General features: G+C 51.4%; 3 protein-coding genes and 1 non-coding gene across 6 annotated transcripts; 3 read left to right on the forward strand and 1 right to left on the reverse strand.

The window, feature by feature from the left end:
* Positions 1 to 9226: 9226 nt before the first annotated feature.
* Positions 9227 to 9345, forward strand: LOC114619668. The gene has a single exon (XR_003711202.1). It is a non-coding gene; the product is annotated as a 5S ribosomal RNA (ribosomal RNA).
* A 9992-nt stretch (positions 9346 to 19337) lies between these two features.
* On the forward strand, positions 19338 to 24222 carry Ficd (FIC domain containing). 2 transcript variants are annotated; one of them, XM_028765449.1, is made up of 3 exons: positions 19338 to 19542; positions 20306 to 20661; positions 21601 to 24222. In XM_028765449.1, exons 2-3 carry the CDS (start codon positions 20361 to 20363, stop codon positions 22674 to 22676), a joined length of 1377 nt encoding a protein of 458 aa, XP_028621282.1. In that variant the 5' UTR covers positions 19338 to 19542; positions 20306 to 20360; the 3' UTR covers positions 22677 to 24222. The 2 variants fall into 2 exon arrangements, with proteins under 2 accessions (XP_028621282.1, XP_028621283.1); XM_028765450.1 differs by having other exon boundaries at positions 21604 to 24222.
* Positions 24223 to 26249: 2027 nt separating this feature from the next.
* Positions 26250 to 53882, reverse strand: Sart3 (spliceosome associated factor 3, U4/U6 recycling protein). Of its 2 annotated transcripts, none has more exons than XM_028765480.1 (19): positions 53568 to 53882; positions 49888 to 50014; positions 48589 to 48693; positions 46714 to 46898; positions 44935 to 44986; positions 43802 to 43926; positions 39718 to 39873; positions 38316 to 38454; positions 37706 to 37813; positions 36320 to 36397; positions 36147 to 36205; positions 35122 to 35231; positions 32888 to 33000; positions 32051 to 32127; positions 30746 to 30914; positions 29654 to 30105; positions 29170 to 29322; positions 28630 to 28820; positions 26250 to 27131 (listed from the first exon to the last, which is right to left on the reverse strand). In XM_028765480.1, the coding sequence occupies exons 1-19, from the start codon at positions 53880 to 53882 to the stop codon at positions 26957 to 26959; spliced, it is 2889 nt and encodes a 962-aa protein (XP_028621313.1). In that variant the 3' UTR covers positions 26250 to 26956. The 2 variants fall into 2 exon arrangements, with proteins under 2 accessions (XP_028621313.1, XP_028621312.1); XM_028765479.1 differs by having other exon boundaries at positions 44935 to 45040.
* A 1336-nt stretch (positions 53883 to 55218) lies between these two features.
* On the forward strand, positions 55219 to 60651 carry Iscu (iron-sulfur cluster assembly enzyme). The gene is made up of 5 exons (XM_028765402.1): positions 55219 to 55365; positions 56667 to 56780; positions 57547 to 57657; positions 59244 to 59322; positions 60194 to 60651. Exons 1-5 carry the CDS (start codon positions 55252 to 55254, stop codon positions 60277 to 60279), a joined length of 504 nt encoding a protein of 167 aa, XP_028621235.1. The 5' UTR covers positions 55219 to 55251; the 3' UTR covers positions 60280 to 60651.
* Positions 60652 to 64207: the final 3556 nt, after the last annotated feature.

Consider the following 64207-nt stretch of genomic DNA (forward strand, 5'->3'; position numbering starts at 1 on the left):
GCACCCCCATACTGAGCATCACTAAAATGGCCCCCGTGAACTGCTAAATAAAAAGTGCGAAGGCAGAATTATAGTCATCAGTTTAATTGGGTGAAGTTGGCTGCACATTAATATTCATGATTATTAGAGCAGCTAATTTTCCTCTTTATAGAAAGCAAATGGGGGTTCGTCTCAGCTGCAACGTTTTTTTCCTCCCGTGGATTTGTGCGGGGGGGGGGGGGGGGGAGGACGATAAATGACAAGGCCGTTGGAATCAGCCATCCAGTTCTGAATGCTCTTGCATGATTGTCAAGGACCTTTTAATGGCTTTGACCTCTTAAGAGGGTGCTGGGGAGAAGCGGATTATGAATATTAAATAAACATACCCAAAGGCCTCTAAGACAGCCCCCTGATAGATCAGCGTAGGTCACCAGAAGGAGAGATTCATCCTGTGTACTCTATTGTCCCGTGGCTCCCAAGAGGACTCAGACCAGAGCAGTAGCCACAACAGGAAATTCAAACCCTGGTGGGATGGGCGTGGGGTGCACACCTGAGCATCCTTGTGAGATGAAGACCAGGATGGCCAGTGGAGAAGCAGTAACAAGAAAATGTTTACAACAGCCCAGTGCCGAAATCTAAGGAGGGTGATGGATCTCCAGCTATCCCTGCAAGGGGGAAGCAGAGGCGGGCTGACAGAGCTGATAGTGAGAGACGGAGTCCTTCACCCATGAAATGCTCATCATCTAGAGAAAGGACATCTAGAAAACACATACACACGCATACACACACACAAACATACATACATACATATATACACAAACATACCTACACACACATACATATACATACATATACACAAATACACATGCACACACAAACACATAAATACATACACATACACACAAACATACACATACATACATACATACACACACATACACACATATACAAATACACAAACACACATACATATAACACACACAAACACACATATACACACAAACGCATACACACATACATACACAAACACACCTACATACACATAAACAAATACACAAACACACACATACACACAAATACAACAGACACACTTATACACAAATATACATACACACATACACATGCATACAAATACATATACACATATACACAAATACACACACACACACTGCGTGTGTCCTCCAAGGGGCGTGTAGTGACGTGCCACTAGCAGCAAATACACCTGACACCAAGATCTTTGTCCTAGATGTTTTCTGTTAAGTTGAAACAGTGTTCCCTTGAGAGGCCTGAAGCCGATGATTCTTCCGGCAAAGGGCCATGTTATTCCAGAAAGCAAGGCGTACTCAAAGAATCAAAGAAGTCGAGAGACAAGGAAGCTGCGAGGGGCCCTTGCTGCCCAGTGCGGCAGTGTAAGCATCAAAGTCAATGTCAGTGGGAACAGATTACAACCCACTCGATGAAACAGCAAAGAGTAACTCGGTTCTCATGTACATAAACAAATGGACCTTTTTATCCCAGCACTCGGGAGGGTAAGTGTGAGGACAGAAGTAGGCGAGTTCAAAACCAGCCTGGTTTACATAGTGAGTTCCAGCACAGCCAGAGCTACATATAAAGATCCTGTCTCAAAAAGGAAGGAAGGGAAAAGGAAGGAAGGCAGGCTTCAAAGACACTCCCCACAAAACCACTTCTAAAGATTCTTTGCGGGGGTGGGGGAGAGATTGCCTTTTTAATGTGTATGAGTATTTTGCCTGCATGTATGTCTGTACACCACATTAATAGTGCCTGAAGAGAGCAGAAGAAGGTATCAGATCCCCTAGAACTGGAGTCACACATGGTTGTGAGGCCACATGAGAGTGCTGGGAACCAAACCCAAGTCTCTGTAAGAGCAGCCAGTGCCCTTACCTGCTGAGCTGTGGCTTCAGCCACACAGCATTCTAACAAAAGCCCTTGTGTGCTGCTGGTGCAAGTGTGACTGCGGAGGCCACTGTGGGAATCAGCCTGGAGGTTCCTCAAACACCTCCAAACAGAGCTACCCTGTGGGCCAGCTATGCTGCCACACAAAGGGTCCAAGCCAGCATTCCACGTGATTGTTGATGCTGATATTCAATCCACGGGAACCGAGATAAGGAAGAGACCAGGGCCACAACCAGATGGAGAAAAGGAATGTCCTTGCGCATAATGGAATAGTCGTTTTAAAGAACGAAAGTGGGACATTTGCAGGGAAGTGGGTGGATCTGGAGACTTCCCCAGCAGGGGAATATGTCAGTCTTTAAAAAGAAGACAATACTGTAGATTTTCGCTCATACATGCAAACAAAATTTGTGTATGTGTGCATGTGCATGTACATGTATATATGTATGTGTGTGCATGTATGCATGTATATGTGTGTATGCATGTATGTATTGAACATGTGTGTGTATGCGTACATACACACATAGATGTGTTTATGTGTGGGGGTGGGCATGAAAATGTATGTGTACATATATATGTGTGCATGTGTATATATATGCATGTATGCACATGTGTATATGTGTATGTATGTGCATGTATGAATGTGTATATGTATGCATGTGAGCATGTGTGTATATATATGTGTGTGTGCATGAAAATGTATGTGTGCATGTGTATATGTGTGTATGTGTATGTGTGCATATATGTACATTGTGCCTGTGTGTATGTGTACATATATGTGCATGTATGTGTGTGCATGAATATATGTGTGTATGCATATGTTTGTGTGCATGTGCAAAGGACATAAAACTAGAAAAGCAGCTGTGAGAGGGGAAGAGACAATAAAAGGAGAGGAAGCATGGGGAAAGGAGGAGATGGGAGAGACGCGCCCTCTTCTGGCCGTTGTGGGTACTGCATGCACATGGTGCACATATACACACATGTAGGCATGCACAAGTACTCACACATCTTTAAAAGCACTTCCCTTGCAAAAGGAACAAAAGCCGCAAGAGGACAAGACATCTCTCTCCTGCCATTCCCATAAAAGATGCTCATCCTGGACCTAACCATACAGAAACAACACACACTCACACACACACACACACACACACACACACACTGGGGGTGTCCCATGAAGTGACAGCCTGTCCCCTTCAGAACTGTCCAGGTCAAATGGCACAGTGACACATGTCTGTAATCCTAGGAATGAGATGGAGACGGGGAGGGTCAGGAGGTCATCCTCAGCTACAGTGGGTTCAAGGCCAGCCTGGAACACACAGGACCCTGACTCAAAAGCCAGTGTCTAGTCCAGGTCACGAGGGTCGAAGTGAGTCTGAGGGATGTTCCAGATTGAAAGAGACTCAGGAGACAGTGCAGCTACGTATAAGGGTGAGACTGAACTTATTCACTGGGACAAGTGGACTCTTTGGTGGGATCTAGGGTCTTAGTGGCCAGAACGCTTGGGGTTAGTATCCTGAACCGAAGTGTTGGACTGATGGTCCTACAGGTGACTTTGGTGTAAGAGGCAACTATTGTGCTCATGGGTGACAGAGCATCATGTCAGCAGCTCCTCAGTTTCCTCAGGGGTGGGAGCAGGTGGTCACCGGAATTGAACTCTCGACTTAGTTTGCGGCACTGGGTACTGAACCTAGGGCCTTCCGAGTGCATGGCTGTCCCCTTCCTGACATGGTTCCCCTAAGGAGACTTCCCCTGGCTGACCCATCTTGCAGGCTTCTAAAGAACCCTTTCTACTGAGCCCGGGCTACTTCACAGGCTGGGAGGAGGGATCCAGTTCTACTTCTTGCCAGTCTGGGGACAGCTGATGCAATCTGTCTCCTACTGAGATGCAGAGCTGGGCCCTGGAGCAGGAGAAGGGAAGTCCCGCTGTGGGGCCAGCTGAGCGCCATGTGGCCAGGTCTGTTACAGCCGGCATCGCCAGCAGAAAGCCTTGGCTTCCCTTGTACCCCGAAAAATGAAGATACCTGTGTTTTGTAAGAGTTGGGTAGATAGGACCATTCTCTAATGTCAAACTGTGGTAGTCCTTAAGGGGTAACTTCCAGCAACCCTTAGTCTGGGTGGTTCTCCAGTCGCCTTTAGAGCGATCACCAAGCCTTGACCTTGAGCTCCCTGGCACAGCTGAATCCGAGTTTTGCCCCTCCCCCACCCTAGCCCCACCCCCATCCTCTGTCACAGTAATGAACCAGCCTTGTCTGAGATATCCCGGATTCTGTTCTTCCACCAACACCTGCTCTCATACACCTCATCTTGAGCAGGCCAGGTCCGGTTACGGTGCTCTAACAAACGGTCCTCCAATTCTCCCAGTGACTGGACCACCAAGGTTCGTGATGCATGCATTCAACTCAACCCAGACATCTGCTCCTAGTCAGCCGCTACCTCCATGGACAGCCACTGTGGCCTGTAAGGGAGGGAATGTGTTCTACAGCCTCATTCAGCAGTGGTTCTAAGCCCCAACCCAGAACCAGATGCATGACCTGCCTGGGCTTTGGATGCAGAGAGAAAAGTTAGCCCAGGGATGGACCTGACAGGTCTCTGGTTGGTAGGGGAACGGGGGTCAGGGGGAAGAAGCAGTGTTGACTTATTCGTGGCAACAAAACTGAGCAAAGCAAGGTGTCACCAACCTTTCGTTCCTGTGACAGAACACATTAGAAAAAAAAACAGCTCAGAGGAGGGACATTCATTTCTGCCCACGGACTCGGGTCCTATGTCATCATAAAGCCAAGAGCATTGAGTTGTCAAAAGGCAAAGAGCTGAGGAGTGGATTAGGGACAAAATATACCCTTTAAGGCACACAAGTGCCTACTTCTGGATAGGTCAACATCTCGCCAGCCAGTTAGCAACAAATCCAACCAGGGAGGGTTCAGTGAGCTCGGTACACTCATGATCCAATTGCCTTTCAACAGCGCCACCTACTGGTCAAGAAAAGTCATCAGCTGAAGCGGCCGCCAGGGAGTCCAAGAGCAGGACCCAGCAGCTGCTCAGCCAACTTCCAGCCTAACCAGGGAGGCAGCCTTGCCAATGGACGGTTATGGCCTGAGGGCAACATTCTAGATCAGGCACCAGAACACTGCATAGAGTTTTCTCAGTCGCTCTCCAGAGCACTCTCTCACAAGATGCCATCGATGTCAACAGGTGTGTCGCATGGCCTAGTCATGGACACTCCCACCAAAGACACACAGGATGAGTCAAGGGGAAAGTCCACGGGCTTACACAGGGCTGCTCATTAACAGCCACCAAGAACCTTTTAAGGGTTTTTTTAAGTTGAGTGTGTAGCGTGTGTGCGCGCACACGTGCATGGCACACGTACCACAGCATACATGTCTGAGGACAATCTCTAGAGTCGGTTCTCTCCTCTCCTCCTTCTAACATGGGTCTTGGGGACCAAACTCAACACACACACCCCCAGGCTTGCGTGGGGCCACTGAGCAATCTTGTGGGCCCGAGAATTTTAAAATAAGGGCATGCCTAGAATACAAGAGCTGACCATCATCAAGGCATCCTTGAGAGCCACTGGAGGAACTCCGCTTGTATGAGGAGGAGCAGCTCCTTGTGACAGGAAGGGGCCTGGGTGGGCGTGGGTTCCCCAGCCAGCCAGGGTAGCACCACACTCCATTACAGAAGGCCAGGCCCACCGGGAAGAGCTTCAGGGTGAGAAGAAGCCTGAGGCTGTGCCGTGGCCACCCCAGACAGGATCCCAGAGGCCAACTGCCCTAAATAAGAAAGCAGGGAGCTCACTTGCCATCAAGTCCTAAGATGTGGGTTTGATCCCTGGGACCTACAAGATGGCAGAAGAGAACAGACTCCTGCAGGCTGTGCTAAGCTCTACAAGCACTGTTGCAACCTTCCTCCCCCGTCACAGATAGATGTTTTCTAAAACAAACAAACAAAACACCAGTTATCACGGTGGCCAGACACTGGGCGAACTCAGGTCACACCAGCCGCTGCCATCTCTATAGTGTTAAGTGAACTGATGAGGAAATTAAGGTCTCAGGAGACAGTGGACTCCGCTAGGCTGGTCACAGAAAGTTTCACCAAGAAGTTTCATCTTTGCTGAGGCCTGAAGGGTGTGGACAAGCTGGAGGTAAAAGCAAGCTGACCGGTGGGAACTGCACAAAGGTCCTGGGGTGGCAGGGAGCTGGGGAGCCCCAGCTGGAGGGGGTAAACACCTCCCACTTTCATGCATTTGCTGGACAGCTCTCCGCTCCGTCTCCCTTCACCTCCAGCCTGGCCTCTCTGGCCAATCAAACTCTTACTTTGCCAGCTTTGCTTCAATCTACCTTCATCCAACAAGCTCTTTTCTCTCCCTTTTATTATGCTTGTCCTTTAAGGTGAAGCCAAGAGGCTATATAAGATTCTTAATTGCATCTGCAGATTCCCAGGTTCCAGATAAGGATGAGAATATGGTTATTTGGCTTGCTTTTGAGATAGGGTCTCAAGTACTCCAGGCTAGTCCCAAACTCTGTAGCCAAAACTGACCTTGAAGTCTTAAACCCCCTAGCTCTGCTTCCTGAACACTGGGATCATGAGCAGGAGTCCCACACCTAACTAGGCATGGAAAGGAAGTGAGTGCTGGCAAGCCACTGCACCGTCTCAGGGTGTCTCCAGCCAGTCCGACTCCCCTCTCTGGGCGGTTTCATATTTATTTGTGAGATTATTTGGCATGCCTACCCTCTCAGGAAGCAAGGGCAGGGACCAACCCTGTGCCTGTGCCATGTCTAGAAAGGGCTGCTGAAGGCGGCCTGAACAATGGTCTGGTCTAGAATCTAAGTTCAGAGGGACATTAGGCAGTGAAGTCATGGTGGCATCGCTCTCATGCATAAGATAAATGCCCTTAAAAGAGAAGACTGAAGCCAGGCAGTGGTGGCACACTCCTTTAATCCCAGCACTCAGGAGGCAGAGGCAGGTGGATCTCTGAGTTCAAGGCCAGCCTGGTCTACAGTGTGAGTTCTATGACAGCCAGGACTACACAGGGAAACACTGTCTAGAAAAATCAGAGGGAGAGAAAGAGACAGTGAGAGACAGAGACAGAGAAAGAGAGACAGAGAGAGAGAATTTGACTCAGCTGCAAAATGAAGTCATGAATTCTGCAGGTGAATGGAGCTGTGTGAAGTAGCCCAGACCTAGAAAGACAAGCGTCCCACGTTCTCTCTCACAGGAGGCTCCTAGCTCCAGATCTCTTCAGATGTGAGTACGGATCCTGGGGTAACTGTGGAAGCCAGGGAAGGGATAAGGGGGTTGGGGAGCAATAGAGACAGAAATTGCAGGATGCAGATGATCTGATCACTGGAGGAGAACCTACAGCCTTCACTTTACTAAACCAGCACAAGCCCTACTATACTCTAAACATTCGACCTCACGCCCACGGGTAAGTGTGGTCCTCACCCCTCATCACTGAACGTCTCTTTGCAACATATGGCAACTGTTGCAGAAAATCATAACCAATCAAAATGCAGTGTTCTGGAGCCCAGTCCCAGTGGAAACATCTATAATACAATTCCTTCTACTTAAGCCTCAGGGAGCATTTCAGAAGAGGGGGCAGGAAGAACCTAAGAGCCGGAGGATCTGGGAGCTTGCCGTGAGATTTCTTCTCAGAATGTCAGAAGCTACACACATGAAGTCTCACCAACATGGCTGCCTAACAGAACCTGAAGGAGAAAGACATCAGCAGACATGCTAAGGTAGACAGGAAAACTCACAGGGCTGCGACCTTAATCGGAGAACTTGAGGCAACTAGCGAGTGCTGAGGACAGGAAAAACGGTGCAGGCATAAATATTTTGCTATCTACTTTAGTAAGGGTTCCACCTCTTCTCTAGCCCTCCACCCAGCAGAGGGAGTGGAAGAGAAAAGTTACCAGGACATGGGGGAAGTGGACCTGTTAGCAGTAGTTCTTTGGGGGCGAGTTCGATCTTCTTTGGCAGCAGTTCAGTCCCGTAGCAAACACCAAATACGACTCAGCAGCTGTAGACCAGTCCTCAAGGCGGGCAGACACACACACGAACTGACAGCTGTAGTTCAATCCTGAAGAAACCACCAGGCTTGACAATAGACCTGAGGTGAGGCCCCTTAAGCAGCAGACCGCCGCTTGAACCTCGAGGGCAGTTCTTGTATGAGTTTCTCTCAGTGGTGGCGTTACCACAGGTTAAGATCAACAACACTATGTAAGGCGAACCAATACATTCGGGTAGTTAGCAAATAACAGCAAGGCCGAGCAAATTAAACCAACGCTCAGTGCTCCTCTCCCACTGTCTGTGGGGTCACATTTATACTCCTTCATCACGGGTCCTTTCACGTGTTTTCTATATCCAAACATCACTTCACCTGTGTCTGCTTCAGGAAAGCAATCTTTCATGTGCCTGCTTTAGCAAGACATCCTTTCACCTGTGTGCCCCAGCAAACCATCATCTGACATAACTGACTTTCCAAAGAAACTAAAAGTTTCCACTTCATAACAGTCTTCCCTGGGAGAAGAGCACACCAACTGGCTATCCAAAACCAAACGATCACCCCTGAAAACATATGTACAGGTAACACTATACAGACTGAACAGGATGTATCTATGCAATTGGGAATATATAATAATTAAAGAAAAAGGCTGTGATTTTGAAAGTAAGAGCTGGGCACACGGGAGGGGTTGGAGGAAATAGAACGAGGAATGATATAACTACATTATGATCTCAAATATATTTTTTAATTCTTTAAAGTTTTTTTTTTTTCGAAACAGTGTTTCTCTGTGTAGCTCTGGCTGTCCTGGAACTCACTCTGTAGACCAGGCTAGCCTCGAATTCTCGAACTCAGAAATCCGCCTGCCTCTGCCTCCCAAATCCTGGGATTAAAGGCGTGTGCCACCACCGCCCGGCTAAAGCTTTTTTTTTTTTTTTTTTAGGTAAGGAGTCTGTGGGTGTGGCAGTCGAGGTGGCTCAGCAGACAAAAGCACTTTGCCAGAGGATAAGCTGACTGGGGACCTCGGGAAAGCTGCCCGCCACCTTTGAGACAGGGTTGCTCACTTCTCTCTCATGTTTCATCACAGTGGCATGACGCAAACAAATGTCTTCAGAACGGACACTGAGGGGGAAGAGATCGTGGGAGTGCATGGGGTTGAATAGCTGAGGGCACAGGTCACCTCAGTCAGGTGTGCAGCTGGGAGCAGAAAGAGACCCAGAGGGCACAGACCGATTCCTCCAAGACTCAGGAGAACCCAGGAAACACCATTCACCCCTTCCCTGCTGTGAGAAAGGGGAGGAAATAGGTATCTTTAAGATATAATAAAATAGAGATGCTGTCTACGGCCATACCACCCTGAACGCGCCCAATCTCGTCTGATCTCGGAAGCTAAGCAGGGTTGGGCCTGGTTAGTACTTAGATGGGAGACCGCCTGGGAATACCGGGTGCTGTAGGCTTTAAAAAAAAAAAAGATAGAGATGCCAGCCCAGCTTTATATTACAAGAGGAACCGCTGGCCAAGAAGCACCAAATTATTTACAGTGTGTTTCCCAGAACTCAAAGAAACAGTGAACTTTTTTTTTTGCATAAGCCTGAAACCAAAGCATAATTTATAACAATACATCAAACTTAGCAGAACATAGATTCCCCCACCTTACAAAAACAGTGAGTCAAGGCCAGCCTGAGTTCACATGTCACCATGGATGGATTCCCATCATGGGGGAGGAAGCTGTATTTACCGGAGGTGATTCCCACAATGGCAAAGGGACCAATTAACACGAGAAACAGAAAAATCCCCGTGAAGTGGTCTGTGGAGGCCTACCCAGATCTGCCTGCAGTGCATGGAGCCTGAAACTAGTCTCCTCTTACTGAACTTCTGTCTCTCAAGATGCCTGAGGGTAACAAGGGCAATGCTAGAAAAAAAATCTAAGGGTAGGAACTATGTCTAGGTGTATGCACTGCTGTAGCCCAAGTACATAGTAACTGCTCAATAAATATTGTTTGTGAGGAGGAAGGAGACAGGAGAAACAGTAGAGAGGAAGGAGGTATCTGCAGGATACAAATGTATCAGTAACCCGTTGCCACAATACTGCTGTGTAACTAGTGCCTGGAAAATTCAGTGACTACAAACTATTCTTTTTATGGTTGCTTCCCTGTGTCTGATGGCTGGCTAGAATTCTTCTGGCCCCAGCTGGATTCACCCACACAATTTCCAGTCATTCTGCTCGGTATCTGGTGACCTCAGTTGGGACAGCCAGGCTTTCTCCATCCTCTCTCCCCATGCAAGTGTCTTTCCCATGGTTCTCCTGGAAGGTTGCTCTGGGATGGTTTTTCGGATGCCCTGGGCATGTTTCCATGGCTACCAAAAGAACAAGGGGAAATGCACGTGCCTCTGCTGACATGATGCTTGCAAGCGTCATTGGACAAAGCATGTCATGCGTCATGCCAGACCCAGGAAGGGAGTGAGTGGTAAAATACAGGACATGAGTGTAACCAGCCTACCTCAGAGCAACACCCAACTCCCACGCTCTCATTCATAGCCTATGCCACACCCCTAGCCATCTAACCCAGGGAGGAAAAAAGAAACCAAGAAACCCCAACCTCTCATATGGGAAACGGATGGCCAAATGCTCTTCCATTTTATGGGCATAGAAAAACTATCTATTCTGTCGTCTTAGGAAAAGAGACACGTTTGTTTAAGAGGACGGACACAAGACTTTATTTATTCTTTGATGATTTCACAAATGTATACAATATATGTTGATCAGACCAACCCCGCCCCCCCCTCCGCCTCCTCCAACTCCTCCAGGCTTGCCTTCAACTGGAGGTAATCCTCTCACCATTTGGGGGCTGAAGCTATGGGTTATCTGTCTTCAGACCTGACTGATGATTAGAATCTTTAAAGTTCATAAACAGCATCTCAGAACCATCATTTGGGGGAAAGGCAGTCGCACTGACCCACCATCTCCTGTCTTCCAAGGTCCTTCTGAGCTTCAGGACAGCACGTGCAAGCCTTCTGAGAAGATGGCATCTCGGGCAGCTTCATCAGAGAAGCAGGACACCCGTGCTCTCCCTTTGCTGGTCCTTATGGCCAAGGCTAGAACCGTGGTTTCAGTGTGAGTCTGGGCAACCTGATGCTCCGAGCTGATTGGCTTTGAAGCTTGAACTGGCTGTGCAGCTAATGACTGGCCTTATCTGTCTGCTAGCTTGTCAGTTAAGGAAAGAAACCTCCCAGGAACAAGGCCGTCTGGGAGAAACTGTGGGTCCATCCACGTAGCTCGAAATCACACCACCTGCCAGCTTCTCCTTCCTCAGCTGCCCACTGCTTGGTGGCCAGGGGTTCAGTCGGCCATGATGTCATCCTTTTCTTGGCTTGTCTGATACCGTCAGGCTGCCATAGGATTTTCTTATTTCCTAAGACAACAGGATAGTTTTTCTGTGCCCATAAAACGAGGACCAATGGCTTCCAAGAACTCACCAGCCTTCTGAGTCTGCAAGCTATCGCGGGTGGGGGGGGATGTTTGAAGGGTTGCTACCTTAGGCCCTCCAGACTCAATCTTTCAAAGTGCCTTCCTTCATTCTAGGGGCACCTGGTGGAGCTGTCTGTCACAGCTCCCATATCATTGGGCCTGGTGGAAGGGAGAAACCCAATCTCCTGAGCCAGGCTTGGTCTGGAGTAGCTACGTGACTTAACCTAGGCCAGTCAAAAACTCTTCCTTGGTAATCTGCAGTTGTCTCGGGGAAGGCCGAATGTTGCTCTTGGCACGGGAAGGCTAACATCCGGGTCTGCCATATGCTCATGCTACTCGGAAGCAACCTGGTTCCTCCTACCAGGCGGCTCCGGGTCCAGGGTTCCGATGACGTCACCTCCTCGGGGTCCATCTGGCCATGGTTACCAAGGTAACCTGCTATGGGTCCCCTTATTGACCCATTTGGCTTCTCGGCTGTTGCCACACTTCCATTGGTCTCTCTCTCTCTCTCTCTCTCTCTCTCTCTCTCTCTCTCTCGCTCTCTCTCTCTCGCTCTCTCTCTCGTCGACCCGCCCACTCCTCCATCCCGGGCATCCTCTCTTACAAGAACAGCAACCTTTTCAGATGTGCATTAAACCAACTTACCTTACTTTAACCCCAGTGGCTTCCCGTCGGCCTTAGAATAAGACCTAAGTTCTTCACTGCAGCCTATGGGGGTTGCTGAAGCCCTGCCCGATCCGTTCCTCATCCATGCCTTTCTCCACATGGAGCATTCAAATCCCCGCCCTAAGCCAGTCCCTCGGTGTGGCAGGCTCTTTCCTCTTCTGAGCCTTTCATGTGTCTCACAGGATCTTTTTACTCTCAACCCTGCTTCCTCAATCCCTTTCCCCACTGTAAACGCCAGTATAAATGTCCCTTCATCCAAAGCCTTCTACCCGGCTGCCGCCACCAGTCAGACATCCAGCAGTAAACCCGTTGTCACTTTTGATTGTCTTGGTCCCTCCTTCGGCATCTTGTTCACGTATGGAATGTCAGCCTTTCTCAGCGCGGATCTGTGCCACCCTCATATGGAACGTCCAGTGCATATTCGTCAGGATTCCCTGAAGAAACGAATCAGAGCTGGTCTAGAGGGGCTGCTGGGTGTTGGGATGGAGGAGGTGGTGCCATGGTTCAGTTCTTGCAGAGCGCGCATGGCGTCTCTCCTACAATCCCGGCTCTGCATAGACTGAGCAAACTGGCCATGGTGGCATCCATGTTCAACAAAGCGCTCCAGAGGTGGGAGTAGAAGGGTCAGAAGTTCAAAGCCATCCTCAGCTACACAGAAGGAGTTTGTAAAAACATAAATCCATTTTTTTTTCCTTCCCAGGCCCTGCTCCTGGAATGACGCCTCTGAGACTGATTAGTTACTGTTAAATGCCTAGGCTGTAAGCTTTGGCTCATCCCCTGACTCATCCTCTAACTCCACATGGTTAGTTACCTCTCCTTCAGTCCCGGCCTGCTTCTTCCTTAGTGTCTCAACTGAAGCTCCTTCTATTCTCCCGCTATTTCCCAGAATCCTCTCTCCCATTTCCCGCTTCTGCTCATTGGCCATTGGCTTTTTTATTGACAGGTGATGCTTGTAAGAGATTCTCTCACCAGGCAGTGGTGGCGCACGCCTTTAATCCCAGCACTTGGGAGGCAAAGACAGGCGGATTTCTAAGTTCGAGGCCACCCTGGTCTACAGAGTGAGTTCCAGGACAGCCAGGGCTATACAGAGAAACCCTGTCTCAAAAAAAAAAAAAAAAAAAGATTCTCTCTACATGCGTTCAAGATTATCTGGGTACCCTTTCCCCATTCAAATTGACACCTAAAATTAACAGGACTCCCTCCATGCTGGAACCATAGGTCTGTCAGATGAAAAACTCAATGGGGGTCACACAGTCTGGGGTCATCACTGTGATCCTGAGGCTTTCTTGAGTTGGCACACAAACCCAGTCTTGAGTCATCCATCACTGGGGTTCTGAGGCTCTCTTGGGTTCTCTAGAAACAGGCCCTAAGCAAAGTTTGGTTGGTGTCTTAAAAAAATCAAGAAAATCTTAAGAAATCAAGCAGGGCAGGAACCTGGAGGCAGGAGCTGATGCAGAGGCCATGGAGGGGTGCTGCTTACTGGTTTGCTCCCCATGATTTGCTCAGCCTGCTTTCTTATAGAATCCAAGACCACCAGCCTGGGATGGCTGCACCCACACGGGCCGGCCCCACCCACAATGGGCAGGGCCCTCTCCCATGTATCACCAATTAAGAAAATGCCTTACAGACTTTGTCTTTACAGCCTGATCTTATGGAGGCATTTTCTTAATCAAGGCTCCCTCTTCTCCGATGACTGTACCTTGTGTCAAGTTGACAGAAAACCAGCCAGGACAGGGAGGAAGGACATGCACCATGGCGCACATGTGGATGTCAGAGAACGCACTTGGTCCTCAGCTTCCACCTTGTTTGAGCCAGGGTCTCTAGTTCTCTGCTGTGCACTTCAGTCTTGCTGGTCCTGAGCCTCCGGTCTCAACGCTGGTGTGCTGCAGTTGCAGATGCCTGAGGTGACATATGCTTGTGCCTCAGGTGCTTTACCCGTGGATCCCAGCCCAGAGTTGTTAGCTTGAGAGGAACAGGTCGCCTAGGCACTCAGCTTACATCTGGCTCCCCCTAAGAACCCCTAGATGCTGACAACCTCTCTGATTAGGGCCGAGTTCATTTCCCAGTAATTAAGGAGCATTTTCTCAGCTCCTGAAATAAACCCTTAGATGTCTGGCCAAAGCTGCCCCCCTGCCCCAGGAAAATGCTCTCTAAAAGAGAGGCAAACGATATTGAAAGCTTGGCTTCCCTGGCCAGCAAGAGCCTGTGTTCATTTCCACGGCTCCTGTTACTATGACAACACAGCACTTCCACCCACAGAGCTTTTGGGTATCTGGATGAATCAAAGGGTCAGGGAGGTATGAAGGCCCTCTGCCCTGCCGTGCCTTGAGCAGACGAGGCAGAGAGTCTGGAGAAGCTGGAGATGATGGAGGTGGCTCCTCTGGGGTGCCACCGCATCCTGATTTATTGTCCCCAAGCAGGAGGAGGAGAGAGTACAAGTCACGTCTTGGTGAAGCAGCGTACACTGAGCGCCTGAGAGCACTCTCCGTATCAACACTGCATATTTAGGCTTGTCTGGACATTTAAGAGTACCTCAGGGCTGGAGAGATGGCTCAGTGGTTAAGGGCACCGACTGCTCTTCCAGAGGTCCTGAGTTCAATTCCCATCAACCACATGGTGGCTCACAACCATCTGTGATGGGATCTGATGCCCAGCATCTGGTGTGTCTGAAGACAGCTACAGTGTACTCATATAAATAAAAATAAATATTTTTTAAAAAAAAGTCCTGTCGGGCAGTGGTGGTGCACGCCTTTAATCCCAGCACTTGGGAGGCAGACGCAGGTGGATTTCTGAGTTCGAGGCCAGCCTGGTCTATAGAGTGAGTTCCAGGACAGCCAGGACTACACAGAGAAATCTTGTCTCGAAAAAACAAACAAACAAACAAACAAAAAGAGTCCTTCAGCTGGGGAAGGCTCACAAGCAGCTTGGGAAGACAGTGACTAGGGGAGTTTCCCGTGCATTCAGGTAAATGCCACCCCCACAGAGGCTCCCAGCCTGGCTCAAGGAGACCGGACCACTCGGCAGAATTACTGTTGGGTCTGAAGAGGGAAGGGGCCAAGGTTGTACGGTCAGAGGCTTCAAGATGGAAGACCTCCCCGACAGCCTACCCCCATGACAAGTCTCACAGGGAACCCTCCCGAATCATACCAAGAGCAAAGGTGACAGACAGCATGTGATTTCCAAAGAGAAATCATAAAAGGCACTGACCAGGAAATACTTGGGAGGCAGAGACCTGACTGTGTCTGCCTTCCCAGTGGTGGGATTAAAGGTATGCACCACCATGCCATGCCTGGAGAGACCCTGTACAGTGGACCCGATGACCAGAGCGCAGGAGACCTTGCAAAGAGTTCTCCAAGCCACAGAGAAGCCTTCAGACACTGCAGGGCACAACAACATGGCTTCACTAATCTTAAAAGATACTACCATTGCCAATGGTCCAGCACAGAGCTCTCTCTCTTTTTTTTTTTTTTTTTTTTTTTTGGTTTTTCGAAACAGGGTTTCTCTGTGTAGCCCTGGCTGTCCTGGAACTCACTCTGTAGACCAGGCTGGCCTTGAACTCAGAAATCCACCTGCCTCTGCCTCCCAAGTGCTGGAATTAAAGGCGTGTGCCACCACTGCCCGGCTTTTTTTTTTTTTTTAAGATTTATCCATTTATTTTAAGTGACTACACTGTAGCTGTCTTCAGACACATCAGAAGAGGGTATCAGATCCCATTACAGATGATTGTGAGCCACCATGTGGTTGCTGGGAATTGAACCCAGGACCTCTGAGAAAGCAGTCAGTGCTCTTAACCACTGAGCCATCTCTCCACCCATTCCCCCCCCCTTATTAAAATGATGCATACGGGCTGCCTTTGGAACCAAGACATCTACCTCAACTAGAAAAACATAACAGACTTGCAGAGACACAAAGGCTCGTGTTCGATTTGGGTTTTCATAATGGACATATTTTTCACACAGCCATTTTCTAGATTCTTTGTCATGAGTCAAAGTGAGCATTTTGGGTTTTTGTTTTTGTTTTTGTTTTTTGTTTTTTTTTAAATAATAACCTCCTACTCCTGTGTTCCCCAAGGAGGCAATTCTACCTAATACAGAATGCTTAAGATGGAGAAAGCCAACCTTTCAGGATCTCCTCAGGGACCATATTTTGTACATCTTCCACAGCGTCTCCTGAGGACTTAGAGGAGAGCCATTCCAGAGGAGCTACCGCCCTCTGGTGGCCACGCAGCCAAACACCCAGCGCGCTGATGCTCTCCCCCCACCCCCCTGCACGTTTTGTGGTTTGGGTTTTGTTGTTGTTACATTGTTACGTTTTACATTTTTCCCATAGGATATATTTCGATCATATTCCCTCCCTCCCCTCAACCCCATCCTCCTTCGGACAACCCTGAAGCCTCCAAGATCAGTTTCTCTCAGATTATAACCTGGCCCGCAGACATGCCTACTGTTAAAATTTCTGAAAATGTCACCTTACAGCCCAGGCCTGATGAGTCTTTTGGAAACTCAGGCTGGGGATCGGTCGTGGGGAGCGGTCACCTGTCAGACCTAAGCCAACATAAGAACTGGGGGCTAGACCTCAGCATCTGCAAAGGAAACCCTGTGCTCTCGGTACTCCACAGTCCCCGCCCCTTCCCATTCATCGGCAGGATTCTCAGAACTTCTGGGTCTGCCTTTGGTAACCCAAGTCCATTAGAGATTGATTGTGTTGGCCTCTCAGGAAGCTCTGGAGAGAGGAGGGCCCTACACATGGCAATTTTATGTCTGAGTGCCAAAAATTTCAGAGGATAAGTGACTTACCCAGGGGTGGCCCTGTGTGTGAATGGCCATCAGTCTGGCCTGACAACCCTCTTATCTTCTGTGACAACAACTCCCCCAATCCCCCAGGTTGCATTCTCTGGGAAAACCTTTTACAGTGCCATGATTACTTAGGGTGTCCGAATGACATCTCAGAAGTTGCCCAGAGAACAATGTTGAAGACCCTGGATCAAGGCTTAAACACAAGAACCTCTGTGCGAACCGGTGTTACACCATCCTGACACAGGCCAGAGCAGTGGTTCTCAACCTTCCTAATGCAGTCACTGTAAGTAATGGCTATTCCTGGTTGTCAGCTTAACTGCATCTGGAATGAACTACAATCCAGAATTGGAGGGCTCACCTGTGATCCAGATCTTGAGGCTGGAAGACACAAGTTTCTGACCTGGATCTTGGCATGGAGATCTTGAGGAGTAGTGGCCATGAAAAGCTTAGGCCTGGGCAAGGTAGTACAGGCCTTTAATCCCAGGAGACTGTGGTGAGATCTCTGAGTTCAAGGTCAGCCTGGAACAAAGCAAGTCCCAGATCCAGCTGTGGTAGTGCATGCCTTTAATCTGGGCCACACCTTCTACTGGAAACCTACATAAGGACATTCACTACATAAGGAATATTCACTCTTCTTCTCCTGCTTGCACTTACTAGCCAGCACATCTGTTGGAACCTACTTCTACAGAAGACCAGCTGAAACAACTAGCCTCGTGGCACTGAGCAACGACTAGATTCTTGGACTTTCCATTCACAGCTGCCCATTGTTGGGTTAGTGGGACTGCAGACTGTAAGTCATCACAATAAATTCCTTCAATATAGAGAGACATTCCTTAAGTGCTGTGACTCTAGAGAACCCTGACTAACATACTACGTTATAACATTATATTAACATAGTTTCTCATGCTGTGGTGAACCCCAGTCAAAAAATTACTTCATTGCTACTTCATAACTGTAAGCTTGCTACTATGATGAGTCGTAATGTAAACGGCTAATATGTGACCCCTGTGGGGTCACGGCCCACAGGGTGAGAATTAGTGCGCTAGCGTTATCTGGAGGGAAGGGAACTTGAATTGAGAAAGATGTTGCCGTAAGATCCAACTGAAGGGTATTTTCATTAGTGATTGATGGGAGAGGGTCACGCCCATTGTGGGTGGGGCCATCCCTGGGCTGTTGGTCCTGGGTTCTATAAGAAAGCAGGCTGAAACCGGGATTTAGTGGTGCATACCTCTAATCCCAGCACTCAGGAGACAGAGGTGGAGGCGGAGGCAGGAGGTTGGGGCTAGCCTGGGCTACACAGTGGGTTCCAGACCAATTTGAGCTACAGTGTCAAAATAAAATATAAAATGAAATGAAATAAGAATGTAAAAAATCTCCATCAGCACACTGCCTGCAGGTGACAGATCGGCAAAGTAGACTGGCACCGCCAAGTCAGCTCGACTCAGTCTGCAAACGGCAGAGCTGGGATATGAACCCAAGGCTCCATAGAAGAATCCCAGATCCAGAACCTGAGGGCTACCTAAGGCAGGTTGGAGCCACTAAGCTTGCTAACCTGAGTTCAGTCCACAAACCCCTATGGTAGGAGAGAAGCCCAACGTTCCCAAGCTGATCTCTGTGCATGTGCGCACACACCAAAAACATAAAACCTTTTTTTTTTTAAATTAAGAAACATGGGTTGTTGTCCCATTCTGCAGTTGGGAAAACTGCAGAAGGGAGTAATACGCTTCAAGGTCACAAGAGGCTGAGACAAAATCTGAACCCGTGGGTCGGCTGACTCCAGAGTGTGCCCACTGGCTCTCAGAGCAGGCCCTAGAAGCTTCAGTTCAGCATCTGTGGGTTGAGATGGAGGCCTTCCCTCTGCACCAAGAAAAAAACGATCTGGGCATAGCCAGCCGTTCCAGAGAATGCAATCTAAAAAGGTCAGGGAGGACATGTTGGTTTAAAAAGATCCCGGTGAATTCTAAGCCAGCTTGGGCTACACACAGTAAGAAGTCTCAGCCAACCTGGGCTACACCGTGGGAAGCCATCTCAAAAAAAAAAAAAGAAAAGAAAAAGTAGGTTAGAGAGGACAAGAAAATAGAAAGGCGACAAATGGCGAAACAGGGACTAAGAAGTGAAAAACTTTTGGTGTGTGGCTACTACCATTGCACACCAGAGAAACTGAGGCACACGGGGCCCAGGCCGAGGACAGAGGAAGGTAGCAGTTGCTGGGACAGGGAGACTGGACCAGTGCTCGCACTGGCCGGTGGCCTCGACCCCGCCCCCTGCCGTTTATTGGCTGCTGCCGGCACGAGGCACACAAGCGACAGCCAATGGGAGCGGCACACGGCGCGCCTTTCCCGGGGATGCCCCGGCGAACTCGAGAACCCGGAAGCGCGGCGGATGGACAGGTAGAGACAGCCAATCCGTCGCGGCAGAGGCGGCTGGCCGTCCAATGGCGAGGCGATTGGGGGCGGGACGATGTCATGGGGGCGTGGCCTGAGACCGCGGCGTAGAGGAACCGCCGCGCGGGCTTAGATGGTGCGGCGGGCGCGAGCCTCGGGCCCGTTCGCAGAGGGACCTTGCGGCAGCCTCAGTTTCCCTCTTCGGGCGTAAGCCCAGCATGCTGGGTTCGAGGTAGCTGCACAGGCCGCGCGAAGTGATGACGTGGCGGGTAAGGCCCTGGAGCTCCGGCGCCGCCTGTCAGAACCGCGTCATCCTTCATCTGTAAACGGGAGCTACAGGTAGCTTGCTCTTCCGCAGGGGGCTGACAGCTTGCAAGGCTAGCCGCCAGCGCAGTGCCCAGCACACTATAGTTGCCCAATAAATGCTTATTGTTGGCAAGATGGCATTTGCATACCTGACCCCTCGCTTCCCCCTGCCCAAGCTGGTGTTCTCCTTCGCCGGGGTAGAGCATCACCCACTGTTGTTGCCCAGTCCCTGGGTTCCCTGTCTATGATGGACAAGCCAAGAAAGGAAGGCCAGAAGGGACACAACACTGTAGCCAGCGAGGAGGTATTCGTGTGGTGACACCAGGTCACCGGACATTTGCCCTTATCGAAGAGTGTGGTGTGTGCCCACGGGCGTGTGCAGGAGTCATGGCCCAAACACTAGGTGTCCTGTGGCAACAGACTCCTGTAGTGGACTGGTGGACTAAGGGGCTGACAAGTCCCTGACTTCGCTTTTCTGAGCTCTTACTGCATCTGGAGAGGGCGGTGTGGAAACGTCACCTCCTAGGGTTGTAGTCTGAGATTATGGAAAAGTTAATATAAGTGCTCTGTAAGTGCATTTGATTCCTATCTCCCCAGGAGGAGCTAGGGGTTAGTTAGGATGCATCTTCCCAGGCTAGCCCTCCACCGTGAGACCCCCTCACCTTCCCCCTTTCTGTGGTCCCTGATGAATTAGGAAGTGATGATTCTCCATGTCTGTCTCTCCATCTGAAATTACGTTTACTGGGAACCGGTCCACTCCCCTGCCTCATTCTTTACGATGCTTGGCTCCTCGTAGATTCTGCTTTTCCTGTGTGACGGGTCGTGAGCTCTGGGCCCAGCCCTCCGTCCAGATGGTACTCATGCCGATGGCGTCAGTGATGGCGGTGGCTGAACCCAAATGGGTCTCAGTCTGGGGCCGTTTCCTGTGCATGACCCTGCTGAGCATGGCTCTGGGGTCACTGCTGGCCCTGCTGCTGCCGCTGGGAGCTGTGGAAGAACAATGTCTGGCTGTACTCAGAGGTTTCCACCTGCTCAGGAGCAAACTGGACCGGGCACAGCATGTGGTCACCAAGTGCACCAGCCCATCCACGGAACTCAGTGTCACCTCCAGGGACGCAGGGCTGCTGACGGCCAAGACCAAGGCGTCTCCGGGTGAGTGCACTGGCTAACTCGCCCTTGTCAGGTTAAGATAAGATATTTATAGAGTGCCTGCAAAGTTCTGTGTGTAAGCATGAGGGTGTCCCAGTGAGTGAGGCGGTCCGGAACTCCAGTTTGACGAGTGACTGAGAATAGGTGTCCCAGTGTTTGGAGGGAGACACACTGGTGGCCCCTGTGCTGCACCCCACCTCTAAAGGGGAGTGGTCCAAGGAAAAGCATCTGAGAATAATGTTCCAGCCAGAAACCACTGGGGATGGGACTGAAGACCCCAGGAATTCCTGGGAGCTGAGTGTGGGTGCTCACCCTCAAAGGAAGCAGCTGGGAAGAGGGCTTAGTCCAAAGTGAGGTCCTAGCATGCCCCATGCGCACAGTGAGGGTTGCAGCAGCCTGCCTCTGCAGGGTGCCAGCAGCACACTGTCCCCAGTGGTGACAACCAGACATTACTACAAACTGGAATCACATCATTAGAAGCAGGGGCCTAGCTCTGATATAGCACTTGTCTGGTATGCACCAGGGCCCGGGTCCCGTCCCCAGCACTGCCAGAAAACAGAAATAGTCCAGGCATGAGAAAGGCCAGGAATACCAGAGGAGAAGGTGTTGGCACCCCCAGGCCTGAAGGAGAGGGTCTCGAGTGATAAGAGCCACCTGTTCACAGGGAAGTTGGGCCACCCAGAGCAGCCACACTGTAGTAGGAAGAGCACAGGGGTAGCAAATGCCCAGACTGTCTATGCCCAGCAGAAGACAGCTGGCAGGGGAGCCCATTGTAGAGTGGCCCAGGACAAAGGACAGCAACCAGCATTCCACCTGACAGAGCTATGGGGAACGGAGGTACCCGGGGCCTGTTTCACACATGTGGCTTGACTGTGGTGTCCCTGGGAGGCCTGCACAGGGATAGCCCACCCTCCTAATCAGGCCCCTCTGCCTCTCTTCTAGCAGGGAAGCTGGAGGCCAAGGCTGCACTAAACCAAGCCCTGGAGATGAAACGCCAGGGCAAGAGGGAGAAAGCCCACAAGCTCTTCCTGCATGCCCTCAAGATGGACCCTGGCTTTGTAGACGCTCTCAACGAATTTGGCATCTTCTCGGAAGAAGACAAGGACATCATCCAGGCGGATTACCTCTTCACCAGGGCCCTGACCATTTCACCCTTCCACGAGAAAGCGCTGGTCAACCGGGACCGGACGCTACCCCTCGTTGAGGAGATAGACCAGAGGTACTTCAGCGTCATCGACAGCAAAGTGAAGAAGGTCATGTCGATCCCTAAGGGGAGCTCGGCCCTGCGCAGGGTCATGGAGGAGACCTACTACCATCATATCTACCACACGGTGGCCATCGAGGGCAACACGCTCACTCTCTCAGAGATCCGGCACATCCTGGAGACGCGTTACGCAGTGCCAGGGAAGAGCCTGGAGGAGCAAAACGAGGTCATCGGCATGCATGCGGCCATGAAGTACATCAACACCACCCTGGTCTCCCGCATCGGGTCTGTCACCATCGATGACATGCTGGAGATCCACAGGAGGGTACTGGGGTACGTGGACCCAGTGGAGGCGGGCAGGTTTCGGAGGACCCAGGTCCTGGTGGGACACCACATCCCACCCCACCCCCGCGACGTGGAGAAGCAGATGCAGGAGTTCACACAGTGGCTTAACTCCGAGGACGCCATGAACCTGCACCCGGTCGAGTTTGCGGCCCTAGCCCATTACAAACTGGTGTACATCCACCCTTTCATCGACGGCAACGGAAGGACCTCCCGCCTGCTGATGAACCTGATCCTGATGCAGGCGGGGTACCCGCCCATCACTATCCGCAAGGAACAGAGGTCCGAGTACTACCACGTGTTGGAAGTCGCCAACGAGGGTGACGTGCGGCCTTTCATCCGCTTCATAGCCAAGTGTACGGAAGTCACGCTGGACACGTTGCTCCTTGCTACCACTGAGTACGCGGTGGCGCTGCCCGAAGCCCAGCCCAACCATTCTGGGTTCAAGGAGACGCTTCCTGTGAGGCCCTAACCGCCGGCCCTCCCTTGGCATCCTTTCTAGAAACAGTTCTCCCCAGTAGCAAAAGGAAACCCTTAAACATTCTTTACCTCCAGATGTTTTTCAGTTGAGAAAGAAAACTAAATTATTAAGCCTGTCATTAGTATAATTTATAGTTCAGCCAAGTTATTTATTTAATTTTTTTTAACTTTTTTTTGGTGAGCTAGCAGCACCAAGTGGTACTACGACCACTACACCTGTGGTGATCCTGGCACCCAGTAGGGCAGCAGTGCTTTTCTGATGTCCTGGGCCTGGGTGTCTACACAGAATTTGCACTAAGGGTGGAGGCAGGGAGCCAGATCTGTGGGACAGAGCCCAGGGCCACAGGGATCACTCAGATGCCTTTGGGGTCCTGTGACTTCAGGTTGACCTCTGCCACCTTGGGCAGAACCTGCCCTGTGCTGAGGCAGGCTTTCATTCCTGAGAGGCTGTGGCGGCCGCTTCTACCGGCAGTGCAGCCCTTTGACATGGGAGGCAGATGTTGCCATCTCCAGTAGGAGACTGCAGATAGCCAAAGACCCTCCGAAACATTAACTTGCTAACCTGAGTTCCATGGGATGGTATTTCCCTACCCAGACTGTTCTGACGGTGGAGAGCAGGCAGCAGGCCTTTTCCTTATCTTTGTCCTGTACTTCACTTGCTATCAACTGAGGCTAAAAGTTCTCCAAGCTTGCCCACCTACCCCATGACTCCACAGAGGGGGTCTGCCTTCACCTCCCACTCAGTCTTCTGAGGACCTGGAGGTGAGGTGAGGCGACAGAATGTACCCAGTATGCACCACACAAGGTACCTTCCCTAACATTACAAAATGTATCTGAGATACCACATCAACCCCAAATAAGCAGTTCTGATAAAAGAATTAAAATGAGTAAATACCCATGACCACAGCCAGGCCTCTCCCCTTTTGTCCCGTGGTTTGAAACCCTCTTCCCCTCTGATGGCATCACAGGGTAGGGTGTCCCCACGGGTAGATAGACTGCCTTGGAGTGACCTTCTTCTCCTAACTTGTAAAGCAATGGTGTCATGTCTGATAGACACATGTCCAAGTTGTCATCTTAGAAAAAATAAACTTTTTTCAATCATACTTATGGCTAAGTGCCAATCTGATTGCTGCTAAGAGTCTTACTGGCTAAGTCACTGGATTTCGTTCTGACAGCCCGCGGTGTCCCGGCCCACTGCACTTTGTCTTCGTTTGAATGGTAAACGCGTAGTACCAGCCGCCAAGCGATGTATCCAGCATTTAGAAAGATACACGGGCAGTTTTCTGACAGACTGAGAAAAATAGGTGAAATAAACCCAGATGTGTGCGTGCAGTGTCGCCAACAGTTCTGCAGGCACGCGGCCACAGCTGTCCCCGGCACAGCACTGCATGCAAGTGCAGCCCCAAGCTCCCGGCTCTCCTCTGTACACAAATCTCACAGGAGGCTCGCTTTGTCCTGTAGTGAGAACCTGCACTTTAGCTACATGTGAAAAATATTATTTTAACAAATTCTTGGTTCTAATAAAATATTTTATTACATGCTGTGTTGTCTTATCCAGGACTTCCGCCCCCATGTTCCAGAGCAGCTCGGAGACTGCCTTCCTGGCTTCACGGGTCGAGTTTTTTTTTAACATGTGCTTATTGTGCGTAGCATATGAACAGACATCAGGCCAGCTTGGAGCGGTTGGTTCCTTCCACCCGCCACGTGGGACAGAGCTTTTCCTGGCTGGTAGGCTTCCAACAGACACCTGCCCCTGCTTCATCCTTGTGCCTGGTCTGAGTTAAATTTACTAAGTTTTTACCCACATTTAAAATGATTCTGTGGGCCCTTGCTGGCGTGTGGACTCAGCTGTGTCATGACGCCCGTGGAGAGCATGAAGTCTTACCTGCGTACTGGCCACCAGTGAGAGAATCAGGCAGTTTCTGTAACACAAGCAGGGAAGTCGCATGAACCCAGTGGGATTAGCTCAGGACCGGTCTTCCTAATAAACCCACAGACATGCTACCTCATAGACCCACCCAGGAGGAGCCCATGCCACAGGGAGGTCCCAGTAATCCACAGTTGTCATCTAATAGAGAGGTCTCTGTTATATAATAAAGATGGAGGGGAATCTGCATTGAAAATGATGACACTGATAGGGTGAACTAAAGCAAGGTTTACCAAACAGGAGCTGAACTTGGGCTAGGTTCCCACGGCACGAAATGTACTGCTGTGTGTGTTGCCTGGGAGACAGCTGTAGGGTGGCTGGGGACTACACCACTGTCTGGAAAGGAGCGGTGGGCAGACACCAAGAAAGGAGAGGCAGGAGAGGAATGTCGAGAGCTCCCGGACACACACGGTCCCAACTACACTTAAAAATGTTAAGGGGCTGGAAAGATGACCCAGCTGCTGGGAGCCCTGGCTGCTCACTCAGGGGACCTAGGTTCCCAGCAGTGCCAGCATCCAAATGGCAGCTCACACCCACCTGGAACTCCAGACCCACAGGATCCGTCCTCTGAACTCCACGGCAGCCAGGCATGCAGGTGCTGCTCACACACACATGCAGGGAAAACCCATAAATCATTTTTTAAATAAGTTTAAAAATGTTCATAAAAAAAAAAAAAAACCACTTCGGGCTGGGCAGATGGCTTACCAGGTGACAGCCTTACACAAGGCAGCCTAAGCCACCCCGAGGCCCCACAGTGGAGGAGAGAGCCAACTCCTCAAAGCTGTCTTCTGATGTCCACAAGCACAACACAGCAGTCACACACACATGAAATCTTTAAAAATGTGTCTAGCCGGGCGGTGGTGGCGCACGCCTTTAATCCCAGCACTTGGGAGGCAGAGGCAGGCGGATTTCTGAGTTCGAGGCCAGCCTGGTCTACAGAGTGAGTTCAGGACAGCCAGGGCTAAAAAGAACTTTCTTTAAAAACGATTCTAACGTGGGACAGCCAGAGAGATGCCCAGCGGTTATGAGGACTCGCTGCTCGTGCAGAGGACCGGGCTTTAGTTCCCAACAGCTGCAGGAGATCCAGCGATGCACTCTTCTGGGTTCTACACATGGCACACACACAGACACATAAAAATCTTTCTTCCAAATTTTTAAATGTAGGCTGACGGCTACAGTGCAGAGAACGGGCCGAGCTTGCACAAGGCCTCGGTTCCATTGCTAACACCTAAACAAACATCAAGGAAAGCATGACTGACTCCCAGGCACACAACACACACAGCCGGTGTCCAGCCAGCATGCGTGCACGGCTCCCTCACACTTCCCTCCAGAGTGCTTTCATACAGCGAGTCCTTTCCCCACCACCCTCCCTGCCCTTGCTGAAGGGCTTTCAGGGCAGAAACTCCATGTTGTAAGGTGAGAGGTAAAATCTTCCCAGCAGTGTCAGGCTGCCGGAAACTCCAGTCTATCACTGCGGAATCATGTTCAGCGACACAACTGACTTTGCACAAGCTGTTAACACAGCTGAGGAAAAACAGGTGCAACATGTGACACCCACACACGCAGCCGCAATGCACACACGCGCGTGTGCACACACCCACACATAAAGAACACACACCCAGTTGCAATGCACAAGGCTTCTGTAAGAACTTCAGTTTAATAAACAAAACTAAATGGGGAACTCAACTGTGCACTAGACATAGCGTTTAGACATGAGTGTTTGAACGGAGGGCTTAGGTCTCCGGTCATCAGGCAAAGGGACTGGTCCAGAGTGGGCGGGGCACACAACTCCTATGAACAAATGTCACAGTCCACTTTTAAGGAACATAAAACAGTCCAAGTGTCAATTACAAATACATAATAAAAAAACTCATAGCGTCTTTGGACAAAAACCCATCAAGCGTGTCTTCTGTGATGTCCCACACGTCACCAGCAGGCCGCCCTGACGAGGGACAAGCTCTTCCAGCCCATCTTTCACTAAAGAGTGACGGGCACACGTGCTGTGCAGGGCCGGGGAGGGGGTTCGTAGAAAAAGGGCCCAAGGCGATCAAAGTATCAGGACAAGTGGGCCTCGAAAGCCAAGTCTCTCCTTGTTAGGACACTAACGTACCTTGGGACAGCCCGTAGAGCGGTCGGCCTCCGCCCTCAATGTGAGGGAACATTCCTTCCCGCCATGCTCCACGTGGTTTCTCCCTTCCCATCTACCCAGAGGAGCAGGAGTGGGAGCCCAGCCTGCCTGTCTCCAGGACCCGGAGCAGCCAGCCGGAGTAGGTAAGGCCCGGCCAGCGCGTCCAGCCCGGCAGCCCGCAGGAATAGGTAAGGCATTTCCTGTCTCAAAGTCCTGTTCACTTTCTCAGAAGCAACTTCGCAAAATCCGCATTGGACATCTTAGGAGGCTCGGTGGCCACAGACGCGGTGACTGCCAGCCCCGGAGCTGGGCCGTTCTCAGCCTGAGGAGCGGCACCCTGGCGTTGCAGAGCTCGAGGAAGAAGAGCGAGCTGGGTCCTTCCCTTCCCACGCCTGAAAGAGCAAACATAACAATCCCTGGCAGCACAGACTCATGGCCCCTCTGGACTGAGGTGCTGGGATCGTCAGGCCAAGTGAGACGACACACCAAGAAAAGAGCACAGGGACCACGAGGCACTTCTCCCATCTAGAAAGTGAGGGACACTTGAACAAGCCTCCTTCCCTAAAGTTCTGATATGAGCACCCCCACGCCAAGTCCGGAGGTGACAAAAATGGCTGCCATTTCTCCAACCTCAAAGAACCTAGAACTGTCAGTTCCTTCTACCAGGGAGCAAAGCAGCACAGCCTCATGGAGTGACACTGCCCTGTAGACTGCCAACCCTGTCTTGGGACCAAGCAGGCTCCAGTTCTGGTTTAGGCATGGAAACCGCCAAAACAGCACTGCCTCGGGGCTCGCCAGACAGACGCCTGTGATCCCAGCTCTGGAAGAGGCTAAAACCCCGGTTCAAAATGTCAAAATCTAAGCGTGCAGCTGTGCTGGTTAGGTTACTGTTAACTTGAGACATGCTAGGACCATCTGGGAAGACAGAACCTCGATCAAGAAAATGCCTCCCCCAGATTAAGCCCTTGTGCAAGTCAGCAGAACGCTTTTAGTGATGGATGAAGGAGGTTCCGGTCCCTGAGGGCAGGGCCTTCCCCGGGCAGGGCGTAGTCCTGGGTTCTGTGAGAAAAGCAGGCTGGGGCCAGAGAGAAGAGCATCTGCGGCTCTCCCAGGACTGGAGTCCTGGGACCAGCACCCAACAGAGGATGGCTCTTAGTTACAGTTCTGCCTCCCCAGGCACGCCCGTCCTCCCTGTGTGTGGACAGACATTAATGCAGGAAAACACTCAGACACATACAGATAAAGACAACAATATTAAAGAAGAAAAAGCAGACAGGCAGGCAGGCAGGCAGGCAGAGGGGCTGGAGAGACGGCTCAGGGCTAAGGGCACTGGCCGCCCCTGCAGAGGACCCAGGATAGACTCCCCACATCCACAAGGTACTGACGACCATCTCTAACTCCAGTTCTAGGGGATCTGATGCTCTCTTTCGGCCTCTGTGGACCCTGCACACATGTGGTACGCAGACAAGATACTTGTAACATATATGTAAGTAACAAAAGAAGTGTAAGCAAGCAAGCTGGGTAAGGCGTGGTGAGCCAGCCAGCAAGCCCTTCTGCGGGAGCTCCTGGCTTGCCTTCCTCTGATGATGGACTGACCATGTAGGTGGTTCACCAAGTAAACCCTTTCTTCCCCAGGGTCTTTATCCAGGACCAGAAACCTAACACTTGCCTAGCACTCACAAGGCCCTGGCGGACCAGCGGACACACAGCATTCGGCCAGGGCCGCATCCCTTTGGAGACTTGCTATGCACATCTCGGCCAGTGAAACCAAAGACCACACTCAGAGCAGCAGGTCCTGGCTCTTCTAACCAAACTCACCCACCCCTCCAGACATGACTCTGTCCCTCAGCAATGGTAGACAAATCTCCACAAAACAGCAGCAGCACTTACGATCCGTACATCTGCCGGGGAACCATGGGGGCCCCTGGTGCTGTCCTCCCTTCTGGCTTCTCCGGAACTTTCCGCTGAGGGGGATTGCTGATTGCCACCTTGATGACATTCTCTTTGATGGTCATACCGTCCATCTTCATCACTGCCTGTGACGCCTGCGACTCACTTTCATATTCCACATACGCCAGGCCCTAAGACACACAGTGCCGAGCCAAGTCAGGAGAGCACCCATCAGCAAGCAACTCCGTGCCACTGGCCGTCCTGGCTACACATGCACCCCTCGACTAACTGTTTGACTGGTGCTGTCACTGACTAAAATCTGAAAAGCCTTTCTCTCATGCCTCACACACTGCTCGCCCCAAAGAAAGACCCCGTTAGTAAGCCCAGCAAACACAGCATGGGTTGGAGGAGGCGGGAGCAGACCCTGTGGGTCACTGTTCTCGGCTGCTTTCTGTCGCTCTCCCACTCGACAACCTGACTCAGGGCTTGAAAGGTGGACCCACCTCCAGCGACAGGCCCACGGTCTGCCTGTCCTCTCACCTTTGGCTTGCCAGCCCTGTTGGTGACCAGCCTGAGGTCCTTCACCGTGCCGTGAGCCTTACAAATGCCCTCCAGTTCCTCTTTGGTGCAGGAAAAGGGCAGGCCCGAGATGAAGAGCTTGTGTTTCTCCAGGGTAGTACTGTATCTGAACACCTACAAAAGAGGGAGAGCCCACGGGAGGATGGAGCAGAGACGTCGGAGCCACAGCTGGTCTCAGAGACGTACGTGACAAAGTCACCTGGGCACAGGTGAGGGTCACTCTCCCCACCCTCTCAAGCACCCAAAGGAAAGCTGCCATCTCTCCAAACGCTAACTAGGGTCATCACCAATCAAGAGGTGGCGGCTCAAAGCGACGAAGCCGGGAGGCAGCCCGAGCTTCTCACGAGCAAGGCTGATGCCAACAAACAGGCCTGGTGGGCTCCAGACGCTGGGCACTGCCTATCTAGCAGCCCACCCTAAAGACATCCTTCTTCAAAAAACATACCTTGAAATCGGGGTTTTTGCTCTTATCCACACAGGGGGACACAAACATCGGCCTTCCCTCCACATTCTTCCTGTCCAGCTCCAGGGCCTGCCGGGCTGACTTCTCCTCTTTAAACTCTACATAGCAGTAGCCCCGGAAGTCCCCACGGTTGCTGAAGATCGGCCTGATCTGGACCACCTCCCCACAGGCCTCGAAGAGCGGCCTGAGCGTCCCCTCGGGCTCCTCGATGCTGTAGGGCAGGTTGCTGACAAAGACGGTGACACTGTCCTTGCTGCTGTCGTGAGCCACCTTGGGCATGTCCCGCTTAAGGGAGGCTGCCTTCTCTTTCTGCTTGGAAGGAGGAGCAACATCTATCGTCAAGCATTTCCCAGAGACTTCTGTTTCTTCCTCCATAGCTGAAGCCGCTCCAGAGGCCAAACTGTTGTCCGTCCTTCTGCGTTTGGAAGGCTGCTCTGTAGGCATTCAGGAGAGAAGCAGAGGCAGTCAGCCAGGTCTGCACTCTGTCAGCATCGGGCATGGCCCACCACAAACCAACTGTACCGTGGACACAGGAGAACCACCACCACGCCCCACAGTGTGGGCCCAATTACCCTCCAACAAAGGTTACATCAGTGAAACCAAGAACTTAAATGCCCACTGTCCGGTCATCACTGCAGAGTCAAGAGTCCCACACCCGTCAGCAGAATGCAGAGCCCCTCTCCCTCATCCCCAAGTCAGCCGTGAAGAACGGGACTGGGAAGCCTGCAGGTGACTGCCACACACATGCATTTTCAGTGCTGTCCAGAGCCCTTCTGTATCCGGCCAGAGGACATACATGGCTGGGCCTGGATGGCCTCCACCACTGCCTCAAGGAGAAGCGAGCGACTCAGGGCTCACACACAGATCATTAATGTTCAACTGGGTCTTTAGCACAGAGTCACTGCGGGGAGAAACGGCAGCTGGTGGCAGTGCTGAGGACTGGCTATGAATCCTGAGCGAGCTGGGGCAGGGCAGCACAGGGTGAGGTCGGTAGCAAGTGCCCACCCTGATGAAACCACACTCCTCTACGGAGGTTCTCTGCAGTGCGCTGCAGCCCGCCTGAGTCTGACTCACCGTCCTCCTCTGCGCCCCACTCTTCCTCACCGTCCTCATCCACCTTGCGTTTGTCTGCACCTCGCGGCTTTTTCTTCTTTTTCAGGGCTTTCTTCTCCGCCCGCACCTTCTTCCGCTGCTCAGCCTTCTCTTCCTCCTGCTGTACAAGAGCCGCTTCCTTCTCTGCGGCCTGGTAACGAGAGGGCAGGGCAGTCTGGTAGCTGTGTCATGCTGGCTGGCTCGCTGGTAAGATGGGGCGGGCGCTCTCATACAATACGTGATCATATGAACACAGCAAGGAGGAAACTCAGTTCATCCACTTTCAGTACACACCACAATCATTACAGCAAGAAAAAGAGGAGGCGCCCCTAAAGCGAGCTGTCTGCCGCTGTGACAGAATGCTGACAAAAGCCCCAGGGAGAACGGGCTAACCTGAGCTCACACTGCAGCTGTCTACAAGTCTATAGTGGGGCTGAGGATGGGACCCTGAAGCAGCTAGCGCCGTCCACAGACAAGAGAAGGAAGGCATGTCTGCAGGCTATGCTCACCCTTCCTTTTTATTTCATTTCAGAACCTAGCTGAGCGAGAACTGGCACCACCCACACCTAGGGTGGGTCATCCTACCTCAGTTAATCCAACTCAGAACCCGGGAGGGAGGCGTAAGCAAGCCAGAGATGCTACGCTCCACTCAAGGCTACCGTGACTCCCTCAGAAACCTGATTCTTGATCAAATCCCCCAGTCTCCCCTCCAGTCCTCTTGACCCCAGCCTCACATCTTCCTCAACTACACTGACTCTGTCCATCTGTCTGTCTTTCTTCCCACTGAGTCCTACTGGTACCACGGGTGTGTCCAGAGACCATCCAGTAGAGGTGGCACCCTACCTAGGCTACAGCCTGGAAAGACGGAAGGCCCCTTCCAGTAGCCGTCAATTGCCAACAGCTTCCAGGTGAGAGGCTCTGGGAGCCGCTCTGAGGCGTCTGTATGATCTAGTGTGCTCAATTCCTATTGAGTTCAAAGCTTTAAGTGAATCCTCAAATGGCAAGGAGTGGTTTAAATACTGACCCAAATGCTTTTTAACCTAGTATCTTGGTGGGGGGGGTGATGGTCAGTGGTTACAAGCACCAGGTGCTCTTCAGAGGACCCAGGTTCAATTCCCAGCACCCATATGGCACCTCACAACTGTCTGACACTCCAGTCCCAGGATCTGATGCTCTCTCTGACCACTGTCCACACATGGTGTAGACATCCATGCAGACAAAAGACCCAAAGCAAACCAAGAGGGCAGAGCAGCGCGGTTCCCAACCCTCAGGAAGCACCGCTGTCACCTTCATCCTCTGCTCGTTCACTCGAGCCAAGCGCGTCTCTGTTTTCTGAATGGCCAGATCCCAATCTTCTAAGGTCCCTGGAGAGACAGAAGCAGACTCTGACACCGGCCTCCTGGGCTGCAGCAGTGTCCCTGAGCCCACTGCTCCAGAGCACACAGCTCCCTTTATGAGAACCACAGCGGCTCTGGCTTTAAGACAACGCACGGCATCTGCCAAGTCTGTAACTCCAGTGTCGTTCTGGTTGCTGCTACGTCAGCTTCTCCTTCCAAAGACAGACTTAAAACAGTACCTCACTTTATAAGCTCTTGATGGTAAAGATTATAAAAACATTCCAATGCAAAGTGCACGTGAACTCCAGAGCTGGGGGAGCCACTCCAGTGCGCTCGACTGTGTTCTGTCTCAGTCTCTCACCCTAACCCAGACGGGTCCCAGGAGAAAGAAACCCAAAGCAGCTTTGCTGCTTCCCAAAGCTCTATTGCTAGCCATGGCTCAGGACGAAAGGCCACGGAGAGCCCTGCCTCTCCATAGTCCCGGAGTCCGGCTGTGGTGCAGACCCTGGCAGAGTGGCAGCACTCACGCAGGCTCCTGCTGGCTAGGGGGAACTGTTACGAGTTCCATTTGGCTGTGGTGCTAGCCAATGAGGCTGGGAGTGTGAGTGTGACCTGAGGACATGGGACAAGCCTGTCTAAGGGTGGCCTTCCAGTGCTGGCAGAATGAGGGCTGCTGCAAGAGGGCTCCTCCCACAAGGCAAGCCATCCGTCTCAGAGCAGACATCTCCACTGGAGACCACTGGCGAAGGACCACACTCCAAGCCAAACGCAGAAGCGAGCCCCCCACCTTCTGTCCTCTCCATGGTGAGCAGCACTTCGCAGACGTGCTCAGGGTAGTCACTCGTGCACTGTACCGCTCGGTGTAGAGCCTTCCGACAGTGTTGTGTGTCACCGTGTGCCCTAGAGCAAAAAACAAACAGCTGCCATCACGGCTCGTGGCAAAGACCACGGGCAGGCTGCCTGCTGAGGCAGAGGAGAATGCAGCTTGCAGAAGTAGCACAGTGTTTTCTTTCCTGCTACAAGAGTCTGCAGTCACAGGAGACTCTGTGCATGCCTTCTCTTGTCTGTGCAGGAGCACCTGGAAATGCATCTCAGGGGCCTTCTATGCACACAGGAGAGAATGCAGCTCCTGACTGCACCTGGACAAAGTTCTCTGCAGTCCACCTGAGGGCTCTGTGAATCCAAAATGGCCTAACCAGTCACAGAATGCTGATCACACTGGTGCGTGAGTGCCTGCGCGCGCACATGTGTTAGCACACTTAGACCTTCAGAGCAGGGGTGCTTTGGCTATGATCTGCACATGCATCCGACTGTCCTGAGATTTTGCCACAGTGCTGGCGCTGGCTCGGATAGCAGGGAAGCAGCAGAGCCTCCCAGTGAGAAGCCGTGTGCAACACAGAAATGCACAGGTGCTTCCTGAAGAAAGTGGACATCGCGGATTACAGCATCGGGCCAAACGTCTGTCGACTCAAGGGGCAGAAAGATACAGACAGACAGACACTACTACTGCAAACCATAAGAGCTGGTAGACAGTTCCTGACACACTCCACCTGGCCCTGCTGAGTTAGTTCTGCTGTTGTGGAGGGAAACCAGCAAGCTCATCTGCGTGGCTGAGGCCCCCTCCCTACCCCGCTGTCTCCAGGCCAGCTTCTCATGCCCTGTGATGAAAGCTGCAGCAAGCAGAGGCAGACAAGGGAAGCCAGGTGGTTAGCAGTCTCTTACTACATGAAGACATTTGCCAAAACATGAAATGTGGGGTTGGAGATGGCTCAGTGGTTAACAGCACCAGCTGCTCTTACAGGGGACACAGGTAAGAGCGCGCACACACATGGAGGCTCCAGGGCCTCTGTGGACACCAGCACCCATGTGGCACACAAATGAAAGCTCACGCAAACACCCGCCCACAGAAAATTTTAAAAAAGCATGAAGCCAGTTGTGACGGTGTATGCCTTTGATCCCAGGGGTTGGGGGAAAAGAGGCAGGCAGATTTCTATGGTTCTGAGGCCAGCCTGCCCTACATAGTAAGACCCTGTCTCAAAAAAAAAGGAAAAAAAAGAAAGAAATGTTTGTGGTTTTTGTTTGTTTTTTAAATCCCAGACTGTGTCACAAAATTATCTGGAGTTTGGAAAGCATAAGAATTTCTTTTTCTTTTTTCTTACAAAACTATACTTCTGTTAAATGTGTAACCATCCGCACACAAACACTGCTGAAGTGAGGGAGTCTCTGGAGAAGCCCGGCTGGCTTGGCTGGCACAGGGTGAGGAGAACTCTACTACACACCTTCAGATGCCTGCATTTTAGCTATTTCAATTTGGGCACACAATTTTTTAAAATAGGAAAACAAACTTTTTAAAAAAGAAAAAAGTATTAGAAATATCATGGATTTTCAATATGTGCTGAATCAAACAGCTGTAGTGTCAACTCATGTCTGTCATCTTGGGATACATTTGGAAGGCTGAGCAGGTGAGTCCCCCATGAGCTAGCCTGGGCTACACAGAGCCTCAATCATGGGAGGGAGAAAAAGAGGGAAGGAGGGAGAGGGAGGGAGGGGGAAGGGAGGGAGGGAGGGAGAGAGGGAGGACTGCAATTGTCTAGAGGGTCACAGTTTGGACACACCATGGTGAAGCCCACCCTCAACCCCAAATGACAGCAAGTCTAGTCTCCTAGCTGATCTGACGCCTTTCTTTTCTCTTTTAGTGCTTTATGCTTCCTGTATATAATATAATAAAAATAGTGACCCAGTCCGATCAGACATGTTCAAAACTCAGAAACAGAAACTTAGAATTTCATGGCTATAGGAGCACCCCCCTCCCGAGACACACACACACACACACACATACCCCACCCCACCCCACCCCACCACACCCCACTACACCACACCACATAGAACATTGCTCTAGAGACTTGCCAGCCACAGACCTGCTAAGGAAAGAGGGCGGACAGCGGCCATCCCAAGGAGCAGGCTCAGGTCAGCTCAGCCAAGGCTGATAAGGACGTCCGTCACCCAGCCTGGGTCACTCACCTTTCCAGGTTGTAATACTCCAGCCACATGTTGGCGTACTTGGCATTTCCTCTGGTCATGATGCTGTCCCAGAGTTCTCGAGCTTTCTGCATGTTATTGCACAGGCGAGCCTGAAGTACATTAACAAGGTCAGCTCACAGCAATCCCACACAGACACGCCTACAAACTGCTCCTTGCCCCATGACTGTCCCACTAATCCCTGAAGGTCCCAGGCCTCCCTCTGGCGCTATCAGGCCTAAAGCCCAGCTGCCCCTCTGCACAGCAAGCCTCCAAAGGTCTGCTTATGGGGCTGGAGCTCAGGCAGAGCCTGCAGCACAGTGAGAGCCTGGTTCCCAAGTGAGAGCTTTGCCAAGAGCTCCTGCAGACATGGCCCAGGGCTCTCCAGCCCACGGCAGGTCTGAGGAGCCATTTACTCTTCCTTCATGTCCAGCAAACCTGACTACAAATCTTCACTTGGAGAGCATCCCATAGAAAGACTGATCCAGCAGCAGGTATCAGCTCAGCTACTTCAGAGTCATGTGATTTGAGTGCAGACTGCTTCCTTAGCCTTCCAAACTCACCAGACTCTAATCCAGGATTAACCAACCAAGGTTCACTTCACTGACTCAACTCCCTTCACGGCACAGGACTGGAGCTTTATAACTATCAGCTGGAGAAGACGGCTCCATGGCTCACTCGACGGGGTCCCTGGCTTAGGAATCCCATCGACTGTGCCCGCTACTGCTTAAACAGTCCTTCTTCTGACAAAGTCAGAACCTGAGTACACAGAGACAGGCTCCTGCACAGCAGCCCTCAGCAGCCCTCAGGCAGCAGTGAGGGAAGAGCCGAGGAGGTGAATGGTCCCAGCCAGCGTCCAGGCACTGGCTGCTACACTGCTCTGGCTGGGAAAATCTTCATCAGGAAAATAAATCAAGGTAAGCATAAATCCTTTGGGCCCTGGACCAGAGCTCAGCTCCTGCCCCAACCTTCAGGGATGCTGACCAAGCCTTTGGAGGAGGGTAGGACAGGTCTGTGAAGATGCTCACCTCAACCCGAGCCCAGCTCTGCATGATCAGGCAGCTCGGATCTCCACTCTCGCTGAAACCTTCCAGAACGGAATGGGACAGTTAGGATGACCACAAAGACAGCACCCTGGCTGGGAAGAGTGGCTTGAAAGCAACACCAGGCAGCGGGCTGGGCAGCAGGTGGGGCCACTTACGCTCTTGAACCTCCTGCTGCAGATACTCCAGGGCACGCGTGAACATGGACCGCAGCTCTTCCAGCTCCTTGCTGGAGTCTGTTGGAAAAGGTGAGAGAGCCCCGTGAAGCCACCAAAGCCGACATCTTTAAATCTCACACCAGAAGCATGGAGGCCTCCTACGGACACAGGAGCCGGACACATCCGCTCACAATAATAAACATCAGGAAGGCACGGTGGCACTGAGAAGCGGAGGCACTGGCCAGGAGAGACAGGCAGGTGGCACGGGGACTGTATGGGGCAGCATGCGGCCCAGGACACGGGGTGGCACGGGGACTGTATGGGGCGGTGTGTGGCCCAGGGTTTTCCTAGCCTACCTTTGGTACGCAGCAGGGACCCTGCTGATAAAGATCTAAAAGAACAGGCCAGTCTTGCTGGAAAAAAGGTCTGGGACGTGACAGTCAATGTCAACCCCACAGAATCTAGAACCAGACGGGGGCCAGGCCCTGAGCACGCCATGAGGGATTGATCTCCGGTATATTGATGGAGGTAGGGAGGCCTGCCCACTGTAGGTGGTGCCGTCCTGACTGGATCCTAGGATGTGACAGGGACAGGGCACAAGCAGAGGCATGGCACCCGCTGTTCCCCCCTTCTCACCACAATGCCCTGTGAGCCGCTCTAAGCTCCATGGCACAATTCCCCAGTGGCTGGGCTGGGCCTTGAATGTGAGACTTTAAACCTCCGCCGGGCCCTTTTGACAGAGTATTTATCACACAACAGAAAAGACACTAAGACAGGGCTTATGGAACGTTAGACACAGAAGATGAAGGGTGAGGCCCCAGGGTCTGTTGGGAACCAGCCAAAGTACAAGGACCGCCATTCTTTTCACTCCACAATCTGACTTTAGTTGGAAATTGCTGAAGTTTCTGAAGAAAAGCATTACTAATGGTGGTCACTCACCAACCCCTACCCAGTCACAATGTGTGTGAACAACAGGAACATAGCTCCAAAGTGTTAAGAAAAAGGACAGCAGTCAAAAAGTGCTTGCATGCCAGCACAGGACCGGATCCCAGCACCCAAGTACAGAGCTAGCGAGGAGCCGCAAGCTTGCAGTCCCACTGCCGGGGAGCTGGGAACGAGGGCGTCCCTGGCTCACTGCTGGGGAGCTGGGGACAGGGGCATCCCCAGCTCACTGCTAGGGAGCTGGGGACGGGGGCATCCTTGGCTCACTGACGGGCCGGCCAAGTATAAGCTCAGGACCAGCCAAAAAAAGCCCCTGTCTCAGGGTCAGTGACCCGCTCTTGAAGAACACCACACAAGGCTGATCTCTGGCACGCACGTGTGCGCACACTCAGGTGCAGGGGACGTGACAACAGAGTCCAGTCTGAGGAGGCTACACAACCATACCTTGTCTGAAGTCAACCCTTCTCCTCAGGTAGTCTAGGTACACCTGCCAGATCTCCACGTAATCAGTGGCCTGGATGAATCCGGCACTCAGGGCATTCTCGAAGGTTGCTGCAATGCAGAAAGATACAACAGTCACTACTGACAGTTCAAAAAGAAAGCCATCAGAACTCATAAATGTGTGACTTATGCACTTATAAGTTATGCATTTATAAAGACACAAGGCTACAGACTCCCATCCCCAGTACCACACCAAGGAAGGAAAAAAACAAGTGTTTAAAGGGTGCTATGACCGACTCTTCCACAGCCAGTGAGAGGCCCAGTTGAGCAAGAAGACAGATGGGGACTTCTACAAAACTCATGAGTATCAGAAGTTAAGAGCAGTAGGAAACCAGACACAGTTCGTAGGCCACAGTGCCTCTGCAAGGCAGGCCTGAAGTGCCGGCTCAAGACTGCTGTGGCTCTGCTCCCCAATGGGGACAAACGGCTTAGTTAGAGCTGCCAGACACTGTGGCCCATGCCTGTCATCCCAGCAAGCCTGGGCTCCACTGAACGACACAGGAAGAACATTCTGAAAAAGGAACTCAGAAATCTCGCACACAAACGTTCACACCGGAAATCATTTGATGGTCCAGTCCGTGCCGCTCCATGGCCAGGAGGTACCGACTCCACAGGGCGACTGTCCATGGGCAGTTCCTCACAGCACGGCTGTGTACAGATAAAACCAAATCCTTTACTTTCAGCTGCCGATCCTGTGACAAAGAATCCAGAGTGAGGACAGATGGTCAGACCTCCTCAGTGTCAGAGCGTGAACAGACACTCCTCCACAGGCTCATGGGTTCTAGCACTCAGCACCAGCTTCCAGCACTGTCTTGGGAAGTTCTGAAGCTTTGGGAGACAAGCCCCTGCTGAGCAGGTGGGCCAGGGAGAGAGGTGAGCCTTCAGAGTTATAGCTCAACCCTAGCCGGCCCTGTACCGTCTGTGGTCCCTGACTAAGACCATGCCATAAGCAGATGCCTCTGCCAGAACCAGCATCACAGCCCGGCCCCCAGGGGCCGCGCCCTCAGCCTCCTCAAGTTGCTTCTTTTCAAGGTTTTGGCCATGAGAAATGTAACTCATGATCATCAGTGAGACATGCCCAGCACAGCGAACCGGAAATGTCTCATCACGGTGGCATGCTCAGGTGGTATACACGTCACCTCAGCACTCAGAAAGCTGAGGAAGGAGGGTCACACATTTTGAGGCCAGCTTGGGCTACCTATTAAGACTTGTCTCAAAAGAAATGAAGACAAAAACATAAATAAAAGAATACTGCTGGGCAGTGGTGGCGCACACCTTTAATCCCAGCACTTGGGAGGCAGAGGCAGGTGGATTTCTGAGTTCGAGGCCAGACTGGTCTACAGAGTGAGTTCCAGGACAGCCAGGACTACACAGAGAAACCTTGTCTCAAAACACAAAAAAACAAAAAAAACAAACAAAAAACAAAAAAGAACGCTGTGGCCTAGCTTCCTCCACGGCAGGGCAGGGAGCTGGGCATCGGACTTAGCCCAGAGACACATCCCTGACGCGTGGACTTCACCGGGGTCCTTCCACACAGAAGGACCTTCATGTGCATGCTGGCTCAGCAGGGAAGAACAACAGAGATGGAGACCCAGGGAGGGTACAGTGAAGCCGACAGGGAGCCCAGCCCCACGGGCCGAGCGGTGCTAAGGACAGTGCTGTGAGGAGCGGAAGGCGTCACTTGATCCAGCTCTTCCACATTTGCAATGTCTCCACAATGGAAAAGTCACATGCAACACTAATCTATCAGACAAAACCTTTCTAGAGTTGCCGATGGCAATCAGTTTAAAGTAGCATCAAATGCAACAAATCCGTATGCAAATAACAAACAGGACAGCAGGGACTTCAGGCAGGAAAAAGCAGAAAGGGCACCATGCAACCAGTGTCTGTCCCTCCCGGCCATCCCTGTGTACGGTTCTACCTTGAAGGAAACAGAACTGGAGCAGTTATCTTACTAGGTACTGACTGTAGCGGATCCATAAGTCTGGAACCAGGCAGTTCTCCACCAGGGCACGCTCAAAGATCAACTGAATACGAGCAGGATCCCCTATTTTCATCTCAAAATCGATGTAAGCTTGGTATTCCACCAGCCGTGGGGCCTCTGCTTGCAACTGGAGGACAGGAAAATCACACTTGTTAAATTTAAGTGCTTGACAGTTTTAGATAGATAGCACAAAACATCTTCAAACAAGCAAGCCTTGGCAAGAGCGGCTAGCCCAGGCCGAGAGCCACCAAATCTTCTTTCTCAGAACTGCCCGCGACAGGATAGATCTGTGACGGAGAGCCTCAGCCACCAGCATCCAAAGCCTTTTCTACAACCTTCCGAGCACACAGAAATGACTGAACAACGGCCTGATGTCACCCACTGCTCCCTGTCCTCCGAGTGCTGTGGTGAAGGCCTCACTCAGGTGTCAGTGTTAGAACACAGGCACAGGCTAAGGCGGGCCAGGCTGACACACCATACAGCCCAGTAACCCTCACAGCTCCACTCTGCTGATGGACAGGGTGGGACAAAGGCTCTGGACACATAAGTGCACACACGCTGGTTACAGATGAAGAGAGAAGAGCACACGGCTCCTGCACACAGCAGCAGGCTATTTTAGAGCCATGTTTCCCACAGGACAATGAGTCGGCCATCTAGACGCTGTGCCACTGAAGGACAAGAGCTGCTCCAATAACAGGCACAGCGGGTGGGACCTAAGGAAGACTAGGACAACTCGGGGTCAAGCTTCTGCTGACATTTTTTATTTTTAGAGGGGGAGTCTGAGACAGGGCTTCTCTGTGTGGCCCTGGCTGTCCTGGAAGTCACTATGCAGACCACACTGGCCTCAAATTCACAGATCTACCAGCCTATGCTTTCCGAGCCTTGGGATTAAAGGTGGGCACCACCGTGTCGAGAGCTTCTTCACAATCTGATCTTCAAAACACGTAAGAGGCAGGTCTCAGGACTGTCCTCATCTTACAGCCAGAGAAACTGACGTACAGGGAGGCCCACATCTGCCCAGAATCAGAGCTAGTAAATGGAGGAGCTGGGTTCAAAACATCCTGACTCTCACAGTTTGGCCTCTTCCTCGCTGTGCTCAGAAAGATGCTGAAAAAGCAGAGTCAAGATGCCCCAAGGAGTTCAAAGACGATGACAGGGCTGCCCGCCCACCTGAGGTAAAGCATCAGGCCAACGGAGGTTCAGAGCACAGACACTACTGATTCCCTTCCAAGAAGCAAGTCGGTGACAGACCACTGAGCTGTCCATGACAATACACAAGAGACATCGTGTTGTCAAGAACGTCACATCAGTGATGACAATACACAAGAGACACCATGTTGTTGTCAAGAACATCACATCAGTGTAGTGCACAGCCTGAAAACAGCTGTCAACAAGAAAAACAAAGACGGGGCCTGCCAGATACACAACAGAAAATCTGCTGCCAGAGAATCCTGGGTACTGAGACACCACACACTAACTTCAAGCCGGAGGATTCCGGATACAGAGCTGAGATTCAATGGGAAGAGGCAGAACACAGAAAGCAGCGCTCACAGAAAGGCTGCCCACGTGGACCAAGCTACTGTCTGAGGTGGTGCTGACAGTGATGCCTGGAGGCACAAACCAAAAAGCAAGATAATTCAAGACAGTAAGAGCACAAAGAGGTGGGCGATGAACCCCGCCCACAAGCGGTGCTGCTATCACAAGACTCCTACGTGAGCAAGCCTGTGGATGAAAAACCACTCATGATGTGAAATGCCAACTGCATTCTTGCAAATCAGCAACCACACAGAAAATAAGTCTTTAAAAAGAAATAGCTTGACCAATGGCCTAGCTCCCTGCGGCTGTCCTTGGTCGCACTTGGCACCAGGCTGAAGCAGCCAAGATGACCTTATTTCATCTTGTACGTGAGCACTGGGTCCATATACTTGTCCCTGCGGGATTTCTCTTTGGATGTTATCTAGAAAGGAAGGATGATGAAAAGCTAACTGCCTTCCGGAATAAGAGTATGTTCTTTCAAAGGGAACTGAGCCCCAATGAAGAAGTTACTTGGAAGTAAAAGCTGGTTAAATCACAGAATGTTCACATTTTAAAAGTTATTGGAGAAATAAAAATGTTTATTATTTAATTAGAAAAAAAAATAGCTTACAAGTTCACCAAAGCCACTCTCTGCTTAAAGTTTCCATGACAGTGGACGCTCCCAGGGTTAGCACAGCCTCCCAGGTGAGACGGGAACTCCTCGCACTGAGCACAGACCTATGCAGCAGCAATCACATTCAACAGATCTGAGAGGCTGAATGTAGGCCCGACAGAATCACACTCAAGGATGACAGGTCCCTTGGAAAGACTCAGGGAACAGGTCAACTGTAAGCACTATCACAGCACAAGCAGGGCAGCGGGAAGAGCCACGGCACACACTGGGTCACTGTGTGGCCGGTCCTACACTGCAACAAGGGACACACTGTTACAATCAGGAGCACACCGGTCTCTACACAGGTTCAGATGGTTACTGCCTGTTCCCACTAGATGGAGATCCAGACAGGAAATCCAGGCTAAGGTTTCAAGAAGGTGATCCATCACCAACAAAGACAGTAGTTCAAAAAAAAAAAGACATCATCAGAAGCCAGGACTCCCAGAAAGGGTGGGGTGGGGTGGTGGTGGTGGTGGTGGTGGTTAACAACTTCTGAAGCTGAAAAAGCTTCACAGAACAAAAAACCCCAGTGGCTGAAGCACATGAGCTGTCATTAGTGATCAAAGAAAATACAAAACTCCAACCCAACTTGGAACACAAGCTAACGTCACTAACGTCAGCATCGGACTGGTAGCTGAGGACCCGTCGATGCTGGCAAGGGTGCAAGCACCCAGAACCTTCTGCAGCATGACCAGCAAGTTTCCCTTTCTAACACGTGCTGGAGAAACTCCTCTGTGTGTACAGACGACACTGTGCCCTGTGCACACACTGCTACACATACAACCCCACAGGCCCCACACAGGCTAAATACTTAAGACACATAAGCTAAACACGCATGTCAGGGGCAGCCCTGCTTATACACTGAAGGCCTAAAATCAGCAACAGGCCTAAGTCAGCCTACTAACACAAAGACTTGGTCTCTGTGGAAAAACACTGAAACAGATAGATATAAGATACTGTAAACATGGGCTGGAGAGATGGCTCAGTGGTTAAGAGCACTGACTGCACTTCCAAAGGTCCTGAGTTCAAATCCCAGCAACCACACGGTGGCTCACAACCATCTGTAATGAGATCTGATGCCCTTTCTGGTGTCTCTGAAGACAGCTACAGTGTACTCATATATAATAAATAAATCTTAAAAAAAAAAAAAGATACTGTAAATAGTCAGCTTTGGTGGAAATTTACCAGCCTGGATAGGAACAAGTAGTCATAGGTCTTGTAGATAGTCATAGACCTTGGGTAGCCTTGGTGGATAGTACCAACTTAGATAAGGACAAGTGAATCATAAGCGGAGTCATAGTGACCTGTCCCCTGAACCTTTACCCAGCTGACACTCTGTTCTAGAAGATGTCTGTACTCCCGCTGAACACCTATCCTCCTGAGTCATCCCCTTCCCCACATCCTGTCTCTATGTGCATATAACCCCTGTGTGAAAGAAGTAAAATCAGTGGTTTGATCAGCCTATAGACAAGCCACTCGTTCTTTGTGTCCTGTCCTCCAGTTCTCTCTTCCAGGTCTTCTGATCCCAGTTCACTGCCCCGTGGGACTGGGGTACACACACACACACACAAAAGAATACGAAGAAAACCGCAGCCTGAATCAGCATGTCAAGCTCTACAAGGAGGGTCTGGCACTATGTTAAGGGTCCGTCCACAGGAGCACAGCTATCAAAAGGGGCGAGACTATCATGAAGCCATCAAGTGAGCACCTCAGGGAGAGGAGAAGAGCACAGAGGAGACTCCCGGGGCACTGCATGCTCACGATGTTATACACACTACATGCTACACAGTGAGACAAACCTTCAAGAGACGCTGCCTGCAGGCTGTGGGAGAGCATGTGGGAAAGTCCCAGGGAGCAGGGCACTCACCAGCGCTTCCTCAAAAGGCTTGTACTTCTCCAGCTGACCCAGCGCTTTCTGGTAGCTCTGAAGGACGGACTCTGGTATGGGCTCTTCTGACCACTCTTCATACTCTGCAAAAGTGGCCTCCATCTCTACAGAAAAATGGAGTCAGGCTGTGAGCTATGCCATTGAGTTTATCAATGTAAAAGAGCCAGAGGACCGCAGTGCCAACCACCCCTCCCACATCTGTGGTTGGCACAGTTCTCACTGTTCAGTTCCTAGCTCTGTGGAGCCCACACATCTTAGGACAACAGGCGGACAACCCTCCCCACTAATCGGTTGGTGAGGGCAGGAGCAAGGCTGCCAGCACTGATCAAAGCCGCCCACAGTCCTACACGTACTTGCACCCTCGACCTCCTGGGGCCTCCCCCTCTGCACCGTGTGTTCTGTGATCCTCAGGATGAGGGGAGGTAAGAACTAACAGCAGATCAGCCTGGCTGCCTCAAGCTACCGTGTCAGATGGGACCTACAAACAGGCCAGTTCTGGCCTTTTCTGGACAGCACCAACAATTCCAGTAAATGCACTTGCTAACATGAGATCTGTGGCCCAAGGAGCCATGAAGTAAGAGATCTCAGGGCTCAAGGAGCTGCCCTGAGGTTCTGAGCAGGGCCTGAGATAGACAGGGCAGTGCCAACCCCACACACATGAAAGGCCCTCCCGGTACTGCCCATGCCCAGTGCTGAAGCAATGACAAAATGGGCTCACTCACAGAGACCCTAAGCAGAGCCCCTAAAATCGAGACATGAACGGCTACAATCAACTTGTGAAGCAAGTCACTGTAGGATGGGCAGAATGCCCGTGACATGCAGAGACACACCAGCATGGGACTCGTGGTCAAGTGTCCCAGGAAATGGAAATGAGATACTGTGATCATGTCCCCCTTTCCAAATGTCTTAAAGTATAAAGAAATGTCAACTGGGCTCCAGGAAACATGGTCTCTCGCCCTGCCTCTGAGCCTAGTAACTCTTAGCATTAACAAATCGAAACAGACTTCCAACCGTATCGAGAGCACCAACCCCGCCTGCCCCAAGGGATGCTGGGAAGGCCGTGAATCAGGGCACTAGCAGCACAGAGCTGCTGGCCGGTCTGCTCCCCTTACCGTACAGCGGGACCGCCAGCTGTCGCCGGAAGAGGCTGTGCACTTTCTCCAGCTGTGAATCAAAGGTTTGTTCCCGGTCAGAAGGGTTAAGGAAGGCAGCTATGGGCTAAAGAGGCAAATTGGCAATAAAGGAAAGCATTGGTTCCTTCTACTTCAAAAATCTCAACAAACTGTCAATTAAAAAAAAACACAAAAGCTATGGCACTTCACACAGGAGGCGTCGCCCTTACTGTGGGCCCTAGGGCTTACAGCAAGAAGAGAAAAAGGAATACAAGGGACCCAGGGGCCAGTGAGATGGCTGTGCAGGCAAAGAGGGCTTGCTTGTCCCTAGGTCCACAAGGTAGAAGGAGAAAATCAACTCCCACAAGGTGTCTCTGACTCCTACATGCTGCTATGGCACACACGAAACACACACACACACACACACACACACACACACACACACACACACCAATGTAACAGAAAGAACAAAAAACAAAAAACCAGTCTTTTTAAAAAGAAAGAAATCTGGAATGAAGAGATGGCTCAGAGGTTAAGAATACTGGTTGTTTGTTCTTCTAGAGGACCTGAGTTCAATTCCCAGCACCCGCATGGTGGCTCACAGCTCTAATGGGACCTGATACTTGCTTCTTCCAGCTGTTCAGGAAGACAGAGAACTCATATACAGAAATAAATCTTTGGAAGGAAGGAAGGAAGGAAGGAAGGAAGGAAGGAAGGAAGGAAGGAAGGAAGGAAGGAAAGAAGGAAGGTAGGTAGGTAGGTTGGTTACCGACTACAATGTGCAGAACCTACATTGAGAGCACTTAGGGTCACAGCGTCAGGGACCTGACTGCTTATAAAAGGCGGCTGGGAAAGGCTCTAGACAGCACAGTGGCAAGACCTAGACGTAGGGCGGAGTCACAGGCTCGTGATTGCATGTGGAGTATGCTATGGCAAAGCCACAGCAGACAAATGCTACAGTATTTGGAGAGCCAGGCGTGGCAGGCACGGGAGCCCAGCTCTGGGGAGGCAGAGGCAGCAGGGTGTCTGAGGTTGTCTGTGTCCACACAAAGTTTGGGAACAGGACAGACACTGCAGATCACAGGCTCTGGCCTCACTCGGCGCTCTGCAGACTGAGGAGAGGATGTCGCTGAGGCTGCATCTGTCCGACAGCTTCACTCAGCACATTTCCCAGATGTTAGACTATAAGCACAAACAGAATGGGACCCAGGCACCCAGTGCACGCATGAACACCTCCTCATACACTAGCCCAAGAGCCAACGTCACAGGAGGGCGCAGGGCCAGTCTCCTGTGCCACTGTCAGGCAGTGCTCAGAAGATTTGGAGCACAGAGCATTCTGGATTTCTAAACTCCAGATTAGAGATGCTTGACCTGTGATGGCCACCTGTGAGGGGGCCCAGAGAGGGCCCAGCTGTCTATCCACCCGTGTGAAACCTCCCCTCAGTCACACTGAACATGACCCAAAGATATGCATACAAAATATACACACACATCAAGACACAAAAACCCATATGCGTGCACACACACACACACACATATACACATATTATATATGTGTGTACACACACAGACACACAGACACACACACACACACACACAGAGACAAAGCTTTATAACTAAAGCAAGTGTTTGACTCTATCAGGAAACCACTCATCTACTTCCAAGTCAGGCGAGTCACTCGCTCTGCAGAGACCAGTGTCTTTGCTGTTTACTTAAGTTAGGATGTTTGTTTCAGAACAGCACCTCCTGCCAGCCTGGGTCAGAGACCTGGGCACTCACCCGACCGGCTTCTACAATGGCACTTTCAAACTCTCGGTAAGCCTCCCAGATGGCGAGGCCTTTCGTCATGTGTAGGCCAACAGATGACAGGGCTCTTTCAAACACAGAGCGAACCTTCTCCAGGCCACCTTTCTGACCAATGCCACCAACTGAGTACTGGCCATACTCTAGCCAAATGTTCGGGCCTAAAAAACAAGAAGCAATCTGTAAGTTCAGGTCATTAATATGCCCCATGTCACCTCATGAAGACAAAACGCATGCCCACCAAACACATGTTGTTTTCTGCAGAAATGAACACTGCCAACAAGCACTCCAGCTTCCCACAATGCTGAGCTCCCAGAGGAGCTGTCTGCATGTTTCTAAACACAGTAGACATCTGACCGCAGACAGCACGCCAGGAGGCAGTACGTAATAAGTGCACGCACTTACACTCATTAAAACGGAAGGGTTGAGCACAGAGCCCTGCAAGGCCCTGTGGGTTTATCGCAACAAAGCGACAGACACATAGGGGTTGGGGTCTTAAGGGAACCCACTAACACATTTCATAGACTGTAAGCATAAATCTGAGTCACATGGCCACAACATTTCATTTCCTAGTGTTCAGTCTTGCAGGTCTATTGCTTCTCGGCCTTTTGGCTAAGATCAAGTGCAGTCTTGCAGGTGAGAAGGAAAAGCCAACGCAAGAGCCCCCAGCCTGTGATTGGGAATTCACTTGTTCTGATTCCCATCAGCCCTGCCTGTCCTGAAACTCTGAGCCCTCACAAACACATGTAGTGTTTCTGATACTAACATCTTCAGCATTGAGTGGTACACCTGTGACAACCAATCAGCCTACCTTGATGGGTGTGGTGATGACACCTGTACCCAGTACAAGAGAAGCAGAGGCAGGAGGATCACCAAAGTATGAAGGCACATGGCCACAGCCCCCTTTGACACACTTCCTCTATGTTTGGTCATCTTAGAGCTAGAACCCAAATGCTGCTCTCAGGGGTTGGGCTTTTTCTTTGCGACAGGATTTCTTTCATGTGTCCCAGGAGAGCCTTCATCTCACTAGATACTGTAGGCTACCCTTGAATTCCTGATCTACCTCCTGAGTGCTGGGATTACAGGTGGGCACTCCCACTCAATTTCTCAACGTGTTTTAATGTTCTCAAAAACAGGTTGTCCAAGGGGGTAGATGGCTTAGCACTTAAGAGCACTGACTGCTCTGCCAGAGGTCCTGAGTTCAATTCCCATCAACCACATGGTGGCTCACAACCACCTGTAATGGGATCTGATGCCCTCTTCTGGTGTGTCTGAAGACAGCTACAGTGTATTCATATAAATAAAATAAATTCAAACAAGTGAAAAAACAAACAAAACCATATTTTACAAACTGTAGAAGACACTGTGCAAAGCCAATATTTCAAACTTTTTTTGTTTCTGAGATGGGGTCTCACTAAGTACCCTAAGCTGCCCTTGAACTCACTGTGTAGCCTAGGCTGGCTTGGAACTCATGGTGACAAGGATAAGTAAGCATGAGCAACAAACAGGACAGGGACAGACTGCCATGTCTTAGTCAGCACTCAGGAGGCAGAACCAGGACGCTCACACACTGTAAGGGGCAGGGCTGCTGTTTCAATCAATCAATAGATACAAGCTAAACTTCGAGTGCCTGGAAATCCCACATCAGCCCTCCCTGTCAGACACATGCTGGGTGAGTGAAGCACTTACTCTCTTCCCACAAGTATTTTCCTACTTTCATCTTAAGTCCGAACAATCTCTACTGAACAGTTAACCGTCACAAAAAACACAAGGCTCTAAGTTCAGGACTCCTGCCTCCTTCCCTGGCAATACCCCACGACACAGCACGGTCAGGAGGGCCCAGGTACTCACAGATGTAGTCCTTCACAGCTCTCTCGAAGAGCTCGTAGATGTGCTCGCGGTCCAGACCGTCCCCAGCCATGCTGATCTCATCGTGCAGCCACTCCAGCCAGAGCTCTAGGGACGACAGCACAGCTCAGCACCCGCCCTCACCTGCTCCCACCACTTCTCACAGTGGAGCACAGACCGTGCTCCCCACAGAGGCCGCCGAAGCCCTCACATCAGACATTCACTACCCTGCAAAGTACTTGGCATGTTCCCATGAAAGGGAGGCCAGGAGAGCTGTGCCTGACCGACACCATGGCTGCGAAGCTCGACCGTCGGCCAGCTGTGAAGAGGCCCAGGCCCGGCCACAGAGCTGCTCCCCAGCAGTGTGCTCCTCAGGAGCAAATGTGTGGACACAAACAAGATGTACAACTGCTGCCCCAAACACACATTTGCACACCCAGCGACTCCATTCCCAGGCTGGAGGGATAACCCAGGGTAGGGACTAGCTGCTCTTCCAGAGGACCCAGGTTTGACTCCCAGCTCCTAAATGGTGGCTCACAAGCATCCGTAACCCCAGTGCCAGGGGATCCAACTCCTTCTTCTGGCCTCTGTGTACACCACGTACACACACATGCATAAAGGCAAAACCACCCATATAAAGAAAAACTTAAGAGATTTAAAACTATAATGTTGGGCTGGAGAGATGGCTCAGCAGCTAAGAGCACTGACAACTCTTCCAGATTCCTGAGTTCAATTCCCACAACCATCTGTAATGAGATCTGATGTCCTCTTCTGGTGTGTCTGAAGAGAGTGACAGTATACTCACATACATTTAAAAAAAAAAAAACTATAAATGCTTACCTAAATTTAGAATTCTGTGGTACAATAGGCTAACTACACACTTGTTGGAATGGAAGAGACCACAATCAAGTTAAATTATGTTAATGAAAATGTTTCTCATAGTATTAGGGTAAGAAACCAGTATTCCGGGCTGCTGAGATGGCTCAGCAGTTAAGAGCACTGACTGCTCTTCCAGAGGTCATGAGTTCAAATCTCAGTAACCACAAAATGTCTCACAACCATCCGTAATGAGATCTGATGCCCTCTTGTGGGGTGTCTGAAGACGGCTACAGTGTGCTCACATGAAATAAATAAATAAATAAATAACGCCACAGTGAGCGTGTCCAGAGCAAGAGGGAGAAAGGAAGGGGAAATTTAAAAAAAAAAAAAAAAAAAAGGAAAAGAAACACGTGATTCGGTATGATCAGACTACATTCTGCAAACAGTCGGAGACAATGGAGAAACCAGAAGCAGGCAGCTCACCTTCCGTCAAGGGAAAGATGTCGCTCATCTTCTGGCGGGCCATCCTCACTTTGTTGAGCTCGCCCTCCAGCCGCAGCAGCCTGATGAGCTCCACGTGGCAGCTGTAGTCATAGCCATTGATGGACAGCTAAGAGCAAAGTCACAGTCCTCAGGGCCAGCCTCAGTGCGGCTGAGAAAGCACCAGAGGAGCCCCGGGCTCTCTAAGCGCCGTCCTCAGACCCGTGACTCCCTCAGCCTCAGCTCCTCAACTATGTGGGCCCTGAGCCTCCACCCAAAGCTCACGGGGTTTAAACGGCAGACGTGTCAGGAGTCCCTTCATTTCACTGAACAGAGGGACAGCAAGAGGTGGTGTGGGCTCCAAGACTGTACCGCCGTCTCTGGCACACACCCCAAACCTACAAAACAACTCCTGCGTGACAAGACTGGCACCCGGGCTCACTCTAGACAGACACTGCCATGGTCACAGGTTTTTGACTGGTTTTTTGTTTTTAATATTTTCTTTATTTATGCACATCTGAGGTAACTGACAGCAGCTGTTCTCAGAGTCGAGCTGAGGCTACAGGTGGTTCCCGACCTGTGTGCGGAGAACCAAGCTTGGGTCCTCTGCCCAGTGCTCTTTACACTGAGCTCTCTCCAGTCTCGGTAACTGGTTTTTGAGGTTTTTGTGCATTCTGGTTAGCCCTGGCCACCCTCCCCCTACTCAGGAGTGAAGATCTTGTTGTCACTGGAGACCAGCATTAAGCTGCACTTGGTGTAGTACTGGCTCCTCTGCCTCTGGCAGCCAGATCTCACACTATAGTGGGGTTTTTCCAAGTTCAGCAGCAACAGCTACAGAAAGGCTAATTTTTACATTTGGAACTTTTCATGTAAAAACTGAAAATACTTCTTCACACTTACACATCAACACAAATAGAATATAATTGGATTAGCAGCAGCCCCGCCCTGAGAGAACCAAAGTCTTCCAATAGGACGAGAGTGATGCTGAGAAGGGCCTGTGAGGCCCACAGACAGGCGAGCGGAGGGGAGCCCTGTCTTCTAGGGGCTCTTCTAAGTCATATAAGGAAGAAACAGACACCTCACGACCATCCGACCCCAGGACAGAGTAGAGTGGGAAGGAAGAGGCTCCACGCCCCTCCAGCTGCCCACAAGCCTAAGTGCCCTCAGTGGAAGATGCCAACACAGAGAGAACAGCAGCACCATGAGTCAGGCATGGTGTAACCCCAGCCTGCCTGGCAGAGGTGGGAAGGCAGAAGTCATAGCCTTGGCTACTTTGAGAAATCCTGTTTCAAGGAGAAAAACTGGATGGTGTGATAGCGCATGTCTGCACTCAGGCAGAGGCCGGCAAAGCTCTGTGAGTTTGGGGCTAGTCTGATCTACATAGTGAGTTCCAGGTCAGCCATGGCTACACAGAGATCCTGTCTCAAAAAACAGAAAGAAAAATGCCAAAATCCTTTCCTGAGGACCTGTGGACAGCAAAGAGACAGACTGCGTGAGAGTAAGGCCACGTGGCACCCTTAGCCAGTGAGGACATGCCCACGGAAACCGGTGCCAGTCGATCCAGAGGCTGACAGACACCACTCCCACCTGCTGCAGCTGTCCAGGGGCAGCACCTGAGCTTCTCTCAGTACCCAGCACCCAGTCTCCACTCCATGCAGCCTCCACCCCATGCAGCCAGCACACAGGAGCTCAGGAAGCTTCCTTCCTAGCACCCAGACTACAAACAGCCTTATGGTGCAAGGCTAAGCTGGGGGAGCACTCGCATTCTGCTACTGTGCTGCAAAGGGAAGGATGTCCTTGAAATGGAAAGGCCGTTTGGAGTCAGAAAACAATTAGTGTAACTTTCCACTCAGCAGATAAAGGGGAGACAGTGACCTCAGGGCAGAAAGGGACAAAACCGCCCATCCAGGACTTAAAATACAGAAATATTATAAAAATATGGTTTCGTTTTTATCCCAGGTGTAGGATATGGGCCTGCTTCAGATCGTCCACTACATCTGACTATGACTGTTCCCGTGCTCTAGGAGGGGTGTGATTTTTGCCAGCTGCAGATCCTGTGACTGTGTGACATTTGGAATTCTGTGGACTTTCCAGAGGATAAATGCTAGGGCCCAACAGCTGGAGGCTGGTAGGTGGTTGGATGCAGGTGACTGCAGTCTGTCAAGTAGTCACTGTGTACAGAGACGAGATTAGATATCCTGATGATGAAGATCAAACCTGCCCCAGGGAACTCGATGGCCCTAGTCAGCAGGGAACGCCCCTTTCCCCTCTATTCTTTTTCCTTTCTACCTAGTACTAACGGGTTGAATGGGTGGAAGAAAAAAGAACCCACAACACGCATGTGTGTGAGCCCAGCATCTGGAGGCTGAAGCAAGGGGTCACCGCACTTCTGACGCCCATCTCACGGTCTATCTCACTATCTCACCATGGCCAGAGGCGGGGCAAATGAGGCAATCCCTGCAGCAGGCTCTTCGTGTGCTCTGCGCTGAGGAGCTGGGAAAGGTGCACCTCCTGTGGGTCAGTGCTTAAGATCCAGCGTCAAGTGACACAAGGTAAGAGCAACAGAGTGAGGTCAGCTGGGATGGATGCACTTCCTGTTCCCCCACAGGGAGAACACCATCACAACACCTCACTGCTGACAGCCAGTCTGAATGCGCTGTGACCATGCCCAGGAGGTCCTTGCTGGTCAGCGTCCAGGATGACTACGTGTCCTCCCCATGAAGACAGTTTAACTGATGAGTGAGTATACCCTCTGCTCTGCTCTAGGCCCAGACCATCAGTAATGACATAAACAGCTTTAAGAGGAGGCTCAGCCAAAGCTATCTGGTCAACACAGAGCACAAAGGACGCCCCACGCACGTGCACCTAGCATGTGCACAAGAAAGGCCCGGCTGAAAGGATACAGCTGCCAATACTGCAGAAGCGGGATGGGGAAGGCCTTTACCTGACATCTATTACGCACCCAAATGGGCCAGACTCATGTGGGGGCCAATGTGAGAGCACACATGACTTGTACTGCCAATGCAGGAAGTGTGTGCCATTACACAGCCTGAAGATGTTTCTTCTTTAAGAGCAAGGAAAGATGCCGGGCAGTGGTGGCACACGCCTTTAATCCCAGCACTTGGGAGGCAGAGGTAGGGGGATTTCTGAGTTCGAGGCCAGCCTGGTCTACAGAGTGAGTTCCAGGACAGCCCAGGCTATACAGAGAAACCCTGTCTCGAAAAACCAAAAACCAAAAAAAAAAAAAAAAAAAAAAAAAGAGTGGCAATGCAGGGCTGGAGAGATGGTTTAGCCGGTAAAGTGTCGCTTGCGGCCACACCTGATGACCGGAGTTCAATCCCCGGAACACACACACGGTAAGAGACAACCGTGTCTCCGCATGCACACAAACGCAAGTTTAAAATACAAAAAAAAGGGGGTAATAGTCCTGAATCGGCTTGAAAAGATAAACACTTTCGGTGAAGTGTCACCTTGTGCGGGAGCCCCCTCCAACGAGCCTCAGTTTCCCAGTGACACCGGATGAACACTACTTCCCCAGCCGTGGGGAGAATTCAATGGAATACTTTAGGAAAGCCCTGGGCACGCACTGAACCCGGGACGCGGGGACACACGGTGGCAGACCGAGGGGGCGGGCCGCGCCTGCGGACCCGAGGGAAGGGAGCCCGCCGCCCACCCCGGCCCACCTGCTCCTCCAGCCGCTCGATCTCCAGCTGGTTCTTCTCCTCCTCCTCGTCGTACTCCCACTCGTCCTCCCCGGCGGAGCTCTCGGCAGAGGAAGCCATGGCGTCCTCCTCATCCCCGTCGCTGTCGCTCACGCCTTCCTGCTGCAGGTCCCAGCCCGGGTCCTCGGCCTCGGCCGCCTCCGCGGCCACAGCGTCGGACAGCATCTTCATCCCCACACCGGCCGGCTTCGCCTCGTCCTCTTCTCCCTCGGCCTCAGGCCCCGCCTGGGGCTCAACCTCCGGCTCAGACGCTGAGGATGCGGCCGCCGTCGCCATCTTGCGCAGCCCGCGACTCTCGGGTCTTCCCTCGTCCGCCGAAGCCGGGCGAACTTCGGGCTGTCCATGGCGTTCGCCTGATCAAAACTCCGCTCGGCCACCAACGGAAGTGGGACGGAGGGCCTCGGGGCGCAGGAAAACGCGGAGAATCCACCGCTGATATTATCCTTAGGCTCCTCTCGACGCCATTGTCAGAAAGAAAGGCTCAATAGCATAACCTGAGTCCCGCAACAACCTTAGACAACTGTTGGGTCTTGGGACCGGAAGTGGCGGCCATAGCGGAAGTCGTGTGTGCGTGATGTCGGTAGTTAAGGTCGAGACGCCATCTTAGGAAGGTCAAAGTCTTTTTTTTTTTTTGGACTAAAGAACTGTAAGGCTCAGCCCGCTCCCGTGCGTGATTGTTTCCCAGCAACCGACCCTCAGGTGCGGACAAAATTCCAGTTCCTCCGCGATCGAATGCACCGTTCATGAGAAAAAAATCAATCAGAATAAAGCTCCCTCCCCTTTGTAACACCTAGCACCTAAGAGGTGTTAAGCACGTCTATTTTGCGATCTCCTAGCCAATATGAATACATTACAGTAAGTATTGATTCGGATTGCCGGGCATTGTAAAAACAAACATGTGTGTCGAGGCATGGTGTCTGTTTCTTTTATACTTCTCGTTCTTTTTGTTTGGTTTTTGCTGTTGTTTGGTTTTTCGAGACAGAGTTTCTCTGTATAGCCCTGGCTGTCCTGAAACTCACTCTGTAGACCAGGCTGGCCTCGAACTCAGAAATCCGCCTGCCTCTGCCTCCCAAGTGCTGGGATTGAAGGCATGTGCCACCACTGCCCGGCTTATACTTCTCGTTCTTGAGGTAGGAAAGCACTGCTGTTCTCCTCTGCGCTGCCTTCCTCCTTCATCAGCGAGGTTAACGACATAGGAATGGCGTCCGTTTTGCTTTCTTCGAGACTCTTATGATTTTTCTAGTGACACCTAGTGTACACTTCATACGTTATTGGCTCCATAGATGAAACGGCTGCCATTGAATTAGTAAAAACAGATCTCACAGCCTGATCAAGAGTTAGCAGGGACTTATGCAAGCTCGAATCCCAAGCATGCCTGAGTCTGAGCACCCTTGGGCAAGCCAGGCCCGGCTCCCCGCGCCAGAGCATTCCCACACCCATCGCACGAAGCACCAGACAAACGTGTCCGCCGCTTCAGACCTTCCCGCTCTGCGCCCCGTCCACGCCCCTTCCGGGGGCGTGGTCAGAGAGAGGCCGGCCAGCACGCGCTTGGAACGGAGGGCGCAAGCGCGAAGCCGCGGTGACGTCACGCGAGCGCGCCCTTCCCTCGGCGTCGCAGAGGTCGACGCGGGTGCTAGCCGGCAAGATGGCGGCGGCTGGAGCGGGCCGTCTGCGGCGGGCGGCGTCCGCGCTGCTGCTCCGGAGCCCGCGCCTACCCGCCCGGGAGCTGTCGGCTCCAGCCAGGCTCTACCACAAGAAGGTATGGGCGGGCGAGGGGGTGCGCGAACCATCGAGGGGACCTGCAGCCGTTGCACAGATAACAACCACCGAGGACCCTGCGGCGACCTCAGCCCCGCCGCGGCCGCCACTCCGAGTGTCCCAACTCTGACAGCTCAGAAGGGAGGGTCCTGGTATGTCATGCCGGGGGTCAACGGGCAGCACATACACACACACACACGCACACGCACACGCACGCATGAGCACACTCTACAGCACCCGCGTCCTCACCAGCTAGGCCATTGTCCTGGCCATTTGGCCTTGAGCAAGTCACTGGCCCTCGCCCAACCTTTCTCTCACATCCGACCGGGGTCTTCTGCAGTCCCTGTGTGTGGAGCGCTCGGTCCAACAGATGGAAACCACATACGGCGATTTACTATTTTAGGAGCTGATGGCCTCGAGTTCAGCCAAGCATCTAGCCAACGTAAAACATCGGCTCTCAGTTATCTGTTTACTTGTAGGGAGCAGAAAGTACCGAAGGGTAGTTTGCGCTCCCCCCGCCCCATGCCTTCTAGGGACATTAAAGTCCCCTTGACATGAGACTCACTCGGAAAAACAAGACCACCACCGCTGTACAAGACATGGGAAAAAAGTCCCGATTAGAGGATGCGTTGTAGAGCCTCAGGGCTTAGACTCAGTCTGCAGACGAGGATGCTTCCTGGTAACTAGGGGTAGGGGGGAAACTCGGTTTTTAAATCTTGGTGTGTCCCTGACTTTAATGGCTGTTTGTTCTGTTCTGGCTTGGGTACTTTTGCCCAAGTCCTTCAAGCCCCAAAGGGAAGGTTGTTTTGTTGACATATTAGCTACTGGACCTTGATCGTGTTGGCAGCCTTAAGACACCAGAGGGCACTCCTGCCCCGGAGTGGCGCTGTGTTTATGTTTACAGCCACCAATGACGCATTCATTCCCCAACCTCGTCCTCATCTCTTAAGTCACCTTGAAACTTCTGAGGAAATCTTCCATTGAGGGCCGATTTTATTCTTGGGATTTTTTTTTAAGTACATAATTCTCTTTGTGTATTGTGTTTGGTAAAAACAGAAGTGCTTGAGCCCGGAGTACAGTGTGTGAGCCAACTGATGGTTTCTGGTTGACAGCCCCCTTTGAAACGAAGATGTAGCTGAGTTTTCACCAATTTCTTGGACAGTATCTCCATTACAAAGGTCGCTGGGGGGGAGACAGAGAGAGTTTGGGTCACACATTGGTCTCCCGCCTCTGTCGAATACAGACTGCTGACCTGAGGGAGACAGTAAAGCCGTAGTGATTTCTGTTGCTCTGCCATTTCAGGTTGTGGATCATTATGAAAACCCTAGGAACGTGGGGTCCCTTGACAAGACATCTAAAAATGTTGGAACTGGATTGGTGGGGGCTCCGGCATGTGGTGACGTCATGAAGTTGCAGGTACTGGCCGGATGAAAAGAATCACCACCTGCACCCCCGACAAGACGTTTACTCAGAGAGCATTTTGTCTCGTCTGTCTGTTCCTGTGAGGAGGGATGAGTGGCTGCCATGGATGGTGAGGGTAGAGACTCCGGGTCTCGTTCTGATACAGATGACCTCATTCCCACCACACGGAGGCAGCAGCTAGACCCTGCTTTCACAGAGTGAAAGAGTGTGTGACTGTTCTGACCAAATGAAGCCCCCACGGAGCTGTCACTCTCAGTGAGAAAAGGAATGTGCTACCCAAACCTCTCCAGGACAAGGAAACAGGGCGGGGTTGGCAGGCTGTGCCTCAGTCAGCCATAGGTGTAGCTCAGTCTCCCTCATGGCAAGCAGGAAAGAGCCGCTAATTATAGTTGGTGCCCAGGAGGAAGGTATTGAGGGAGATCTTGGTTGCAGGCTCTCTCCGCGCCTGCGGCGCTGATAGAGGTAGCAGCTGAAAATAGACCTCTGCAAAACAGGAATTACATACACCAGACTAGGGTTGAAAACAACCAAGTGGAGTGAGGGGCACCGTTCCCCTGCCTCTCTGCCCGTTGGGCCTGTGTGGACACCAAGCTTCAGTCTCTGTCACTGGGCTGACAAATCATAGTGACTAATGTCACAGCATCTGGAGTGGATAGCAAGCCAGGGCTCATGGGGACACCCTCTGTGGACCTCCAGAAGGGCCAGGCTCTCAGAGTGCAGGTGTCAAGCTGTGGCCTCTGAGCTCCTGTTTCTTTTCTAGATCCAGGTGGATGAGAAGGGGAAGATTGTGGATGCAAGATTTAAAACATTTGGGTGCGGCTCCGCCATTGCCTCCAGCTCCTTAGCCACGGAGTGGGTAAAGGGGAAAACGGTAAGACCACTCACACATTGTATAGAACTGGTTAATCCTAGAAACATTCAAGCCCAGCAGAGGCAGAAGGATCTCTGTGAATTCTAGGCCAGCATAGTACATGTAATGAAACCTGTCTCAAAAAAAAAATTTATGGAATTAAATCACAATTAAATTAAATTAAATCAGTCACAAAACAAGAAGCAGGAAGATGAAGATGGTGAGCTCAAAGCCAGCCTGGGACACCCAGCAGGAACTTGCTCAAAAAAAGAAAAAGAAGCCATTTTTCTTTCTTGTTTTGTTTTGTTTTTTGTTTTTCAAGACAGGGTTTCTCTGTGTAGCCCTGGCTGTCCTGGAACTAACTCTGTAGACCAGACTGGCCTCGAACTCAGAAATCCACCTGCCTCTGCCTCCCAAGTGCTGGGATTAAAGGCGTGCACCACCACCGCCCGGCAAGAAGCCATTTTTCTAAGGTTTAATTTCTCTTCCTACCCAAGCGCTGGTTACATTCCTCACACTGGGAGTTAAGGACCATCTTGTTGCTTGAGGTGGTGTGTTAGTCGCTGCTGTCACCGGTTGCTGGTTCTGTAGATGAGAATCTCCACCAGGCCTCCCAGCAGCAGAACTGAGAGGCAGTCTTGGGCTTTCCCTGATGTCGCTAAGGTCACCGAGGTTCCATGAGAGCTGACGTGCAGCATTTACTGTTTCTTCTGTCCCGTCTCCTGCTTCAAACAGGAGTCCAGAAAGGCATGCACAGAAAGGCACGCAGCAAAAATGCTGCGTCAGCGGAAGGAGTTAGAAATTAAAATCTGTAAGAGCTGAACCTGCCGAGACCCTGTAGCTGTGAAACTACCCACACTAGCATGGAGTGGTGGCACAGGGCACACCAGCCAGGAGTCTCAGCTCATACGATGAAGAGGCAGGAGCCTTGTGGTGTGGAGGTCTTCCTCATCTGCTTAGCAATTTAAAGATCACCCCAGACTGCTGAGACCTGTCTTAAAGCAGTGTGTTCACCCTTTGCACCTTCACGGGACCCAGTTCAAGAAGCTCAGTCACAGACTGGCATGCTTACAGTGTCGCTGTCTCACAGAGCCTCCTCTCCACAGGAGTCAGGCATTCTCGCTGCCAAGCTCCTGGAGGCCAGGGAGACCCAGGCCTGCTTGTTCTGAGAGAAATGGCTCAAAGGAAGTTGGTTAAGAACTAACCTTGGAGAAAGGGAAAGTGAGACAGGGCACATGCATTTCAGGGTTCTGAGCTGTGATCTGACAGTAGGAAGACTCTTTCTTTAACCGTGAGGTCTCCTGATGAGGGAGCCTGGCTTTCCTTAATGCATGAGCATGCAGTCAGACCCAGGCACCTCAGGAGATGCTGCCTCCGCCCAGACTGTGCCTGCCTCCAGTGGGCAGTGGTTCTGTTCCTGCTTACCCAGCCAGGCAGCACAGGGGTGTGTACCCCACGACGGAGAGCCCTCGGTTGTGGCAGTCCTGCCCAGGAATTGTGTTAAATTACTTGGCAGGAGTTTCCTCAGACAGCCTATCCTGAGGTGTGTTCTGCCCACCCTCAGCAAGGTCAGTTACTAAAACTGCTCTTTTCCCCCTGCACCTCAGGTGGAGGAAGCCCTGACCATCAAAAACACAGACATCGCCAAGGAGCTCTGCCTGCCGCCCGTGAAACTGCACTGCTCCAGTGAGTCCGCCTGCATGCCAGGATCTGTTCAGAGTCTGCTGTTCCCACCACACGGTGGCAGGGCAGCTGAGACAGGCAGCTCTTCCACCTCCCTGCGCTTTGTTCTCCCCAGTCTGCCTTTGCTGTCTCTGTCTGAATGTGTCTGCAGTGCCTGAGACCGTGGTGCACTATCCTTGCTCTGCCGCGTGAGAAGCCTTGCACCTCGGAGCCTGCAGTCAGAGCTGATGCCTTCCCGTCCTCTTAAGCCTCCCTCAGAAAGCAAGAGTGAGAAGTCACCCTGCAGGCTCTGCTCTCTGCCACCTTCTAGCTCTCAGCTTCTGCTCCCCCGTAGCCTCAGTTCCCCCTCAGTACAAGCCTTCCAGTGGGGCTGCAGGAGGAGGTGGACAGACCAACTGCTAGCAGCAGTTCTTCTTGATTAAGACAGCTCAGCCAGCCCCTGTGACCACCAGCCTGCACTCTCTGGGACCTGATCCCTGTTGTGTCCCAGCCAGGAAGGCACGACTGTGCTAGTTGGTGTGCCAGTAGGACACTCTTGGGTCTTCCTGGCTCCAGTACCCTCCAGCTTAAAAAGGTTCTCTTCCTTAAGACCACCTCTCAGGCCAGGGAGACAGCCCAGGTAAAGGTTTGCCATCAAGCCTGAGTTAGAACCTCTAAACCTACTCCCCAAAGTTGTCCTGTGACCACCACACATGCCAACACACATGCCGGGCACGTTCACCCACTCACATACAAGCACATGCGTGTGCGTTCTAAATAGATACGTATTTATAGCAACATACAAATATACAGTGATGTATGGGTGTAAGATGTGATAAAGACTGTCCCTCCAGTGTCTAGAAATTGAAGCTGTCTACCCTTCCGTGCCTTCCAGTGCTGGCAGAAGATGCCATCAAGGCCGCCTTGGCTGATTACAAACTGAAACAAGAGTCCAAGAAGGGAGAGCCAGAGAAGCAGTGAGCCCTGGAGACACTCCAGCCGGTCACAGCAGCTGCTTCCTGCCACCCTGCACATCAAAGAAGCTACGCAAAACGCACACGATTCACCATTTGCACTGTGGCTCTGATGCAAGCAAAATGTGCCGTTGATTACGCCTGATCCTGTGTTCCTTTCAGCTCACGTGTGTCCTTAGTGCAGTTATATCTCGATTTAGTTTGTGGCCTGGGACTGAAATCAGCACCGAAGTCTTAAGCTCTGGAGAGTGACAGGGAGTTGTACCTGACCTGAGGTAGATTGCCAGCAGAGTGCCTTGTGCTGGCTGTCCGAGAGGATCTATTACTGAGTACTTAGCAAATCTGCATATATATTATAATAAAAGAGTGTAAGACAATGCTTTTCTCTACTGAACCTGATTCTCAACTCTGCAGCAGCCACTTAGCTGCTTTCAAGAGGCTGGAAGAGGTGCTGGTGTGCTTCCCTTTGGGAAGTGTGGGCAGTCCACAAGGACTGTGAGGGTCCCTGCAGTAATCCACTGTCAGTGACAGAAAGTAACCCCAGAAGCTGGCCAAGGTCCCTAACCCTGTGGACCAAGCAGGAAAGGCCTCAGGAGATTGTACTCTAGGCCCAGGGTCCCAGCCTCATTCTGGCAGAGGGTTCTAGCCTCCAGAGGCCTCCCAGGCTTAAGTGGTGGACAGTGAACCAAAGCCAACTGAAGAATCTCACCCCTCCCCTGCCCGGTGCCAGTGTGTGTTTCTCATGTTCAGCTGAACTGCACTAGCCCTCAGTTTGTTCCGGATACACACGACATGGGGAGCAGCCGCCTCTGCCCTGAGCCACCCCGGCTGCGTAGCTCAGGGAAGGGCCCTGATTTCCAGTCTTGGCATTGGAAGAAACAGCAAACTTGAAAAGCAACCTTTTTTTCTGATGGTGGCTTTGTGTCCCTGCATATGCAGGCTGACTCTTAAATCATCCTTTCTTTTAAAATATTCTGGGTTCTGGCGAAGGGCTCAGAACTTCAAAGGCCACTTCCTCTGCAGTCCGGAGGAGACCACAGGCCAGAGTCCATCAGAATCTCAAATTAGCCCCTGGGTGGAGCCATGTCAAATTGTCCTGAAGGGCGTGTTTTGGCTGTGTAACTCGGTCCCTTCCCTGTGGCAATGCCACAGTTCCCCACCCGTATTTGCGATTTTAAAATGAGACACTTCTGAATTCCACACGTAAGTTGCCGGCACGACCCAACCCTGAGAATGCGGGGTGCTGCCCACAGACTGGTCCAATTTCTGTAACGTTCTGTAAATTTACTCTGCAGCCAGATCAACTTGAGCCCCATGTACTCCTCACTGAACTAAGTAAAAGGGGTTTGTCACAGTCTCCATGTGTGTCTCGGATCCCTAAAAGAACTCTTACATGCAATGGCTGCTGGGGGGGGTGTTTGTTTGTTTGTTTTTTGCCTCAAACTCAAGTACTCCTGCCTCAGCCTCCTGAGTGTGAACTACCATGGGTAGATCACATGATGAGTTTTAAAAGATGAGTCTCTGAGATCCCTCAAGTTTTTCTCCTTTGCTGGCAGCCTCTGAGGGAGCTGCACCTTTAAACACATCAGCTGGCCCATGCTGAGCGGCCCTGAGCCTTCCCTTGTGCCCTGTCCTTCCCGGCAGATCACTATGGCTCTGAGGGCATCAGAGGCTTAACCTTGAGCTGTACACTAAGATGCATTAGGCCTCACTTGTCATGACTGTCCCCCCAACCCCCGGAATCGCCATTGTATGGCTGACCCCTCAGTCTGCTACACACTAGGCACTATGGCTAGAGGCTCAGTAGAGAGAAATCTGGGCGCTCAGAATTGAACAAAGATAAAGATGAAGAGTGGTCTCCAAGGTCACAACCCCTCCAGTTAGGAGTCAGCCCGGGCAGGACTTGGCTGTTACTGTAGCTGCCAGGAACACTTGTAGCTGCCATTGTTCCCTCTGCTGCTGCTCATAGTGACTGTCATTACCATGACAACCACTGGCTGTCTTTTATAAGAGTATGATCTCAAGGTTTCCAGCCTCTGAGGTTGTTAGCCTGGAACTACATAGTACTGCACTGTACTACACATCACCTGAGTACTATACAGTGCTACACAGTACTACACAGCGCTGCACAGTACTACACATCACCCAAGTACTATACAGTGCTACCCAGTACGACACAGCACTACATAGTACTACACAGCATTACATAGTACTACACAATACTACACAGTACTCCATAGTACTACACAGTACTAACAGTATTACACAGTACTACACAGCACTATGCAGTACTACACAGTATTACACAGTACTACACAACACTACACAGTACCACACAGTACTACATAGTACTACACAGTACTACATAGAACTACACAGTACTACACAGTACTACATAGTACTACACAGTACCACACAGTGCTGCATAACACCACACAGTACTTCATGGTGCTACATAGATTCTCCTCCCATCTAGAGCCATGCAGCCACACCCCAGTAGCATCTGTCACACTCCACCATGGCCATCCTGCTTGCCGCTGGGCTGAACACCACCCCCACGCCACCCAGCTGTCTGTGGACCGTCTTCCACCCACCTCCACCCCTGGCCTCACTTCATGGAAACCTAACTCCCAGGAGTCCCCGAAGGGAGGAACACCCTCACTACCCTGGAGCTGTGAGAGCAGACCGGTTTCTGGACCCTCCCATGCTGCCCCACGGCCTCTGACCAGTGGGGTCACAGGAAGCCCTAGCAAGGAAATGGGCTGGACCTTACTCTGCCCGAGCACAAGAATGCTCAACAGCCCTCCGCCCTATGGCCGGTGAGCAGGGCCATGGGACTTTAACAACTTTGGAAGAAAACTCAAAGGCCTGAATTCTGACCCTAACTATGACACGTTCTATATACAACAGATACGTTGGCGTATGCTTAGCCTCGCTGAGCCTCTGGTCCCTCACTGGGAGGCTGAGTCAATACTGGCTCCTAAGATACAATTGTGAGGGTTAATTCCACATAAAGTGGAAATTTCCACAGCACCGGGCATCAAGCAACCACCGGTATTAGGCACCAGCATCTCCGGCACCGGCACCACCACAGTGGCTGGCATCCTTCCTGCTACACACCGAACTGCGTGTCCTCAAATCCACTGCTTCCCTCCAAAGCAACTGTCTCTGTAGACAGCCTTGGTGTGGTAATTAAAGCTAAACAGACAAAGTGCAAAGGTGAGCCTACTCCAACTCAGATGAAAGGCAGTGTGACTATCGACACTCCAGGGAAGATTGCGGATCAGAAACTGACCCCGCACCGGAACCTGTCCCATCTCTATAAGGTTCTGTTGTGGAAGTCACAGAGTCGGCGGTACTTTGCTAGGATAGGCCAAACGCTGATACAAGTACCACTGCCATCATGATCACCACTGTCTAACGGTTTCTATCGCTGTGACAAAGACCACGGCCTTTTCCCACCACATGGAGAGAAAAGGGTTTATTTGGCTTATACTTCCAGGTTACTGTTCATCACTGACAGGAACTCAAGCAGGGCAGGAGGAACCTGGAAGCAGGAGCTGATGCAGAGGCTATGGAGGGGTGCTGCTGACTGGCTTGCTCCCCATGGCTTGTTCAGCCTGCTTTCTCTTTTTTTTTTTTTTTTTTTGGTTTTTCAAGACAGGTTTCTCTGTGTAGCCCTGGCTGTCCTGGAACTAACTCTGTAGACCAGGCTGGCCTCGAACTCAGAAATCCACCTGCCTCTGCCTCCCAAGTGCTGGGATTAAAGGCGTGCCACCACCGCCCTCCCAGCATCAGCCTGCTTTCTTATAGAACCCAGGACCACCAGCCCAGGGATCGCTCCACCCATAATGGGCTTGCCCCACCCACAATGGGCGGGGTCTTTTACATCAATCACTAATGAGGCAATCCCCACGGCCTTGCCTACAGACCAG

This window comes from Grammomys surdaster, unplaced genomic scaffold (genome assembly GCF_004785775.1).
Source record: "Grammomys surdaster isolate TR1022 unplaced genomic scaffold, NIH_TR_1.0 164, whole genome shotgun sequence".
Lineage (NCBI taxonomy): Eukaryota > Metazoa > Chordata > Mammalia > Rodentia > Muridae > Grammomys > Grammomys surdaster.

Coding starts and splice junctions, on each gene's coding strand:
- Sart3 (XM_028765479.1), bottom strand. CDS start 53,882: ATGGCGACGGCGGCCGCATCCTCAGCGTCTGAGCCGGAGGTTGAGCCC. Junction 37,814..38,315: donor GGACCATCAAATGATTTCCG/GTGTGAACGTTT, acceptor TCTGCATTGCAG/CAACCTTCGAGAATGCCCTG. Junction 36,206..36,319: donor GCAGCAGGAGGTTCAAGAGC/GTAAGTGGCCCC, acceptor CCGTTCTGGAAG/GTTTCAGCGAGAGTGGAGAT.
- Iscu (XM_028765402.1), top strand. CDS start 55,252: ATGGCGGCGGCTGGAGCGGGCCGTCTGCGGCGGGCGGCGTCCGCGCTG. Junction 56,781..57,546: donor GTGACGTCATGAAGTTGCAG/GTACTGGCCGGA, acceptor TTTCTTTTCTAG/ATCCAGGTGGATGAGAAGGG. Junction 59,323..60,193: donor CGTGAAACTGCACTGCTCCA/GTGAGTCCGCCT, acceptor CGTGCCTTCCAG/TGCTGGCAGAAGATGCCATC.
- Ficd (XM_028765449.1), top strand. CDS start 20,361: ATGGTACTCATGCCGATGGCGTCAGTGATGGCGGTGGCTGAACCCAAA. Junction 20,662..21,600: donor CAAGACCAAGGCGTCTCCGG/GTGAGTGCACTG, acceptor CCTCTCTTCTAG/CAGGGAAGCTGGAGGCCAAG.